The sequence below is a fragment of the Symphodus melops genome (assembly GCF_947650265.1).
Source record: "Symphodus melops genome assembly, chromosome: 3".
Taxonomy (NCBI): domain Eukaryota; kingdom Metazoa; phylum Chordata; class Actinopteri; order Labriformes; family Labridae; genus Symphodus; species Symphodus melops.
The window spans coordinates 2286594-2349272 of NC_136693.1; the positions used below are offsets into that span (position 1 = coordinate 2286594).

The 62679-nt window shown below is 43.3% G+C and overlaps 5 protein-coding genes across 5 annotated transcripts; 3 read left to right on the forward strand and 2 right to left on the reverse strand.

Moving 5' to 3' along the window:
* Positions 1–28017: 28017 nt before the first annotated feature.
* Positions 28018–30685, reverse strand: LOC306821764 (hatching enzyme 1.2-like; the record flags this gene model as incomplete). Its single annotated transcript, XM_079340338.1, has 9 exons — positions 30609–30685; positions 30165–30192; positions 29968–30018; positions 29680–29814; positions 29309–29426; positions 28716–28894; positions 28455–28536; positions 28178–28321; positions 28018–28054 (listed from the first exon to the last, which is right to left on the reverse strand). The coding sequence occupies exons 1-9, from the start codon at positions 30660–30662 to the stop codon at positions 28018–28020; spliced, it is 828 nt and encodes a 275-aa protein (XP_079196464.1). The 5' UTR covers positions 30663–30685.
* A 3072-nt stretch (positions 30686–33757) lies between these two features.
* LOC306821765 (protein NLRC3-like) lies at positions 33758–41221 on the reverse strand (the record flags this gene model as incomplete). Its single annotated transcript, XM_079340339.1, has 12 exons — positions 33758–34718; positions 35187–35233; positions 35319–35492; positions 35794–35967; positions 36055–37843; positions 38051–38279; positions 39393–39474; positions 40088–40204; positions 40288–40392; positions 40474–40581; positions 40964–41062; positions 41142–41221. 12 exons carry the CDS (start codon positions 41219–41221, stop codon positions 34135–34137), a joined length of 3588 nt encoding a protein of 1195 aa, XP_079196465.1. The 3' UTR covers positions 33758–34134.
* Positions 41222–42419: 1198 nt separating this feature from the next.
* Positions 42420–47665, forward strand: atp6v0d1 (ATPase H+ transporting V0 subunit d1). Its single transcript, XM_079339358.1, has 8 exons — positions 42420–42646; positions 43573–43744; positions 44082–44260; positions 44407–44486; positions 44572–44649; positions 45095–45271; positions 45481–45558; positions 46541–47665. Exons 1-8 carry the CDS (start codon positions 42520–42522, stop codon positions 46700–46702), a joined length of 1053 nt encoding a protein of 350 aa, XP_079195484.1. The 5' UTR covers positions 42420–42519; the 3' UTR covers positions 46703–47665.
* A 620-nt stretch (positions 47666–48285) lies between these two features.
* foxr1 (forkhead box R1) lies at positions 48286–51444 on the forward strand. The gene is made up of 7 exons (XM_079340201.1): positions 48286–48580; positions 48711–48803; positions 49016–49245; positions 49844–49906; positions 50309–50436; positions 50561–50793; positions 51370–51444. Exons 1-7 carry the CDS (start codon positions 48430–48432, stop codon positions 51396–51398), a joined length of 927 nt encoding a protein of 308 aa, XP_079196327.1. The 5' UTR covers positions 48286–48429; the 3' UTR covers positions 51399–51444.
* Positions 51445–51797: 353 nt separating this feature from the next.
* On the forward strand, positions 51798–55871 carry LOC306821766 (secretory phospholipase A2 receptor-like; the record flags this gene model as incomplete). Its single annotated transcript, XM_079340340.1, has 6 exons — positions 51798–51805; positions 52344–52499; positions 52859–53062; positions 53775–54010; positions 54360–54676; positions 55522–55871. 6 exons carry the CDS (start codon positions 51798–51800, stop codon positions 55705–55707), a joined length of 1107 nt encoding a protein of 368 aa, XP_079196466.1. The 3' UTR covers positions 55708–55871.
* Positions 55872–62679: the final 6808 nt, after the last annotated feature.

A 62679-nucleotide genomic window follows, 5' to 3' on the forward strand; every position in this document is an offset into this window, starting at 1 on the left:
ATCTTCCCTGTCTGAAGAGTTGACTCCATGCTGTGGAGATGAAACGCGTCAATAACAGAACAACAGAATGAATCCTGACTGGAGGGAAACTAAATTTACTCCTTTTGTAATCTGTTGTTTTCTCATATCGTAAAAAAAACTTTCATTCAGAAAACAAAATAAAACGAAGAAAATAAAAACAGAACAAACTCTGAAAAAGAATCAAAATTTCAGAAAACTTTTACGGGTCAAAGGTCAGATTTCAGTCAGTTATTTAGATTTCTCTACACTTGTTACCCGTCCTTGTGAAGGGTTAAATCAGTGTGTGTGTGTGTGTGTGTGTGTGTGTGTGTGTGTGTGTGTGTGTGTGTGTGTGTGTGTGTGTGTGTGTGTGTGTGCGTGTGCGTGTGCGTGTGCGTGTGTGTGTGTGTGTCTCAGACTGATAAGAACTTTGAGAGGCTCCATCAGCCTTGACGAGCGATGAAGGTGAATGATTGACGTGATGACATCATCATCATCGCCCGTGACGTTCAAAGGTTAACGAGTTAACGAGCTCGCCGTCAGCTCACAGCGCTCAAGGTTTACGTCTCCTCCTGACACAGAACCAGTCCTCCCACCTCCTCTCCTCCCATTGTTCCCATAATTGCAGCGCTGCGTCAGCGTCTAAAAATAAACCCGGACAGCAGCTTTATTTAGAGCAGCTCCGAGTCTAAATCACTTAATCTGAAAATGAGCAGACGAGCTGAATCCTCACGTTTGTCTGTCGGCGTCACTAGTTCACGTTCAAGCGTGTGAGTGCGTGTGTGTGTGTGCGTGTGTGTGCGTGTGTGTGTGTGTGGGCGGGGGGTTACAATTCACCCTCATTTAAAGTTTCTGCACCCTAAATTTAAACAACAGTGGCTCCGATTTTTTTTTGTTTTTTTTTGCTGCACGTGGCCTGTCCATGCAGGACGCCACGACCCCCAACACATCACCTCCTCCAGTTTATATTGCTGCTGCTGGTCACTGCAGCTGCACCCTCTTTATAATCCCAGATGCACCAACAAGTGTTGCCTTTTCCCATCAGCCTACACAAGTGAAGCTCTGAGTAGCATCCACATGTGGTTTTTCGTATTTTGCTGTATTAAAGCATCTCTGCTGTCACTCCGGAGGTTGAGAATAAAAGACGACGTGTTGGCTAAAACGCTGCAGCTGAACTGCTCAGTAAATGTTTTGCAACCAAACAACAAAACAAGGAGCCAAAACAAGCTAAAAAGTTGTGTGTGTGTGTGTGTGTGTGTGTGTGTGAGATATTAAATAAGGGGGAAGTCTCTTGCGGGAAGACGCTGTGATTTTACACAGAAATACAAAGTTTGCTTTTGACATGTTTGGGGAAAATGCAAACTTCACCTCACCTTCACTTCATCATCACCAACGATCCTCTGCTCTGATTGGTTCCTGATGGAGGGTTTCTTGGCTGTGGCTTTATTTAACCCCTCCCCGTACCTGGGGGAGAGCTAGGTCAAGATGAGGGCGAACGAGGCAGTTTCAGTCCAGCACATAGAGAGAGAGAGAGAGTGTTGCTGGCCTCCAGAAACTTTGAGTGTGAACGGATATTAATGTTCTGCAAAACTCGAGCATCCAGGAGTTATCAAGAACATAACTCAGCCTGAGTGTGTGTGTGTGTGTGTGTGTGTGTGTGTGTGTGTGTGTGTGTGTGTATTTATCAATAACTAAACTTGTGAGTGAGAGCAGAATGTGCACCGTGAGAGACAAATACACATAAGTTTAATTTGATTGATTTTTATTTTACGTGGCAGTAAAGTAGTTTCAGATAAAAAAGGCGAGCTGTCAGTCTGTGGACAGATTTTAGAATATGCTCCCTGAGTAGAGAGATATAACACAAGGCAGGGTAACTAGGGTGCATGTTTTAGTTGTGTGCCAGGAGGCTGAACGGGCAGCTGTGGTTCAGTGGTACAGTCAGTATCTTAACCAGACGGGACAGGAGCTGGGGTTCGATCCCGGTCCTGCAGACCCAGTGTCCCTGGGGAAGACACTTTACACCCGATTTGTCTCGGTGCTGCGTAAGAGGTGTCTGCCCTGAAAGTTTCCCCTTAAATCTATCTGATGAGGGTGTTCAGATTGAGATTATCCCTGTCAGAGGACCTGAGGGAAGACGTGATGGATGATGGAATCAGTTCGACAGAATCAGAAAATCAAGAAATAGTGGAGAAGTTGAACTAAACTATATAAATAAATGAGACATTTCTGTTTGTGTTGACTCGTGCAGCTCAATCCAAAAACTCCCGGAGATTTTCAGGAGTTTTCTGCGGGTGTGAAAGCAACATTTGTCTGTTTCTCGTTTAGTCAGAATTAGATCGAGTCAGCATTTCCAATATGGCCTCCCCCGTCACTGGGCTTCAAAATGCATCTTTAGAGCTGGGATCACGTCAAACCCGAGTTAACACGCCGCAAAAACTAGGACGACATTCGGTCCAATAAGGACCAACGTGCGTCAGATCCTTTATGGGCGTCCGTGGAAGATACCGAGCGAGAGTAACAGTGATAGTTTAGGCACAGATACAAAGAACAGCCTCGAAGGGCCGCTCAAAAGATTCACATCATTTGATCGTATCGTCACTAATACATTTCCAATGCTGAGGTTTTGTTGCAGATCTTTTTGGTTTAAATATTTCGTGCTTGTTTGTGTTCTTGTTTCTGTCATAATAAGTGTTGATAGGTATATTTTGGCTGTGGTGTTTATGAGTTTCAGTGTGTGTGTGTGTGTGTGTGTGTGTGTGTGGGTGGGTGTGTGTACTTGTGTGGACAGTAAAACAGAGTTGTAGTTTCTCTTCTCTTCCCACGATGCCTTGCTCTCTTCTTCCTCTCCAGATGGGGAGACATGAAAACGTTGAAACTTCAAACATAAAAATGAGCGATGGCCTCGTCCTCCGACGCCAAGATACGTTTGTTTAAAATCCACCTCCTCCGAGAATCTGGCACGGCGCTTCACCCGGGAACATCTGGAAATCATGTTCTCCGACTGTTTCCATTTCTTCCACTTCTTCTTCTTCTTCTTCTTCTTCTTCTTCTTCTTCTTCTTCTTCTTCTTCTTCTTCTTCTGCTGCGTTTTACAGAGTGAAGCCTCCGAACGGCTGTCAGCATAAAAAACAAAAGACATCAAAGTGCAGAAACAGATTTTTACTGACATGAGAAATAAACTCTGAAACTTCTCACATCTTTGACTTCAACATAAAAATACTCTGCATTTAAGACGAGGGAAGTCAAACTTGAAATCATCATAATTGAAGTAGATGTAATGAAATAGGTCTCGTTCTCATCACGGTCTTGGCCTCAGACTGGGCGGACTCCAGATTTTAAATCAAGACCACCACTGATCGGTGCTTTTCATTGCCGTGATTCGAAAGTTAACGCCCCTTTCTTTAACAACAACAAAAAACTTTAATTCATTCATAACTTGATTTTTATTCCTCTGTAATGGCGGCAACATTCACGCTGTTACAATGCAAGTCACACGAACGCTGCCCCCTCACTGGATGAGGAGTCTTGGTCTCATTCTCGCCCAGCCTTGGTCTTGGTCTGGACCCGGCCTTGCCCCCTTAATGTCTCCCTCTTGTCTCGGAGCACTTTGGTCTCAGATACGTCTCGGTCTCGGTTAGCAAAGTTTTGAACACTGGACATCGTGCTGGCAGCGACGGAGTCAGACTCGACTTGCTAGCTTAGCTTACAGGCTAAAAGCACGCGAGTATGCTAACAGTTACAGCACTAACACTTCGTAACCGTTTAGCTTGTGTAAAGCTTCCAAAATAAAGATGGCGTCTGCTGTGAACGTTTGATGATAAAAAACGAGTTAGCTGTTTTGTTGTGGACGTCAGGTGGTGCATCACACACTCTGACTGTTTACTTCTCGTCATCTTTGTTTAGAGCTCACCTTCAGCTCACAGTGAGAAAGCATCACACACCAAACTCCGACCAGCTGATCTGAACTTGATCAACACGTTTCTGATATCTCAACACTTCAGAGGAGAACAAACACAAAGTGTGCGGTCCGGCATCTTAACTCAATCTTTTCTGTTTGCTCCGAGACTTTAAATATTAAAAACTCTGTTGCTCTGTTCTCTAACAAATGTGTGGAGGCCTTCCACACGCTGAAGCGTCCTCTGCTTATCATCTGTCCGACTCTTCATGGGACACATTGATCCTTCTCATGAAGACGAGTTGAATGTCCTCTGAGGGGAGAGATGATGTGAGAAGTGTTTTATTCTCATAGATTTGTTTTTGTGCAAAAATCATTTCAAATTCATTTCCCTGAGATCTGTTGAATCTGTTGAATCAGGAGCAAACAGCAGTAACACTGGGCTCACTGGGCTTACTGGGGGGGAACCAGTAAATACCAGTGGAGGATTTATCGGCTCCAGACGGATCCGATCAGCTTCCTGCACAGAAACAGACCTCCTGAGAGATCAACCGACCGCTCCGACATGCGTTCTTCTTCTCCTCTTCTTGTTTTCTTGTTCTTCTCCGTCAGCTTCCTCTTTTTTTATTAGTTTGTTTGTCCTCCTCTTCTCGATGTCGACACTTTCAGTCTCCTTTTTTTCCTTCTCCTTCCTCGTTCCATTCCTGCTCGATCGCTCGTTCTTCTTCTGCTTCTTATTTTTTTGCTCTCCTGTGTTCATGTTTTTTTTTTTTCTCTCACTCTCGGTGAGAAGTTGGTTTTTGAGTTAAATATTCTTTTTTTCCACATTTGTTTATTTTGTTATCAAACATTAGACCATAAAAATCAAACAGTCCCTCCTTCCTCTCTTCCTCATCCTTTACGTCATCTCGTCTTCTCATTTCTTTCTTCTTCCTCTTTACATTATAATATCTTCTCCTTCTATTTTTATTGTGTGTTTTTTTGTGTTTGCTTTTTCTTCCTCCCTCTGCATCCTCTTCTTCTTCTCTGCATGAATTAACATGTTCATAGCTCAGTACAAAACATGAAATACGTCTATAAGATAAATAGCTCTCTTGTTAATCATTATCATTAAGGACACACACTGTACGGGGGTTATTTTTTAATTTTATTTGATATCAGTGTCTCTGTGTTTGGACTGAGTTTCCTGTTGTGCTTTTATGACATTTTAGAGGAATTCAAAAAAAACATTTGTTTTAATGACTGACCTGCAAAGGTTAGCAGCAGCTGTTTGACTGATGCTAACATGCTCAGTGATAATGCTAATGTAGACGTAGCAGACGTGATGATGACCATGTTAGTCCTGTCTGGCTTTGTCCAACATGTCGGCCTCTTTAAAGGACTTTTTCCTTTCAGCGGATCGTTTCCGTGTGAACGCGGCGACTCTCTCTGAAACGTAGAAGAAACACCACATTTTTTACAGCTCGTCCTGGGGATTAACATGAATCCATCCAACAGGTGTTTAAGTTTCTCAGCCTGGACAGAAAAGGAGGACAGACAGAAAGATGTTCTTTAATATCCCCATGTCGTCCTTCACAGCCGTCTAAGATGCTTTTTGCTCGACATGCTGGATGCTGCACATTTGCATTAACAAAAATGCATCACGAGAGATGAGTCAGTATTTTTTTGGATGCAGTTTGAGAGCATGTTTAACCCAGCTCGAAACAGCTCATCTTCTTTAACCAGTAGTTTGTACACTGGTGAAAGTTGTATAATCCAACACAGAGTCGGGTTTGAATGTGTGTTTGGAGCGGGATGTCTGATTGATGGCCGGGCAGCTTCAGCCAGTCTCTGTTGGTCGAACACACAGAAAGCTCCTGTGGGTCTGTGGACGTGTTTTTGTTTTTTTTTGAAGAGGGGGGGAGGCCGAAGGTGAAGCTGTTTATAAAACCGATCGATCAAGACGCCGCAGCTCGGTGAAGTCTGTCAGACCTCCAGATATCTGTTAGCAATCAGGGACGAAATGATTGACAAGTTCAGGCTTCGCTTGTCAGGAAGAATTAGATGCACGGAGCGGAGCAGAAATAACGCCTCCCGTGTTTTCTGATTCATAGCGGAGGTTGATAACGTCACTGGGAGCTTGGCAGAGCTGCTCTCCACACCGCTGATTTATTCCAGGTTTCACAACTCATAAACAAGATAAACGCTCGATGCGGGGCCGATCTGAATGTCAATGAGCTAAAATGATGGGAATGTTTTCTCGTGCCGAGAGAGATACTGGAGACATGTGCACTTCATATCCTCTCACCTCCCTGACCTGATCTGGAACGGAGGGTGAAGCTCCCGCTGCAGGGTGTCCGTCAGCTGGATGTCAACCAACAACCTTCTCTGTGAGACCGTCAACCAACGCCTTCTGTTTCAGGCTTCACAAACGTTTCTATGACTTGACGTCCATTTGAAGTCTTCATGTGAGAAACAAAAAACCTGTTAGTGATGTGCACATAAATCCCCGTGTCCTCTCTATGAGGCTTAACGACCCTCGAAGCCCTTTATCTGGGACTTGACATGCAACAAGGCCTTCCCTGTTTGAGACAACATCCACCAACACAGTCCATGTGAGACTCATTGTGAAGTAAAAGCCTTCTGTGAAAGACGGAGTCCACCAAAGCGACCTCCAAAAACGCCTTTTTTAGACTTATGATGAAAAATAAAATGTTCTGTGAGACTCGATTTCAGCCTGACGTCTCTGTAACCTCGTGGAGAAACTCAGCATCTATTTACTGACTGAGATCTGCACTCATAAGGCCAAGTTAGTATTTGCTCTTGGTTTGGTAAATATAGGATATTTTAAAGGTAAAAACAGCTTCTCTGATTCGATGACGATGGGCGTGAAACAGCTGTGACATAAATGTGACAGTCAGTCATGTTGTGCTCTTTTCCTTTCCTTGCTGTCGTTTTGTGTCTCCCTGAATATTTTTTTTTTTATAATCTATTATTCGAGGACATTTGCATGATTTGAGTGTTTTCACATCGGCATCCCCGTGGGAAGAAGACGGGTAAATTCACAGGGTGGCAGTGCAGAAGCAGAGGGGGAGGAGCCAACACAGGGCTGGGGGGACATACAGTAGCGCTGAAGAAATCTCCAGGTTTACTACGACGCTGGAAGTTCAGAGGCCATCACGCTGGAGACAACAAGCCGAGCAGGAGAGGCTTACATCCTGACTGGATTACTGAGGAGGAGCAGCTGTGTGCCCAGGTGAGCCTGCTTGCAGGTGCAGAACTGTGACATCTCCTTCTTTTGCAGGAAATGTGTGACGTGCAGAGTTTGCAGGAAATGCGTGACGTGCAGAGTTTGCAGGAAATGCGTGACGTGCAGAGTTTGCAGGATCTTTCTGTGTTTTGTGTGTGCAGAGAGTCCTGCAGGAACATGGAGCTGACCCAGAGGCCTCTGCTGTTTCTCATCTCTGCTGCTCACAGGAGGAAACACGAGCTAGAAACTCTCCCTGAGAGCTGGACAACAACTGAGACCATAAATCCCTCAGCACACACACACACTCTTCAAGCCTGTGTGTGTGTGTGTGTGTGTGTGTGTTCATGTTTATATGTGTGTGAAATGAAGCATCTGATTTGAAGCCCATTACTCCGATATTAAATTGTGCACATTTTCTCTTTTGTGTTTTCTAAAGCAGACATCATGGTTGCTCCGAGTGCAATCAATTCCAAATCAAATCCGTGTGTGTTTTCTTTTCAAAGGACGCATTAACAAGTTCCCTCAGAGGGATTCCCTCAGCTCGAAGCCTGATCTTACTGTAAATCTAATTTATTAAACTCATAAGATTCGACTAAATGAATCCAGCCATGCTTCCTTCCTCCTCCGTCCTCTGGGATATGGATTAGCTAATCTGATCTAAATTGGCCAATAAGTGGCCAGTGTTTGACTTCAGTCAATAAAGTGATTATTTAATCTTCAGCGAGCCACGTGTCGCAGCAGCGCTCGCTGCGGGGATTGAAAACAGACTCTCTGAACTTACTGAAAACATTCGATAACCTTATTTGTATTTTAAACTCACATTTATGTCGCGCAGCTAAACTTTCACGCAACTCAGTTCAGGTGCAGTGATGAAACTCACGAGTGAAGAGTTTTGATTTTTCCACTTCTCAATCAGAACTTTGAATTATGAAGCAGCACGAGAAGCTCTTTTATCTCAACGCTGCACAAAACCTAAAACAGCAACCCTGAATGTGACGGCGGCTAACAAAGCTGCCTTCCAGCAGGAACGATGCATTTTGTTTAATGACTGAAGAATATAAATGCTCAATATGAGCGGTCTAAGGATGGAGCCCTGGGGAACTCCAAGCATCATGTTTGTCTTTATCACACGTTTGCAAAGAATCGGAGCGTCCTGCATTTATCCAGTCTGTGCAGAAGGTTATTAAAGTTTTTTTTTAAATTTGATTTTCGGGGCTTTATTAAAAGATCCGTCAGCGGATACAGTTAGGGAGTCCCAGGTCAGATTAAACGGGGATTGTTGCCTCTGTACAGTCGGGGAGGACACTAACCGTGCGCGCCTCGCCGTCCAGCAGTTAAAACGCCACTGCCAGGAAACACCCCGCTAACCTGCAGACTCTTTGCTGTGTGTGGTGTGTGCAGCAGCAGGCGTGTGTGTGTGTGTGTGTGTGTGTGTGAGCCGCTGCCTCGCTCAGAGAATTAGTAATCAGAGTAAACAGAGTCTTGGCTGCTCTGCAGGTCCGGCTCTATTCAGACCTGCTCTGCTCTAAATATTAACCCCACAGATAGCCATGCAGTGACCTGGATACACAGTCAGAGTCAATGAGGTGGACAATGCAGGCCATGCTGAGGCTTTGTGTCATTTCCAGCGCTGATAAGACAGAGGCAGATAAAGATACTCTGTCCTACTTCTCTCTCTCTCTCTCTCTCCTGACTGCAGGGACACTCAGGTCACCAGATCAACCAGCCAATCAGCTCAGAGATCAGTGTGATCTGCAGTTCAAAGGGATGACATCACCTGCTGCATTATGACTGCAATCTAAATACGAGCCTGAATGTAATAAAATGCGTTATATAAGCGTTCGAGCTGGAGGGGAGAAAAAAGGATTTTCAACCCTGATATTAAGAATCTGCCTTTTTGTTTCGTTGCAAAAAACAATGAACACAGAAGTTGAAAATATTTGGAAGCTAATAAACAGAAACTCTCCGGCTGTCACGCTCCTTAAACAGAATTTTTGAAAATACACATCCAGAGAGAATAATTAGACATGAAATAGTAAATGTGATGTAACTGAGATGCTAAAGAGATGAAAAAAAAAGAAAAAAAGAAAACGCATAAGAGATTAAAACCGACCACTCAGAGAGGCGAGCAGACTCTCACAGAGGGCCGATTGTTTGCTCTGGTCTGAATCACGGACCAATTAGTTATATTGTTGTATAATTACCTCAAGTTCATTCTGCGTTCAGAAGGAAAAGTTTATAAGTGGACAAAAATGTGTGATGTCCAAGTAAGATGCACTCTAAGGTAGAGCTGATCTCTCTCTCTCTCTCTCTCTCTCTCTCTCTCTCTCTCTCTCTCTCTCTCTCTCTCTCTCTCTGAGCTGTTTGGACTCATTGACCTGCAGCTCAGCTCTGACAGTGGAGATCACACACACAGAGCGGAGCTGCTTGACCTGAACGCTCCACAGAGAGAAGAGCGTAGTAGATGAATAATCCGGGAGAGCCACTCAGGTCAAGTCGAGGAGATCATTAGGACTTAATGTGTTGAAAACTCGATATTCAAGTACTCCAGTTATCTTATGAGCAAGTCCTCGACTGCTCGCTAATTATAAATATATTTCTTTATTTTTGACCTTTGACCCTCTTCACACATCTGCACGCTTGTCCTCCGATTTCACTCTGTGAGAATCATAAATTATCCCTTTTTTTCCTCTAATATTTATCTGCTTGCTGCTTGCCGTACTTAGGCGTTATTCATCATCTGATTGGCTTATCCAGATATTAACCTTCATCATCAATCCTCATGCTTAATGCCTAAATCTTCCAAAAATAAATAAATCAACTACAGATCTTCAGTCATAAAACCTTTTAGTCTTTTTTTTCCCCAAGTAACTGAGCTCTGCCTTCATCACGTCTCTGTACATTCATTCATTATTTATTCCAGGAAGGTTTAATGTTGGTATAATTCACAAGGTAAAACATCACAGGGGTGTAAATATTTTGGTTTTAAACGGCAATCTTCTGAAACATGAAGTTTATAAGAAAAAACAAAAAAACTGCCAGAAGTAAAAGTTGGACAGTTTTGGGCAGCGAGCAGAAGACATGACTCATGTTTGGTGTCTTGGACTTGTAGTGATGCTGCTGTTGTAAAGGAACAGGTATCAATATTGCTTGATTTTTACCAGCAGCATAGCCAAGTTTAAAGTCTGGTCTCGTGACAAGCTTGATTTAAACCAACAAGTTTGATCTTCATGGCTTCATGCACTTTGAGACCACAGAAGAAGAAGGTGCATTAAAGCTTCTGTGTCCAGTCACATCCAGCATGTCTTATTTAGGACCGTCGGCGTGTCCCCTCTCTGCACTGTAACTGTGTGTGTGTCTTTGTGATGCACTGTGCGTGGATCCCTGCTGCTGCTGCTCGGATGAATTATGTGATTGGAGATAATTGCTTCAGTTTGCCGAGCGTCTCTGCTGCTGTGTCGCATTAAAGCCGAGTCATAACTCAGCGGCTGCGGCCTGGCAGGAGGGAGGTTAGCGCTGCTGCTAACGCTAGCAGCAGGTAAAAGTCTCACACATCGCCAGTGAAGTCATATGATTCACGGCTGAACTCAAACTGTCAGCGCAGTTTTATTTTGACGGTCGTAAATCTGAAGTGAGAAGAATCCATCTGTCGTCATTTCAGCAGAACATCAACCGGGGTTTCTTGGTTTTTGACGGTTCTGCAATGCATCGTGGGATGCGGCGCTTTGCTCTACACTCGTCTGTGTAAACTGACCGAAACCATGGAGAGAGTCCCGTCCAGTGGTTTTTGGTCAGTTTACACAGAAGCAGTTAAGTGTTCGATCACAAATATGTGCACTGTTGTTTACTTTGCAGCTGATAGCAAACTGTGCTGACGTGTTTTTGTCTCTTCCTTTCTTCATAATCAGATTAAAACTTTATTAAATTTCCTCCATTATTCAATTTGACATGTTAACGTCCCTCTCTTTTGAAGTGAGTGACATAATTGACATGAATGCATCCTGTTATCCAATCATCTCTGGGTCATCTATCAAACAACATGAATCAACATGTTTGCAACCTGGGTGCCATCTTTGTTTTTTTTCTTCGAAAACACGTTCTCCACCTTCAGCGTGCTGTTTTCACGTTTGATCTCTTTATTCCTTGTAGTGATCTTGAAGTTCTGCAAAAAAAAAAAGAAGATTGCACAAAATGGACATATCTCTGGAGAGGTAACACAGAGTTAATCACCCTCTTCACACGGCGTGATAAGAGAGGCGGTATGATGTCTGTGGTCTAACGCTGCACACAGGAGCTGAAGTCACTGCAGCTGGTGAGATTTCTAACAGACGGACGGAGACGCTGCTCTGTCAGTCTCAGTCCATTGAAGGTATGCCTCTGCTGCTACCTGTTGGGTGATGGTCCGTAATGCATTCAGAGAATGAAGGAAGCCCCTCTCTCATGAAGTGAAGAGGAATGCACATGCACAACTTACAACGGAGGTCCAGGGAGCGACGGTCTAGAAACACGGGACTCAGTTAGCTTGAAACACACTATCACATTATGCTAATGACACATTTTACTCATGGACCATGAAATACTAACATTGCATCTTTAACAAGGTCTTTTAAATCTCAAACTAGGCGTGTCACGGTTCACAGAGGTCAGGGTTCGGTTTGTGCAGAGTCATGATGGAAGACAGTCAACCCAGTCACACATTGTAGTGTCGTGCAATGCATGCACCAAATTGCAACTTTGCATGCATATGATTCACTTTGCAACACATAGCGACTGGTCAAGGTCAGGAAACAGGATCGGGAGAGGTGAGAATAGTTGTCTATGGGTAACCACTTGACTCCTCCTGACGAACGTTAGGGATTGGCGTATCATATGCATGCAAAATTGCAATTTGGCGTATGCATTGCACGACACTACAATGTTGTTGAGACTGGGCTGAAGAGAGTCGTCGCTACAGGGAGGCAGTGCAGAAGAACCTCCGCTTCGAGCTCAGAGGAGGAGTGGAGGCTAATATATATGAGCAATGTGGACCACTGGGAGGAGAAGACGAACGAATCAATCAATCTGTCTTCACCGCTCAGGATAAGTTTGCATGAATACACGGTGAAAGAAAGGCATTTAGTAAATAAAGTAAATGCCTTTAGGAGTTATGTATTTCTGTTTTATGAAGGATGCTGCCACATTGTTGTAAAAATGGGAACAGCCATCATTCATGCTTAATCACTGCTTGTGTAAGCCAGTAAAGGACCTGGGGCTGGTTTAGGTGAACTCAGGATGGAACATTTTTATGATGCTAACACACGCACACACACACACACACACACACACACACACACACACACACAAGCTCCTCTACTGCTGAATAGGTGCCGCGGACTTTGAATTATTTTTTTTTGTGAATAGATGTGCCTAAACATGCAGAAGACACCTGGAAAACACACGACAGAGCATCTAGAACCAGAAAAAGAGGAATATGGGAACTTTAATTTGTACCCCTGGTGGCGAAATGTTTTATTCCTGCGTCTGCTTCCTCTGCCCGAGAGGAGGTGGAAACATTTAAATAAGATTCATCTCTCTAACAGGTGTTAGGGATGCAGAACGAATCAGCTCAACTCGCGCCCATGACCTTGGCACATGGACGTGATACAAGCCGTGCATGGAGACAACTTCTCCTGCAGGAGTTACATGACTTCTAATGCCAAGCCAGCTGAGGCGTGAGAGAGAGTGAGTGAGAGAGAGAGAGAGAGAGAGAGAGAGGGTTCAGAGCACTGAACATGATCCGAACAGACAAGAGCAACAGAATGCAGATCGCCAAGCTGAACACCTTTTTGTTCTGTGAGCTGTTACCCGAGGCATATTCATATGAACAGGCTCATTTTATTTTCACTTTTTAAGGTGCATTTGATAAAATCCTGCACTCATGTATTCTATAGAGAGATCCGTATCCATCCATTATCTACCTGGAAACCGCCCTTCCTGTTTGGGGGGGGGGGGGTAAAAGAGCGGACTGATCCCAGGGCCGATATATAGAGACAACCAGCCACACTCTCATTCACACCTACGGACAGTTTAGAGTCTTTGGACTGTGGGAGGAAGCCGGAGAACCCAGAGAGCAAACTCCACACAGAGAGGCCCTGTCTGTCCTGTGGGGGGGATTCGAACCAGGAACCTCCTTGCTGTGAGGCAACAGAGCGAATCACTCCACCAGCGTGCAGCCTCTGCATTTGACTGAATCACGGATGTTCAACTTTGATCCAGTTTAGATTCTTTTCATAGATACGTTTTCTTGTAAATTTTATTCAATTCAAACAAATATATTTAAACACAATTTAACGTACATAAAATAAATTTCAAATTTGCTGAGACGGCACCTTTGTGCCTTCTATTGACCAATCACTCAGCACTCCAGCCAGGCTTTAATATTTCAAAAAAGTACGTTGGCAGTCGAGTAATTTACAGCAGCTTGGTGTGTGTGTGTGTGTGTGTGTGTGTGTTGCAGCTGTCTAACCTCTGTACAGCAGAGTTAAAAGTGTCTGGTGGTCTGTTCTGTCTGAGTCGTTGGGGGGGTTTAATGACTGCCCAGGGACCTTTGAGCAACACTGGAAGCTCCGCCGCTCACGTGTCCTCCTCACTTTGTCCGTCCTGCTTTGTATCAGGACGAGTCCAGTAAAAAGGAGGCTGACTGGGATTTAAGAATCTCCCTTTGGGGGGGGGGGGCAGGGGGGGTTGAGCCAATCGGGTTGGCCGCCTGCCTCAGACGGCGGTGACCCTGGTGAGTCAACAGCTTTTTATGATCGGAGGAGGACGAAAAAGATGGATGAAGAGACGAGACGGGTCAGACCGGGTGGAGCTGCTTCTGCTCTCTGATTGGCTCGAATATTTTGACTCTTCAGAAACTAAGCGAGAGAACCAGCGGGACCCGGTCTGACTGGCTGCATTATTTCATTTAAGTTCATCTAAAGGGACCAAATGCAATAAAAACATCAACTTTGCCATTTGATGCGTGGAACCAAAACTTACACCGGCAGTCCCCCGTCCGGTCAAATACGGAAACACTTGAGCGAGCTGCTCCTCACACGGACAGGTAACAGAAGCTGTGGACATGCATCAGTGGAGAGATGTCACAGGGAGTGCGCCAGAACAGTTGGGAGGGTTTGGTGCCTTGCTCAAGGGCATCTCCCGCAACCATACAAACGTACATAGTTTGGGCTGCATCGGGACTTGAACCGGAAACCCTCCAGTTCCAACTCAAGTCTGAGCTGCTGCCGCGTGAAGATTGTACCCACCTGAGGGATCTGTGACGTCTGGTTAGCTGAAGGCCGATGTGCAAGATGGCAGCAACCCGAGGCGCCGGGTGGCCTTGTGGTTGTGTTGCTTGGCTGCTGTGGGTTCGAAACTGACCAATGTCTTAGCTGCCCTATCAACCTGATAATTATCAGGGACATTTGGCTTCTGTTTGGCGTGACAAGAGACACAGACACATCGTCCATCTCTGCATACTGTCTGTAATCCAGAGGAGGTTGGTCTTGGTTGAAGACGTAACGTCTCAGGTCAGAGAGGTTTCTTCTGTTTTTAACTTCCTGGTGGACAAAGCGAGATGTCCAGGGGCCTTTGGACAACTCTTCAAACTGTGATGAAGGTTTTTGATTTAGTCCTTTTTGTTTTCTCCTCTCCTCCTGGCATCAGTGACTCACTGTCGTAAATCTGTCTGATGCTCATGAGTCATTTAATAATTACAAAGGTTATTAACTAATGAGATGTTTTTGGCTCAAGGTTCACTGGTGGAGGAGGGAAAAAAACGATGTGTAAAAAGCAGAAAAAGTAAAAAAAAGTTGGTTAAAAAAATAAATTAAAATAAAGCACCCAGTCGGGCTTCATTTTTCAGATCAAGATCAGAGTAATCCTTTGTGTGGTCAAGGTAAGGAAATGCTATGAACAGTGTCTGAATGAAATGTGAGGTTTGTCACCACAAACCAGAGGTGCGAGGTAAAGTTTATTCTGCAGCCTTTCGCTTTCTCTCTCTCTCTCTCTCTCTCTCTCTCTCTCTCTCTCTCTTTGAATTTTTGGCACTCTTGTTTGGCAGCAGTTTGAAAGCCCGGGCACTTTTGCTCAATCGTCCCTGCCTTTCATCACCACAGCTCACAAATTAAATACAAGCTTATGGTTCGAAGATAAGACTAATCTCCAGCTGATGTGCAAAATTTCAACTCTGCTCCGTCTTATCTGCAGATTTGGCTGCGGAGAGCCTCAGAGTATGAGCCTGGCACTTTGTCATCACGCGACTGTCTGGCCTTTGTCCCCATTAAACTGGAGTTAGTCACTTTGATGGGGTGTGTCTGCTGTAACAGGACTGATTTTTATTTTTCATTATGTGAAGGGAACAGTGACATGAAGAGTCTCAGGAGGCGTGACCTGAGGTGTGAACTTAGGAGGGAAAAAGGCCTTCAGAGCTCCTAGATAATGGAGTGAGGTATGCACACAGCCGCGGACCTGATAGGTCCTTATTAGCTTATTAAATAGGTGATTGTTCAGTGCTACTTGTTTGATGCAGTAGTTTGATAAGGATGCATCACTAGTGTAACGTGAGGGTCCGATATATGGTGGATGGATCGCTCTGCTTAGAAGAAACGAGGAGATGGAGTCCGATAACTTTTCAACAGCACTTTTACTTTTCTCCACAAGCTAGCTACCGCTGCTTCTCATAGCAACCACAAACACTTCCCCGTTACCCATCACATGACCCGTCCTTAGCCAATCAAAGGCGAGGATAATTAAACTCAAGAAACAGTAACAGTATTTTAAACTTAAATTTAAATGAATGAATTAACTGAGATATATGAATGTACTTCACTTTGAAATCTTACACTAGTTAGCTTCTGGTTCAACATCTGGATTATTCAGAGACATTTTCAAACATGTAAACGTTTAATTCAGTACAGAGATAAAAATATACTGCAGACCGGAGAGCAAGAGGTTTGGGGATGGAGGCCGAGTCAAGACCATTAACATCAATGAATAATAGGACTCGTGTCGCTCACGTAGACCACCACAACAACAGGAATCAATGTTAATCGTTATTTTAGAAAGACGAGTTTTCTTTCTAATTAAAGTCATGACGTGGAAAAATAGCCTCTCATTCACTCAAACAGATTGAGTGAAAATGCTTTTGATTCTGAGATGAGACCTTCAGGAAGCGGTTCTGTTGCTGGGATTGTGACAATGACTGACACAAGTTACACTAATTAAATCAGCTGCAGCTGAGTCTGTTTTAACAGAGTAGTTAAAAGTACAAACAAAGCTTTCCTAAGATCTTTACGGTATCCTTTCCTCCTTCAGTCAACGTGTGATATTAATCCAGCTCGAGTGCCTTTTGTACAACATAACCCATATCCTTAAAATGCTTTTTTTTAAATGTATATATATATTTTTTTTATTTAGTTTTTCAAAAAACCACAGAACAGAAAAATCCCAACGTCGCAGGATAAAACACACAAAGACAGAAACACTTGCAGCAAGACAAAACACAGTAAAGCAAGACACAAAAAACAAAAAAAACAATAGTTTATTAAAATGCTTTTAAAATGTTGATCAGTCTTCTGTCGCTCCAACACATTCACTTACCTGACATTAACAGTGAGATCGTTATCGGGCAGCCGGTGAAGAAAACATCACGTCAGACTGCAGAGCGGATTAGATTATGGGTCTGATTTATTCCGCTGGATTAGATGCAAAGGAATTAAACATGAATTATTACATTTGACTGAATTCAACTAATTATGGCAAGACAGTAAATTAAAGCCGCCTGAAAGAGCACAGCGGCATTTTATTAAATTACAGGCACGTGGTGACTCATCTCCTTCCATAAATCAGGAAAATGAGGAACAGAGTGAAAGAACTCAACCTTCTTAAGAACATTAAGAATATCGTTATAATATCTGTGTGTCCTCTTCAGAAGGAAGGTCTGCATGGAATTATTTTTGCTTCTTGTCTGTTGGGATTTTTTGGCTTAAGCGCTTTTTTTGTTGTTGTTGTTGTTGGGAATAATTTCCCAACTCATGTTGGAGCGTCTTGCAGCTCAGCAGGAGCATTTCAGTTTGACGACGTTAAAATTCCAACCGGGGAAAAAAGTTGCTGTATTTTGTGTTTCTGCGGCCTTCAACTTTTTCAGATTTGTAAATAGTCAATTAAGAACATGTGTTAGATTTAGTTTGAATCAACTTCATTGACACCTTGACAGTGATTGTGTTACGAGATCTTTCCATGCATGTAACGTTAATCATGTGGCGTTCCTCAGGGATCAATCTTTGCTCCTTTGATTTTTTTTTTTTTTTTTTTAATTTCTTAAATACACCCTCTTGGTCAGGAATTCTGTTATGCAGATGATAAACAACTTTACGCATCTGACCTAAAAAAAATAATGTTATTTATTCCCATGTAAATGTGTTTTTATCTTCTTTTAAGAACTTTGCAACGACATGCAGATCACCAAAATACAAGCTTTTCAAAATCTGGATAATGTTTTGGTTATTAAAGTTAAAGACAGCATTTCCACAACCTTCAGCGAGGTGATGTGGAATTACTGTCACCTGACGTCCCCGACGCTCAGCCACCTCCATCGGACTGTGTCATCCCGACAACCGCCGCCGTCCTCACTCATGCACGTCCTGCTCCGACGAAGAAGTGTGGACGATGGACGCAAGAAAAAGGAGAGGAGAAATCCTTCCTGCATAGTATCCCATATGATCTTCTGTAAAGCGTTTTGAGAGAACACTTGATATGAATTGATGCTTTATAAAAAAGAGTGATTGATTTATTGATGAATTAACTTCAAGACAAACAACATCTATTTATTACTCCAAACCTTTTTGTTGTTTTCATTTCAAGTGTTCAAATGTATCACGTCTTTTTGCTTTCTGTTCACTTTTTGTTGTCGATGTGTCAAATGCCATTCACTCACTTGTGGTCGTGTTATCTAACCGTTAAGGGAATTTGAAAAAGTGAAACAAAAAAAAAAAAAGAGGAAAAAGCCAAAGTTGATATTTCTCCATCACTGCCCTCCAAACTTTTTTTCTTTGTGGACTTTTTGTGGGTTTTTATCCGGGCTCAGCCAAAAACATTCCAACGACCAGCTCGTTCATAACTCTTCTTTCCAATTCTATTAGACATGAACCAAACACTTACCAACAATGTGACAGAAATCAAACATACCATGCTTTAAATAATATTCATTGGACCATCAATTCAGCTTTTGCTCGAGTCTACAGTTTGTGTCGCTTCAGTGAGGTTCCTCTTCAAGACGTGTTTGTCCGTGTGACAGCGCGACGGACGTTCTTTCACCACCGGGTCAACTTTGAGCATGAAAAATGTAAATAGATCTGGATGAATTTCAGAGCAGCAAATCCGACAAGTTCGGTGTCGCTCTTCTTCTGCAAACAAAAACATTTAAAACTACAATCAGTCATGCAGGTTGTACAGATGGAAATTATAATGGCATCACATTCAGCACTTAAGAAGGTCGAGAAACCTTCATTTCAAATGCAAGAAAGTGATCACACACACACACACACACACACACACACACACACACACACAGAGTTTTAACCTTGGTGTTAAGGGGCAAAAAAATGTCCCCTGACGGGAGGTGAGTCTCAACATGCACGCGGTGTCAGCGGCACTTAATTTATTACTGAACGGGTCCGTTAGCACAGATGGAGCTGGAGTAACTCTGCTTCTTGTTGCGTCAGCAGATTTTGCAAACTCCTCCTCCGGGGAGCGAGGATGCAGCGAGTGGGCCAAGAAGGGCCTGATGCGCCCCCGAGCACGCACGCTTCAGGCAGCTGGTTGGGGAAGACGAGAGACACAGAGCAGCGAGCTGGCTTTTGGTGATCAGAGTGGAATAGAAGAAGCCGGACACGCGGGTTAGGCAACAGCAGCAGCGGGCTGACATCCACCCTTCACCCAGTTAGTCGGCCCTCTGATTGGCTGACGATATAGGGTGGAGGTGGAGGAGCTGAGAGTGACCCCCTCCAAGAGGTGACCTACAGAGATCTTGATTAACACGTGCTGTAAGAGCTGAGGGTTCAATTCCCTGCTGTGTTGTTCAATACCTGCAACACGCGCCAACAGTAATAACAATGCTGCTGATGTGACCTCGAGCCCTTAACCCTGCAGAACAAGCACGCACTATGTAGTATTAAAACAAATGTTCACTTGCATCAAACGTTTGGGGATAATCATTGCAAAATGATCAGCCACCCACAACGAGTGGACAAAGTAGGCCGATGTTTAAACCGTGCTGATGATGCAAAGTCCAACGAAAAAGTACCATAAAGACGTCAGCAAGTGAGCTTTTATTTTGTAGATTCTGTGCTTTTATTGTGAAACATCTCTCCACTAATGCACGGCCACAGGTCCTGTTAGTGCATGTGTGTGTGTGAGAAACATGTCGCTCAATAGCAAAGTGCAAATTTAACTTTGAGGATTTGACCATACGTGTCCTATTTTGTTTTGTTTTATAGCCAAGCCTTGTCTGCTTGCTGCTGCTGCTGTTTTTTTAAGGCCAAAGTGTTTTTTGTTTTTTTGGGGGGTTTTTTTCACGTGTTTTTCATTTACACCAAAACCATCGTGCAGAACAGGTGGAAAACAGACCAAAAGCCTGATCGGATCCAAGGAGCTGGTTTACAGGAAATAAAAACCCCTCTTACATCAGGTCATGATCCAGATTGGGGTGAATGAACATTTCCAGTCCTTCTTCTCCTTGGATCAGGACCCATGAAGTTAAAACATGATATTATAATGAACTGGAGGAGTGTGAATTTTTTGTTTTCTATCTTTGGCATTTACTTCATTCTCACTCCCCCCCCCCCCCCCCCCCCCCCTTCAGCGACATACAAGTTTAAACAAATACAGCTAAGGGGGGTGTTCAGCTTATGGTGTGAAAGAAATAAAATAAAACAAAGGCACATCACACAGCGGCAGGAGGCATGCTGCTGCTTGTAATCAGTCCTCCGTGATGTAACCGAAGAACACAAATAAAGCCATAAATGCCTCAATGATATGTCATCCTCCCCTCTCTCTCCACTCATCTTCATCAAGACAAGCTGAACGACCTCCTCTTCCTCCTCTGGCTCACGAGCTGAAAAGCAAACTGAGCCTCTTTTCTAGACGTCGTCCGGCTTCCCGGTTTGACCCGGCGGCTTGAGATCAACAGCTTTGATACGTGAGGCGGTGTTTTGTTTTTTTTATCGACTCTTCCAAAGGAAACAGTGACGATCAAGATGTTATCTGACTCATCTAAACACTCTGATGTACCTGGGAAAAATACTCACCTGTGATTGGCTGTCACAAGTCTGTCAAGAGGGAATTTAGTTGTTTTTTTTTACCCGTTTCATTTTCAATCTAAATATTTAGAGGTCGTGCATGTTTTGGACTCGCTCCAGTAGATTTCCCCTGCACTCAGTCGTCTAACAGGAAGAAATGACTGAGTGATGTTTAAGGGAAAATGTGATCTTTGCATATCGGCTGAAAGTCTGAAAACATAGAAAAGATCTCTGTAGATGAGAATGTTTAAAAACAGTTCAGCCTAATCGTCGTCAGTGTTTCAACAGATATGATAACGAAACCTCCATTTTGAATATTTCCACTTGATGGCTGTCCGCACTAACCCGCCGTCACTTTCACCAACGCATTCATCACGTGCCATTCGGGCCCTTTCGGCGCACGGTATGTCAACCTACAGTGGCGTGGCTCTACAGCCGCAGCGATGGAAACACACGACCCCACGGCGCCTTCTGAAGTCAAATCCACTGTATGGCGTCCGACTGTTTTTTCCTGCTCCTCTGAGCTCTTTTCATCAACCAGCAATTACAAAATAAAAGCACAACAACAAAAAAAAAACGTTTTGAAATGCAAACCAGTGGGATTTAAAGTTTGCAATCAAAGATGTGATCCGTCGCAATGAACTCTTGAAATCCTGTTTTGATTAATGTTTTTGCGTCGTTTCAGATTTTAGCATCTTCAGTGATCAAACAACAAATATATTTAACACAATAAAACAAACAACATAAAACAGATCCAACGAGAGTGGATTCCAGATGTTCTGTATCCTGGCAGCTGTTGATGACATATATTAAGCTGTTGCTTAATAACACTAATGTCTTACTGTATTAATGATTTACTGTCATTAAATGTTTATGATTGTATCTTTGAAATAACACAGCACACCTGCAGCGTGACAGAGACCCTACCTGTCTGTGCGTGTTTTATCAATAATGGCGTTGTTGGTGGAGAGATTTACGGCGAACTGAGATCCATAAAAATCCTCCGATCTGTCACTCGCTGTTGTTTTAAAGCTGCAGCCAGCGCATACCTGGCGCCCGACCAGCTGCAGGTTCACACTCATCGTGACAAAACACGGCAGGAGTTTTTTGGGGTTTTATTGTGTTTTTGGCTCAGGTCGAGCTGGATCTGATTACAGGTGGAGAGGTGTGAACGCTCCACAACGTCACGGTGGAAAAAATCACGCTGCACGGTTCAGTAGAAACAATCACTCCTCCTTTATAAAGAAGCCGTCAATCAAAGAGATACTGGAAATTCCTGCAGTGACACACACACACACACACACACACACACACACACACACAAGAGCAGGTAGGATGATATGACTTACACTTTCCATCCTCTTCCCCCGTAACTGTGCTAAATGTTTCTTTGTGCTTATGATGGTTAAACGTTGTGATTTCCTTCTTCATGATTTGATGCTGTAAAAATAAAGTTTGATCGATTGAGATCGATTGAGAAACTACGAAGTCTTGGACAGATTTCAGGGCGGCTGCGGCTCAGCTGGTAGAGTCGGTCGTCTCTGAACCGACTCGACCTCCAGCTCCTGCAGCCAAACGTCCTACGTGTCCTTGGGCAAGACACCTCCTGTTGCTTCATCCCATCTGCATGAGATTTAATACTTAATACCACCAGTTTGTGAATGGATGGGTGCGACAGCTTCATCTAATTTAAATGCAAAGTGTGAAATGTAAAACTGGTAATGACATGGGCATAAATAGTTGTTGAAGAAAGCAGCCGTGCAGACTGTGAAGTGCAGATTGGAGCCAGTTTGTCCCCCCCCCCCCCCCCTCCCCCCCTCAGCACTCAGGGCCTCTCTGGTTCGAGGAGGTGATGCAAACCGTCCATCACTCATCTTGTCCTCCCCACACAGCAGAGCTTGCATAACAAGCCCCTCTACCCCCCAAAACCTTTGAGGGCGTCCTGTCAGTTTATCTGATCGATTTGTCACTATTTATATCTTCTCTGTAGAAACCGAACTGTTGTTGGGAAACAGCTGGCACATCGGTGCGTCATGTTCTGCTGTCTCAGCACAATGAATGTGGGGGTTAATGAAGCCTGTTGTAAAGGAGATGGAGGCGCTCCGACTTGCCTCGTGGTCAGTTTGTCCCCAGTCGCCTCTCTGATAACCATCATCCTCCTGCCGCTCCAAGTCTGAGCACACAGCTGGCTGTCTTTGCGTCCTGCTCCACCTGTCCGTGCGTCTCGTTTGCACACGTCAAAGTTAAGTGAACCTCGCTGGTAAAAAAAGGTTATAAAATGTCTTCCAACACAAATCTCCTCTGGTTCGAGTGTGAGGGGGAAAAAAAAGGAATTTGTTTTCCAGAAATATTCCCTCCATTTTTTTTTTTAGTTTGGCCTCCTAAAAGCTGAACATCATCTCCTCGAGGACGAGTGGAACCTCCTCGGACCTCTTTGGGGGAAAATAAGAGAACTTCGAGAACCGGCTTAATGGCCTCACTGCCGTGCTCTTAAAGCGCTTTTCTAGTCTTTTCTGACGACTCCAAGTGCTTTCACAGGTCACACCATCATGTCCGTTCACACGCTGATGCCAGAGGCTGCTTTAATATATGTCGAATAAAACTTTCCAGAAAGAGAAACGACAAAAACATTTGTAAGTAAAATTTTTCAATTTCCTTTTTTTTCTTTTTTTTTTGTAGTTTTAATGTAAAAATGGTCTGAATGGTCATTTAACAGGATTAGAGTGAATCATTATGTCATGTCCAATCCCTGCACAGTCTGTGGAGGAACATCGCCCCCTGCAGGTTAAAGACAGAAACTCTTCACATCAAACTGCTGCTTTTAATCAAATGTAACTAATTTATCTCTTTTAATTCTGTCTGTGATCTTATTTTAAGATTTTGAAAGTGTTGCATTACCCAGGCGACAGTTACCATGGTGATGAGAACAACGACGACGACGACAACAACAACAACAACACCATGGTGCTGCACTGTCTCAGAAACGTCTTGTTTATCATATCTGCAGTCTCTCACTGTTTGCCATTTCTGCTGCTTCGTTAAATGGGACGATTTTGCAACTTAAATCACTTGATCAGGATCGGATCTACAAAAAGACATCCTCGCTAAACGTCAGCGTTTACGGGACAACAGGAAACAAACACCAGCTGTGCTGATCACAGATCAGTCGAAGCGTTTCTGCCAGAGCTAAACAACTACGACAAATAATTACTGGATGCAAAGTTTTCCTCCTGAGCTCCCAAGCGGTCTCTTAACAAGATGCAGATTTGTTCTTCTAAATGGCTCTTATCAATCAGTTCGCTCGTCTCCTTTCTGCCAAATGATCACAAAGAACAGTGGAGGAGAACGATTCTCATTCTCGATTCTATTTCAAGATCACACGCGGGAATAATTCAGTGTTTATGATGCGAGGAACATGCCAAGTGTACACACTGGAAAAGCTGTTGTGTGTCTCCCTGCAGGCGATCCACCTCCTTCTCTAGAAACCACTCATCACCTCTCATCACTCTTTGTGCTGCGCTAACTCCTGTCTTTATCTGGTTTAATCACTTGAACTGAAGCAGATTGGGGAAAAACTTAACACATGCCTGCAACGTCCGCCTCCTCCTACATAATGATTTAAAGCTCGTTAAGTTGATCAGAGTTTGCTTTAAAAGAATCGTCACATCGCAGACGTGACTCTTGGTCAAAGCTGCAGGATTATTTTCATTCGATGCTTTTGCAGGCGGAGTCATTCTGAACTTCTCTGCGCGGGGCGTTTGAGGACACTTCGGTGTCCAACATTTGACGGTGTGCTGCCAAAAACAACAGTGATGATGTCAGCAAATCAAACTCAGAGGACAAACAGAAGAAAATGTGGATCTGTTATTTGATGCATGAGAAGAAACATTCTCGGTGTCCTTAAATGCACCACCGTTGAGACTTCTTAAATCACCCATGGAGCGCGGTACGGCAGAACCTGCAGAGGAGCTGAAGGGATGTGGCCCTGCTCAGCTGACACACCTGGACACCTGCCCAGGTGTGTCAGCAGTCACAGATAAGACTGATATGGTACACGCTGCAGCAGGATCGTATCAGTGTCGCACAGATCAGAGATAAGACGGGGGTCAAAGATCGTGCACGGAGCCTGCACTGAGACGAGGAAACACAAAGATTTTCACTTCAGCGTGTAAATCAGAGAGAAAACAGAAGAGCTTTTGTTTGTCCTCTGCAGCTCTCTGCAGCTCTACTGAAGGATCTGTCACACGATGCTTCCTCGTCTTCTATCTTATCTCTATTCTACCTTCTTATTTCCTTTCCTATTTCCTTGTGAGCTTTTTGAATTCCTCCTCTCCTTCTTTAACCCCCTTTTTTTCCTGTGTTGTCACCTCCTCTTTTTTCTGTAGCGGCCATCTTGTTTTCTGCCTTCACCTCCATGCTCCAGGCAGGATGTGAGGCAGAAACGAGGCTGCAGAAGTCACAGTATAATGTTTACGACAAATTCAATATGGCGGACAGAGCGAAGAACTTCAAGGCCATGATGACAGTTTTTGCTTTTGTGACAATACGATGTGAAAATAGACTGCTGAGCAGGGTAGAAACACCATCACCTCCAAGCATCACCTGCTGCGTTCACTCATCGACTCTACCTCGACCCCGTGGATATTTTTGGCCGAAGGAGTGCAAGAAAGTGGAGCCGATTGCCCATTGGTTATTCTGTTCACCCAATGTATGGAGGCTGTGTGCATCACAGTCATTTCTTTTTACATTTTTTCCAGTTCTTGTTCACTTTCTTTTCCCTCTCAACGTCAACATCCGACTTTCCTTTCCTTCTTTTTGGTCCCACTCCATCCTCTCTTCTTATCCCATCATATCCTTGGTTATCTACCCTTTCTTATTCCCTTTGTTTCTTCCCTTTCTTCCTCCTTTCCTTTTCTCTTACTTCTCTATTTTTCCTCTGGTACCTCCTCTTCTCCTTTCCTCATTCCTTGTCCTCACTTGAAGACGCACAAAACTAATCAGTGAGGCATGATAACGATTTATGACCTCTGACTTTTACAGCCCATCTCCTCGTTATTCAGGAGTCCTCGGGATGTCCCCTCTGGGAGCGTGTGGTCACCAGTACAGAAGGCTGTGGTTGAACTGGTGGAGTCCCAGTGGGACTGCGTGTGGGAGTCCAGCCAGGTGGAGCATCAGAACGAGCATCAGAACGAGCGTCCAACAGCGACAGCTGCAAACGTTCACTGTGTTGAAACTCTGGGACGGAGTTGGAGCCAGTAACCGTAGCAACCATGGCTTGTAGCATCAGCTTAAAAATACTGTGAATCACTTTTGGCCTCTTTCCGCCCTGCAGAGAGGAAAACCCACACATGTTGCAGACTCTGAAGTCCAGGTTCAGTTTTACCTTAAAGATAAAAAAGAAATAGCTTTGGAACAATAATTGTGACATGCATTAGGGATATATTTGGACATATTACAGCTCCATCACGCCGCAGCACTGACTGACAGGAGGTCGAGTCTGTCATCATGGCTGGATCAAAAATCCATCTTCAAGTCAGCTCAGTCAGTTGCAGCTTGGGGGACATCAGTCGCCGGGTTTGAACCTGACCAGTGGCTCCTCCCACACCCTCTCTCTCTCTCTCTCTCTCCCTTTAACCATGAGCTAAGTATAATAATAGGACTGTCGTCTCTGTGAACGGGGCCAGAGGCGTCACTCGTTTGGAATTTAATCATTATTGAACTGACATGTTGTACTGATGAATGAATGTATTTTGATATGTTTGCTACTGCATCAGAGCACTGCGAAGGCACATTTCCAACTGGAACAATAAAGCCCGTCTTAATCATCTGAACAGTCAATACAGAAACTGTTCGGGGCCCCCGATTGGCTGGAGCTTACAAACTTTAAACCACAGCTGTGGCTCAGTTTTGCAATGACAGAAAAACCTCCCTTAGCGGGGGGGGGGGGGGTCCATCTGACACAACTCCCTCTTTGCTAATACGTTTGTTAATGAGGTAAAATAAAGAGGAATTGTCTTTGTGCGAGTGAAAGCGTCGCAGACATAACGGGGATGAACGCTGGTTCGAGGGGCCCCTTATTAAGTTTCAAGAATCGCCGCTGCATGGTGGCGCCGATAGCGCAGCGGCAGCGCAGCGGCAGCGCGCGCACCATGTTGCGAGGCTTTGCTCCTCGCGCGGGCGGCCTGGGTTCGCGTCCGGCCTGTGGCCACTTTCCCGCATGTCTCTCCCCACTCTCTCCCTGTTTCCGACTCTATCCACTGTCCTATCAATAAAGGCAAAAAGGCCAAAAATAAACCTTAAAAAAAAAAAAAAGAATCGCCACTGCATGTGGCGTGCACACAAACCGCTGCGCCTCCTTTGACTTCTACTCTTGCAGTCCAGTATTTGATCTGAGGCTTTACTTGATATATGCTTTACATGTTGCTTAGTCTGATCTTTTTATTTGTCCTCGTTGACTTTAAATGGGTTTAGATTCTGCTACCTTTGAACTCTATTTTGCATTTTGAATTAGTTGTCATGGTAACTGACTGGCTGCTGTGGGAGCAGGAGACATGATTCAAACCCGGGTGAGTGGGGTCTCCTCGGTTATTATCATCGATTAATTGACTGATAGTTAAAAAGGAAAACACAACACAGCCTGAGTTTATCAGTTCAGCCAAAGTCCTCTGTGTGTGTGTGTGTGTGTGTGTGTGTGTGTGTGTGTGTGTGTGTGTGTGTGTGTGTGTGTGTGTGTGTGTGTGTGTGTGTTTCAGCATGTTTCATCACTTTTCTTATGCAATCACACTGCAAGCTCTCAGTCTGCAGATTGTAGAGAAACAGCTCCACCTGCTGGACGATGACAGTACTACACCAACACGAAGTAAGAACGTGTCAAATTGAAAGAATACTCACCAACATTAGTTTTTATTTTATAAACAAAAACAAAATGTAAAGTTTGTAATGTATAAGAGACACAAAGAAAATATGAATCCCATACACTCCTCCCCTTTAAGCCAACATCTACTATTTTTATATTTACATGAGTACCGTCAAGAATGAGAGACACAAAGTAGACAAGTAAGACAAAAGGTGCATACACCTGTGATAAAGGGAAGCAGCTGTTTAAACTGCATGACTGGAAATGAAATCACAAAGATCCAACGTGTAATCAAAGAGAGCGAGAGAAGAAGAGAGGGATCCTGAAAGTTTAGATTTTTTTAACAAACTCAGAGTGTGAGTGTGCGGAGCAGCTCAACACACACCGTCAGTGTAACTCCACCCATCTGTTACTGGTGTTTACACACAGATCGCACAGTTAGAGTAAAAATCATTCACTGATTGAAATAAATCAGTGTCTGCTTTACCCCCTTTACTTGCCCCCCAAACTCCCCCCCCCCCCCAACAACAACAACAACAACAACAACAACAACTGGATCTTTGATGAACAAAGTTTATTAAGTTTATATATTTTTTACAGTTCACATGGATTTCAGACTGATCAGAAAAGAAACATGAAAGTAATAATGAACTTTACTGCCTATAGTGGCTGAGTTGAATCTTAATGAGAGGTCTCTGTTGGTTGTGATGATCCGTAATCTCTACAAGCTGGACGGTCGGACCCTCCGGTAACTGGTTCTGTTGGGAAAAAAAACAACAATAACACCGTTATAAATTAAAACACAACACTTCCTTGTGTCACTCTCTCTTCTCGGGTGGTTACAGAAACTTGTGTAGATCATGTGTGACATGAATATTTACAGAATGATAAACGTGTACTCACAGCAGTAAAGCTTGTTGACACGATCGATGTCGTTTTGGCTCATTTTTGTGGCACGTCCGAACAAACGGTTGGGATTACCAATTGCAACCATGGTTGGCCGACCATTCCTGGAGAAGGCTTTACTGAAAAAACCAAACACACACAACCGCTTTAAAACACACACAAACCCTGAGTCATATCATTGGCTGGGTGTAGCTGCACATCACTCGTCCTCAGTTGTTCCTGACAGCTGTTCGTCACGTGACACACACTCACTTGCTGTACTGCATGATGGAGTCGAAGTCGTACGGAGTTGCAAGGTTGTTGGTCTGCTCCTTCTCAAAGTTTGATTCAAATCCTGCAGGAAGAGAAGACAGAACGAAACAATCACAACAACTTAAACTCCACAAAGTCAAAGTCTTCACTTATCCTGGTTATTTCCTCAAAAGAGTTCAGAAAATGCGATAAATATTCTTCTCTATCTCCATCTGATCGCCCATAAACCAGGTGTTTGAAACATGTTGATTATCATCGTACCTGATCGAATGTTCTGGAATTGGACGGAGACGTATTTGTCTCTGTCGGAGCGGACTTGTTCGTGGTGGAAGCCCAGAGCGTGGAGCACCTCGTGCTGCACCGTGTCCTCGTACAAACAACCTCTTCTGCTCAGAGAAACCGTCTGTCGTCTCCCCTGTCGGCCCAGGTAAGAGAAACACCTGAGGCATACACGGAGAAATGTCAGCTTAGTGAAAACACAAAACACATCTCCTGCCCTCTCCTGCTCTCCCTCACGTTTGTTTCTCCTTATTTATCTCTGGGTTTTTTTTAGATGTCTCAAAATGTAAACATTTGCCCTCGGTGCTGATTATTTGACATGGAGGGTCTGGCTTCGAATCCGACCTGTGGCTACTTTCCCACAAGTCATTCCATTTTAATTTGGACTGCAGTACACATTATGAACACTAGGTGTCAGAGTTACATATTGCTCCTTTAAGCAGTCAGTAAATTATCTATTAACAGCTATCGTTTAAAAGTGTCATTTCACTGAAGCCTTGGATGTGTGTGTGTGTGCCTGTGTGTGTGTGTGTGTGTGTGTGTGTGTGTGTGTGTGTGTGTGTGTGTGTCCATACCCATCTCTAGACTCGAAGCTGAGGTAATCCGTATGTCTTCTTCTCCACACAAAGCGGATGCAGGTGCTCTGGTGGAAGGCCAGCAGGCCTCTGATGATGATGTTTTTTTCTTCTGTGGCTGCAGAGCAAAAAAAATAAATAAAAAGGAAATAAGGATTTTTCTCTTTAAATCCTTGTTTTTAATGCTTATAGCTTTTCACATTTTCTTTAATAATTCAACATTGCTGTTTATTTTAGTTTGTGAAAAAATAATTAGCAGATTTTTTTCAAATGTATTCAAACTTTTCTTCTCTGTATATTTCCCCCTAGTCATTGAATACGTGCAATGACTAGTCCTTAGTTATCAGAGATGAAAGGTTGCTTAAACTTACAGTAGACGGACGAGATAGTGATGGGCATGTAGACATAGCCGTTGCTAGATTTAGGCCACTTGCAGCCAGCTCTTGTGCAGGGGTCGGCGTTCCTCTTTATATTTAGCAAAAGGTCTCCGTGCACCAGCCTCGTTGCTGCAAAACAACAAGTAAACAGACAAATATGAAACTCTAAATCAGCGAGCAAAATGTTTGAAATACTTAAAGCTCAGGATGCGATTTACAATAACGTTGTAATATGTCAACTACCCGTGTAAAAGAACGTTAAACCGAAGAGTTGAAACTTACCTGTGGCAGAGTTAGCTCCCTCGATGGTTTGAGAGACGTCTAAAGGAACTTCTGAAATCAAATAGAGAAAACATTATGTTAAAAACAATGAGCAGTAATTTAATTTGTTGATTTTCACAAGACAAATATCATTGGACAGAAAAAAAACAAAAACCTGAATTCAACTGTTTTTTACTCAAGTTTGAAACATGTCTCACCTTGCAGAGCATCGTCATCAATGGCCTGCTGCAAAGCACAATATCTTGTGTTAAATTATTTGCAAAAGTTTTTTGTTATTTATTTACAAGTTAAAGGCTAAATTATCCATCTTAAACAATACTTTAAGGGTCACATATTATTCTTAATAAACTGCAAAGGGTCTTTCTAACTCTAACGTGTGTCTCTAGTCTGTTCACGAGGGGGCGTGGCCAGACACAGCTCATTTACATATTTAAAGCTACAGACACAGAAACAGCCTGTTCTGAGCAGGGCTGAAATAGAGGGGTTTATAGACATGATCAAATACAGGATCAGAGTGGATTTACAACAACACACTTCACACACATGTTGAAGAGGAGCGAGGACACTGATTTCAACTGGTTGAGGAGAATATGTGTCAAAAAACAGCTGAATAATTAATATACAACAGGCGTCAGACTTACTGCTTGAACTGCACTTAGCGAGAGGAAGAGGAAGGCAATGAAAACCGGAGTCATGGTGATGATCGTCCTCGCAGATGAAACTTCAAACCTAAAGATACAATCAGAAACTGAACAATGGTCGGGTGGTTATGAACGGTCTGGTGCGATGTACGCTACGATTCAGCAAAGTGAGAAATCCAATCCAACGTCATGTGCTGTACAGAATAATAAATAAAATACATAACAGTCAACATGAGATTCAAAAACTACACATGAGAAGGTGAAGTGAGTTTACCTGTTGGAGCCGCAGTCTGATGCTGGATGCTGCAGGTGTTCAGCTCCTCGCTCTTTATAGGCTGCTCACAAGGTGTGTCGGATCTTTCGCCATCATCCGACCAGTCATCTGTCAAACAATGGATCAATGTTAAACTGCTTAAAGAGAATCTTTGAAGTGATTGTCATTTTCCTGGAAGGAAAATTACATCACGAGAAAGACAGGTAGGTTGCAGGTTTATCTGCTGTTTAGTAATAGTTTCGCAAAAGAAGAAATACTCATTGTGCAGAAAACAAACACAATCATTATTATATAACAATGTAAAAAAGACAGACAGAAGCCAAGATTAATTAGATTTTTGATTATTGTTAGGAGTTTGAATCCAAAACAGAACAATGTTTTTTATGATGCTCTGTAAAGTAACATGAAAGTATTAGTACAAATAAAAGCCTCACAAAGTCAAAGTCTTTAAAGTTATCATCAAGTCTTTAATCTTTACATTTTCCCAGGCATCAATTTCAACACATCCATCCAATCATTGAACAAATCCATCCCTCCATTCCAGTCCTTCATTTTCATTTATTTATTTATTTGAACAGGGGCAGCGTACAATATACATTAACCTTAGAAAGGAGAGATGCATTGTACCAGGTTGTAGCACTTGTGCTAATTTCCACCTGCAGTCCCTGGGCAGGCTGTTGTTAACCTACAGAGTATGTACACTACATACAGTCCTCCACCCTATACGACCGTAGAGGTCGTCTGTCATGTAATACGACCCATCGGAGGGTTTCCTAAATTAGCGCCCCCTACAGGTGAACGGAGAAATGCCAGTAAATCGTCACCCACCAAGGTAAGTGCTAATTAACTATTCTTTTGGGAAAAAAGGTTAGCTAACTTGGGCTAGGGTTAGGGGTCAAACGTCATTCGATGACGAACACACATTCACCGGATCAAGGTTATTTGTACGTTTGCGAGAGGTCGCTTCACTCTAAAAACGTAAACATGGGTCGTAATATGACGCTTGCACAAACGACCAGTGGAGTCGTATAGGTTGGAGGACAGGCTCCTCCATTCATCCATCCATCCGATAAAGCATGCATCCATCCATCATCAGCATATCCGTCCAGCCATGGTCAACGGACTTGAGCTCATATAACGCTTTTCTCGTCTTCTGACTACTCAAAGTGCTTCAGGTCACACCGACACATTCACACACTGATGGCTGCTGTCAGAAGTAACTTATCCCATTCATACACATTCATACGCCGCCAATAATGCAGCGCCAATGTCTTGTCCAACGACACATTGGGCACAGCTGCCGGTGCTCGAGGTCGAACCTCTGACCTTCCATTTTGAAGACGACCATGCTCAGCCAAAGCCGCCACTCCATCCATCCATCTAACTATGAGAGCCGTGTACATGAGAGGAGAAAAGTGACCGGGCAATCACATATTACTCCATCATCATCTGATGAAAACAAACCCTTTAGGTAATCCTGAAACAAATGGTCCTAGATTACTGCTGTTCTTATTTCGACAGACGTTGGACCTGTGCAATGAGGATGCAAAGCAACGTCAACAAAACAAGCGGATTAAAAGTCACTCGACTCAGGCGAAACCGTGTTTGGAAACACATTCTTGTGCCTCTTATATAACTGCATCAAACACTCAGCAGATGTCACCGAAAGGTTGAGTTTACTAGATTTTGTCACCGTACGAAACTCATCAATCATATCGTCAGCACAAAGACTCTGCGTGTGTTGAAATCAGAAGTTTGAGGATAAAGAGAGACTGAGGAAGCTTAGAAGCAGCGATGTGAGCTTATTGCATTTACATCTAAGCTCATATTTCATAATGTTACAGAAGGTCTCTACAAGGCTGCATAACACATCCACACATGCCAACACCCAGACATTGGACTAGAGTAATGACCCTCTGCACGCACCGCTCTGCCTTTTGTATCTTTGCCAAGAATATAAGTGTATACATTTATCAGGTGGTTTATCATGTGTTTTCAGTCATTTATAATATAATCATCCTGGTGCAGATAGATGAGTGAGAGGGGTCCTTATTAATCAGGGTGAGGGGAGTAAGTCTGTCCACTTTCCTTTTATATTTCTCAACCATTAAAAGCTGAAAAAGTCTAAAAGTTGATTTCAATCTGAAGGCACTGGATGCTCAGCTGTCATCTTGATTGTAATTCTTGAAAGTAGAACTCGTGATGTTTCATTAAATCAGTGAGGGAGAAAAAAAAAAAGATCCTGCTTCTCCTACCATGTTGGTTAAATTCAGTCTGAGTCGGACGTGCCACGATCGATGAAACAACACACTGGGTCATCATACTGTTACTCCTCAATTTAAAAACAAACACACATTCAGAAAAATATATAACACATCTATTTTCTTATTGGTGTAATAAATGTATTAACAGATACCTCAGCCAGTACACTGTCATGATTTTCTTAGATGGCAAAGTAAAGGATGGATGACTTATTAAATCTCTTATCATTACAGGTTTCGTCATGTGCATATTTTTAACCGTGAGCTCCCTCTGCTGTCCATTAGATGATTCTGCACCTCAGCATTTTTTCAGACCCTGCACTCTGTTGACCCCTGACCTCCAAAACACATATTTATCATTTATTTTAACAGCTTGATAATGTGTTTTCCAAATCATGTCATAGTTTTTTTCTGCTGTGTTGCAAGTAAGAATTTATCTGAGATCCCTTTTAGGCTTTTTTGTGTTTATTTTTGTGGACAGATGAAGAAAGGCTTGTTTGACATTTCTGCACAATGGATGAAGGAAAGACAGAGACTCTGCAGGTTTTATGTTTTGGCATCTGCCCACAGCAGCGTTTAATATATTTTCATATACAAAATATGTTTTATTCACCACTAAATACACATCTCAGGTGACCTCATTTCCTATGCTGGACCCACACAGTGAAAGCAGAACCAAGAGCTGATTCCCCAACTTTAGGGACTTTTCTTACTGATTGCACCTATGCAAACCAAACGTGTGTGCTCCTCTTCATATCAGGAAACATAAACAAGAGAAGCTCTGACATCCAAACATATGAGACATGACATGATATGAGACATTTGTGAGCTTTAATTTCACATCATATGGGATTCACAGTATGAGTTTACATACAATCATACAGTGTGTGCTCGGCCTAAGTGATGAGGACTAACGATTCAATCAGCAGGCTGTCGACTGACTTCAGCTCAGGCGGGTAACTTCAGTGTCCTGACTGTGCAAAGCTCGATTTCATTCTTCTGCGGGTGTCAGATAAACCGAGGCTGGTGATAACTTCGAGTCATTGACCAACTCAAGCATCCGTCCAAACCCAAAGGCAGGGTAGAGAGGTTCTGTGAACGTAGACTGGAAGGTGTGGAGGTGGATCGGTCTGGCTGAGGAGACTACGGATGGGAGACAGAAGAAGGACAGAATGCCAGCAGGCCAGTCCAGATAAACTGCTACCCTGTTAGAACAAGAGACCTGGGGTTTCGTTATCTCTGTTGCTGTGTTGTTGTGCCAGGCCGTGTAACTTTGAGGGGAGCAGACCAGACTCCAGGACTTCTCGTTCCACCCAATGCAGCAGTCGTCACCATCTCCGCTTCGCTTGATGCCACTGTAAGTCACGCCGATGTTTACCCTTCCGTTCCACTTGACCTCCCAATAACAACGTCCAGTGAGGCCTTGATCACACAGCAGCTGTTTCCAGATGTCAAATTTGTCTGGATGATCAAGATGCAGCAGCTTTTCTCTGACCAACATCACTCCTCTGTTGTCATCAGAAAGCAAGAGGTTCTTGTTTGCTGTGATTGGGTCCAATGTCAGCTCAACGAAGTCTGATGGAGGAAACAAGAAACAAATTGGTATCCTAATAATCCTCAACCTTTACAGGTATTTAGTAAAAATTAAAAGTCAATATTTGTCGGTATAATTAAGTATGGGAATGTCATCTCTGATTTTTTTTTTTGTATTGATTTAAAAGGATTAAATTACAATGATTGGATTCTCAATTTACCTCTGATTTTTCAAAGCTGTTAATTTTAAGATAACTGCCTCCTGGTTGTTTTTATTCAGTCTAAAATGAGATTGATACTTAAAGATCAACTTGTAAACAACGTTTCGGTGTTCGGCCTTCCCCAGTAAGAATACATCAAATATGAAACGTCATCCTTCCCACCACAAACACTTTGTTTATGTCTGTCCTCTGACGGACCTATTTGCCTGTTTGTGGGAAATAGATGTTCAAAGGTTTGTTATTGGCTTTTAATGAAATCAAGGACGTAGGAAAGTTCACTGTGACTTACATCGAAGGGGTGACGGCTTCAGCCGACACTTTCCACAATGATCGATCCTGTGGAAGAGATGAAGAACGTAAATGAAGTACAATGAAGGAAGAAACACTTTAACACTACGTGTAATCATGTTGGGTACACTACTTTAGAGTTTGCAGCTTCCACCGTTGGTCATCCATTCCCGCACGGAGCAGCTTCACTCCTGAGTCTCCAGGATGATTGAAGCTCAGGTCCAGCTCTTTGAGAGAGGACGGGTTGGAGTTCAGAGCGTTGGCCAGAAAAGTGCAGCCTTTCTCTGTGACCAGACAACCTGAGAGGCTGCAAATACACAAACAAAGGGTCACACGTGTCAGAAGTCATGTGCAGTTTGGAGACAGAGTTTAGGGGGGATGCCCTCTGTCAAGGTCAAATGTTGGTTTGACCCATTTAACTGCCCACTTGTCTCCGTAGTGTAACCTTATTGCTCTTCATACTAAATCCACAGTTTTCTAGAGGATCTGTGTCCACAATGAAAACAATGCCAGGGACACGGTCAATTAACTGTACTGATGTCTTCATGTGAAGGTTACAGATGAAAATGCTTTAATTTAGTCTTTATCTGAAAAACAAAAGGACCTACATGAGAATCTCCAATCTACAGTGAGGGCTCTTCAGTCCAGCTGAGAGGAACTCGACTCCTTTATCTTGCAGCTCATTGTTACTCAGGTCTAGCTTCGTCAGAGGAGAGTTCATGGCAGATAAAACTGGGGTCAAAGCTTCACAGCTTCTCCATGACAGGTTACAGCTACTCAGCCTGAAAAGCAGAAAGAGAAAAATGTGATTCGAGTGATTCCTCGTTCTCTGTAGTTTTATTTATGAGGCTTTATTTGCATATACGTACACAGAGGTTTTGAAGGCTTTGACCAGTGGCAGCAGCCTCAGAAGTCCCGCCTCTGAAGTAGAGAATTGCCTCAAGTCGATTTCATCAAGATCTTTTTGTGACGACAGTAAGATGAAAGTGAGCGCCGAGCACTGAGCAGGAGAGAGTTTGTCTTTAGAGTGACTTCCACATCTCAGGTATTGTTGCATCTCCTCGACCAGAGATTGGTCGTTCAGCTCATTCAGACAGTGGAACAAATTGATGCTCTTCTCCGGGGGGGAAGGATTGTCCTGGATCTTCTTCTTGATGTACAGGACCGTGTCCTGCGCTGTGCTTGCGGTCTTTCTCAGCAGGCCTCTCAGCAGCGTCTGATTGCTCTCCAGTGAAAGTCCCAAAAGGAAGCGGACAAACAGGTCCAGGTGTCCATTTGGACTCTGCAAAGCCCTGTCCACTGCGCTCTTGTAGAACAGTTTAAAGCAAGACCTGTGCATCGGCAGAGGCTGTATCGGGGCGAACTGTTTTTTTCTCAGGAGGTCTACGCCTTGGTTCATGAACGTCAAAGAGACATGAAGTGCTGCCAGAAACTCCTGAATGCTCAGATGCACAAAACTAAACACCTTGTCCTGGCTTGGCCCTTCTTTGAGGATCTCTGTGAATAGTCCCGAGTAGACTGAGGCAGCCTGTATGTCTATTCCACACTCTTGTAGGTCTGCCTCATAGAAGATCAGGTTTCCTTTTTCCAGCTGCTCGAAAGCCAGTTTCCCCAGAGTGAGAATGGTCTTCTTGGACGTCGTGTTCCAGACTGAATCTGCCGATGCATCGATGTGATACTTGACGTTCCCTTTTTTGGTCTGAACCACCAGGAAGTGGATGTACATTTCGGTCAGGGTCTTGGGGAGTTCTCCCATCTCTCGGTTTTTCAAAAGGTCATCTAAAACGGCAGCGTTGATCCAGCAGAAGACTGGGATGTAGCACAGGTTGTGGAGGTTTCGTGATGTCTTGATGTGGGAGATGACTCTGCTGGCCTGCGCTTCATCTCTGAACTTCTTCCTGAAGTACTCTTCCTTCTGGGGGTCGTTGAACCCTTTCACTTCTGTCACCATGTCAATGCATTCAGGGGGGATCTGATTGGCTGCTGCTGGCCGTGTCGTTATCCAGACGTGGGCAGAGGGGAGCAGATTCCCTCTGATGAGATTTGTCAGCAGCACTTCGATTGAAGCTGGCTCGGCGACATCAGTTATGAGCTCATTGTTGTGGAAGTCCAGAGGAAGCACACACTCGTCCAGACCATCGAGGATGAACACGACATTGAACTCGTTGAATCTGCGGATTCCTGCTTCTTTGGTGGCGGTAAAAACGTGATGAAGAAGTTCCACTAAACTGAACTTCCTCTTTTTCAGCAGATTCAGCTCTCGGAATTTAAATGGAAATATGAACTGAATATTTCTGTTGGCTTTGTCTTCAGCCCAGTCCAGGATGAACTTCTGCGTCAGGACTGTTTTTCCGATGCCAGCCACTCCCTTTGTGACCACAGTTCTGACCGGTGCAGCTCGCTCAGGTGAAAGTCCAAATAAGTCCTCACATCTTATGATTTTCTCTGAACTCGCTGGTCTTTGTAAAACTGCTTCGACCTGCCTGACCTCGTGCTGATCATTGATCTCTCTGTTATCTCCCTCTGTGATGCTCAGCTCTGTGTAGATCTGATTTATGAGTGTCGGGTTTCCTGCTTTTGGTACCCCCTCAAACAGATACTGAAAGTTCCTCTTCAGTCTTGACTTCAGCTGACGTTGACAAATCACTGCGTTCATTTCTGAGGAAAAAAATTAGCCAGCGAATGTTCAGATAAATGTATGAAATATGATCCCATTTTCAGGAATAAATACATTTCTCAATCCTCTGGTTTTGTATAAAAGATTTACAATATTTCCACCAATCATATGAAGTCCCCATGAGACACGTTGTCCATCTTGATATATAAGCCACAGATAAACCCAAAAATGATAGTGAGCTAACTTACTGCTCTGCAGAGAGTCAGCCAGGGTCTCCTGCTTCATTCTCCTCAGGAAACTCAGAGCGATCTTCTGAAGAGCCTCTTTGTCGCGTCTCGTTTGAGCTCCTTCTTCTTCTTCACGGAGCAAGTCGTCGCCTTCATCCTCGTTTAGCTTCCTGAAACGTTCTGCATCCAGAACGTTCATCAACGCTCTCAGCTCGTTCTTCACGAACGTTATAATATTCTCCTCGAGAAGCTGGATGAGGAAAAGCAAATTAGTTTTTTATTTATACGTTGATAAAATGATGAGCTTCTTCCTGTAAAACCTGAAATATAAAGACTCGTCGGTGTGTCATTGTGTCATAAGACAACGTGCTTCCCTTCCCAAAATGTAAAGATGAAGAGAAAGACTGAAGTCCGCTCCCCAGAAGCTGCTCCAATGAACTTTTAATGGGAATGAACAAGTGAATATCCACACCTCCACACATATTCATCCCGGAGGTCACCTGACAGGCCGTGTCTATCACATGTGGTAATCATTCCCATTAAAAGGTCCATTGGAGCAGCTTCTGGTGTGTGGACTCCGTCGATCTCTGTCTTTGGATGTTTTTCGTCCAGCACCTTCTCGTTCCTGGATGTGCGTGCTGTTTGATTTTTTTTTTTTAAGTTTTCGACATGGGCGTATCATTTTCCTTACACAGGGACATTTCTCTGTTTCAACATGTGATATGTTGTCTTTGTGCTATTTCCCATGAACTGTGAGCTTTTCAATATTTTGGAAAATCATCCACATTTTACAGAGATATTTTTCTGGAATATCTCTCTGACTGCAGCCATGTTGTGAGCGACATCCTTTAAAGTAAGAGGAGTTTCTGGTGTGCTGAACAACATGGGTTGTTTATCAGTCGATGGTAAACAGATTCACATGTGACACTGGGAGGAGATCACAAAACCGGTTCATTAACGTGTCAAGTCTGGTATTTAAAAAATGACTTGGTAGATTGCCAGTAGGGATTAGAGGAGATCAAACAGGTTCTGTGAAGGGGAATTTTCAAGAGGGAAGACCTGAAAAAACCTCTGTGAGGGCTTTTCAGCAGGTTGTGATTCCTTTTTATGACCGAATATGAGCATCAGTGACTTTACTGACTATTTCTATACAGCACTGTTTGTTATTGTCTCAAACTGCTCGCACAGAGTAGGTTAAAGACGGAACAATAACAGCAAGCTCAAGGAAGCACTGTTTTTTTTTTTTACATATAAGAACATATTCCCAGTGAGCGTGGCTAATCATAACATCACGACCATGGATCTGTACACATAGAAATCCATCTCAATACACAAAGGTCATGTGGTGTAATGTGGTACATACTGTGAAAATGGAGTCCATGCTTGTTTGATTGTTCAGGGAAGGACGTCGCTCACTGATAACCTCTGCTCTCTTCCTGTGAGGTCTGCAGAAAACACGACTGTAATGTTAAAGACGTGATTCCCGCCATCAATTATCTTTACAGACATTCCAGCTCATCTCCACATTCAGATGAACTCGCTTTTCTTAGAAGGCTAGGAGGAAATGATTACAGGGTTACGGTAAAATGTTGAACGTAAAATCTGCCAGTAACTAAAGTTAAAAAAAAAATAAATGCAGCTATTTCCTTAAGTGACGTCCTCAGACACGTGTTAATAATTCAGGTTTTACCTGTGATGGAGATGGTTTAATTTTCAAGTCATTGACTAGAGATTTATTACAAGTAGAATCCCTGCACTTTAAATGTTAGGTGAGTCAAATATTTTTAAGTCTAATCATGACCTTTAAATATGGAAAATAAAAGACGTCAGTGCAATAAAAAAACAACAACATGACATCTGTGGTTGATGTGACGTCGAAACTACAACTGGTAAATATCTTAACAAGGATTAATCTGCTGGTCATTTAGGGCAGAAATCAGCTGATTGTTTGGGTTTATACAAAGAATCAAAGAATAAAGAAAAAGCCCACAGATACCAAACATGCTCCAGCGAAGGTACAGGTGTTCATCATGAAGGTCAGTAGACTTAAATCCTCACCTTGGCTTTAATCTCGACCAATCCACTCTGAACTCAATGGGTTCACTTCTAAAGCGTGTGCTCCTCCTGGACACGGGGCTGGGTCCAGGTGAGTCTGGTCTCTCCGGCTTCGGTTGGCTTCAAGTCCAAAAACAACATTAAGACGAATTAATGTTTTTTTGAAAATGAATTATGATTCCAAGGATTTTATATATACTCACATTTGTTCTCCATTTTCGAAATCAATCGGCTCAAACATGGACCAGTCGCTCTTCATGGACACACAGGTGGGTCCAGGTGAGTCTGGTCTCTCCGGCTTCGGTTGGCTTCAAGAAAAAAAACAACATTAAGACGAATTAATGTTTTTTTGAAAATGAATTATGATTCCAAGGATTTTATATACTCACATTTGTTCTCCATTTTCGAAATCAATCGGCTCAAACATGGACCAGTCGCTCTTCATGGACACACAGGTGGGTCCAGGTGAGTCCGGTCTCCTCTCTGACTCAGCAGGGCTACAACCAGATAAAAACACCAGGTATGACTCGACATAACACACCAAATCAAAACAAGTGAGTCTGACCTGATAAGATAAGTCTGATAAGATATTAACCACTTGCTGTCTGAAGATTAAACATGAAAGAAAACAGTTTCTCACTCAATTCTGAATTAAATCGTGCTGCCTATCTTTGAATCATTAAAATTGTACATTATATGTTTTGATGTGATTGTGATTTTTATACAGCACAAGAGTTCATCAGTCTTTCAGTTCAGACTGTTTGTAATCAGGACAGTTATCTGAATCCTGTTCTTAAAGAGCACCTGATTCCTCTACATCTTTCAACCTTTTTTTTTCTTCTAGTAAAAAATGCAGATGGTTCCTCATTGTCTACTTACGTGTTCTTGTCAGACGGTCCATCGTTGTAAAGAATCGACTCATACGAGTTCCTCTTCATAGTGGGTCCAGGTGGATCCGGTCTCCACGGCTTCATGACGCTTCAACACGACACACACAGAAGTTAAAGTTGCAGCTGAGCTTTGAGAGAACGAACAGTCTGAGAAGTTGAAATCTCACCTGTCAGCTTTGGTCTGGTGTTCATGATGAGTATTGTAAGAGGTGCAGACTCCATCCTCGGTCTCCTCAGACGAGTTCATAGTCGACAGTGCAGCTTTAAACAAACAGAAAGATTTATCTTTAAAATATATTTACAATCACAGTAGGTCTGTGGTAAAAAGTTCAGCTTTCTTTTTATTATAGGTGAGGATACTTACCTCCTGAAGTCCGACGCAGATCAAGAGGGAAAATAGGCGACTCCTCAGTCTTTGTCTGTTCCTGTCACGGTGTCTTTAGTCTCAGAGGCGTGGCTAGATCAGTAACTGGAACTAAAATAGGTCATACTGTATGTCAGATTTCCACATTTACTGGGTGTGACATCAGCCTGTTATAAAAACATTCAAACATTCAAAATATAATTAAACCTGGGATACAGACACTTTTTAACTGGATTAGACCAAAGCTTTTCTTTTCACCAGTCAATCCTTCACATTAATTATGGAGCTGAATCCCAGATTGAAGAGCATTAAATGCCTCTGGATATCACTTTGGTGTCATCTATCTGTTGCTGCTACTTTAATTGAGTGTAGAGCTGTCTTGTACGTTAAAAGCTTACATTGTTTCATCACAGAGAGCTTTGAGATTCATCACTAACTTTAAAGCCCTCACTCTTTCTTGTCTGTTGTAATGTCTTGTTCAATGGACATCTTTGTCTGCAAGTTGTCTTAAACACTGGCGTATTGTAATTCACACGTCTGTCTTGTGTCTCTAACTTCCTTCATACCTTCTGACCCACATATACCTATACACCACATCTCATTTTAAACTTGCTGCTCCCTTTGCTTGCTCAGGAGCTCTCAGGATAATTTGTGGTTACTTGCTTTACGTGGAGATTTGCAGACAGTGATATGCAGTAATATGATGTCATGCGGTATGAAGCCTTCAAAGATGTCAGCTGAATTAAATAAGTGATCATCACTTTTATTCTTATCTAATTATTCATTGTCGGGTCATTTTATTCTGCACCGTCTATAATATAGCATTGGTTCTCTACTGGTGGTGTGGGACTCAAAAGTGGGTCACTAATAAAAACAAAAAGTGTGTTATTAAGTCTATGAAGCACTAATTTATTACGCTTTGCAATATTTAAAAAAAAAATGATTTAGCACAATTTTAAATACAGTGTTTAAATGATGTGATGCAGAAACTGTTGTTCTCATGCTGTGTTGTACTGAAGCGCGCACACGCCAGTTTATTGCACGCACACGCACGCGCGCATGGGCAGATGACCGATCAGATGATGGTCACGTGGTTCAGTCAGCTGACGCTAACGCTAACGAGCCGGACGGACGGACGGATTCTCCTCCTGCGGCAGAGACGGATCTGACAGTCGGACAGGATGCCTTTCTCCGAGCTGTATTTCAACGTCGACAACGGCTACCTGGAGGGGCTGGTCAGAGGATTCAAAGCGGGCATTTTGTCCCAGGCGGATTACCTAAACCTGGTTCAGTGTGAGACCCTGGAAGGTGAGCGCGAGCTAACGGCTAACTGACAGGGCTAACGGCTAACTGACAGGGCTAACGCTACAAGCTAACGCTACAAGCTAACGCAAGCTGTCACTTTTAAAGCTCGGATACGTCACCCCATAACGTTACTCACTACTAACACTTTTCTTTTCGTCTTTATCACGTAAACCCCCCTTTCTATAACAAATAACTGACATATTATTAGAGGAGAATGGTTCATAAAGGTTGATATCCACCTAGCCTGAGCTAGCAGGCTGGCTAACATAATCCTGTGTTGATTAATATTGGACTTTTTAGAGGAAGTGAAATTACAGCAGGAAGAGATAAAGCATTTATAAAGCTAATTGTATAGGTATTTATTTGTTTATTGCAATATATTTATTCAGCACATGTCACTTTAAACTTAGTGTTTGTTCAACTGTATTTATTCTGCATTATTAATCCATATTCTTATTTGTAAATGCTGTCATAGTGTTTCACATTTTTGTATAGTTTTGATGTGGCATCTGGTGGTTTGCTCTCACAGTGTTTGGTTGTACAGTGAGAATGAAGACATCTTATCTCTTAATTATGCTCATCAATGGTTTTATATATCTGATCTCATGATGCTGTGAAACATTATGTAAACTTGATGAAGTGTGTGGAGTAACAGATTCAACCTGTCAGGAATTAAACCTGTCTGAGTAGAGTTTTTTTTACTTCTTTTGGTGTAAGATGAGTGATGTTATTGTCAGGTCAGACACAGGCTGTGTTTATGCAAGCTACGCTGATAATACTATGATACCAATGAAAATTAATATTTCACATCAAGTAATAACATCATGACCGTCAAAAACCAAGAGTTTGCCGGTGAGTCTCTGAAGCTCCAGCTGCATCTTCTCTGCTCATGTTGAATCAATCGTCTTTATTTTGTTTCTCTCCTGCAGATCTGAAGCTCCACCTGCAGAGCACCGACTATGGCAGCTTCCTCGCAAACGAGGCGTCTCCCCTCACCGTGTCCGTCATCGACGACAAGCTGAAGGAGAAGATGGTGGTGGAGTTCCGCCACATGAGGAACCAGTCGTACGAGCCTCTCGCCAGCTTCATGGACTTCATCACGTAAGCAGAACGCCTTTGTGTCACGATGTGTTAAACACTTTGCATTTACTCTTACTCTGACGATCTCTTGCTGTAAATACGTCGGCTGGTGATTTGCAATGTTGACAATAAAACACAGAAAAATGCCCCATTTAAATAATGTGTTACTTATGTTAAAGGTTACTGAATAAGTCTCAGAGCTCCCCAAAACGTGTCTGTGAAAATTCCACACAAGATCATATTTAACTAAACGTCAAAAGGGGGTTCAATCTTTATCCCACTGCAAGATACAATGTGACTGCCTCCTCGCCTCTCTCATGACTTTTTCTCCTCTCCTCGCCTGCCTCGTGTCCCTCAGGTACAGCTACATGATCGATAACGTCATCCTGCTGATCACGGGGACGCTCCACCAGCGGGCCATCTCCGAGCTGGTCCCAAAGTGTCACCCGCTGGGGAGCTTCGAGCAGATGGAGGCGGTCAACATCGCCCAGACTCCTGCAGAGCTCTACAACGCCATCCTGGTGGACACACCCCTGGGTTTGTACCCCCATGTCTATGAGAGCTGAACTGTAGTGTCTGTTTAAGGACAGCAGGGGGAGCCAAAGCTAGAGAGAGAGTCTTTCTAATACTTGATTAATCCGTTCTGTGTGTTCGATCTAAATAGTGTTTTCTTTTCCTCTCAGCTGCTTTCTTCCAGGACTGCATATCTGAACAGGACTTGGATGAGATGAACATTGAAATTATCCGTAACACACTTTACAAGGTAAAACATTTTTCACATGAAAATAAACTAAATACGAGATCAAACTGGCTCTGCTGTTATAAATGATGTTTTTCCTTTTCCTCAGGCTTACCTGGAAGCGTTCTATAAGTTTTGCTCCACCCTCGGAGGAACCACAGCTGATACCATGTGCCCTATTCTGGAGGTGAGTCTTTCTCAAATATACAGTGTAGGCACACACACACACACACACACACACACACACACACACACACACACACACACACACACACACACACACACACACACACACACACTAATGAATGCTCACATGTTAAATTCTGAAGCATCTGGAGTCTTACTGATGCTGCTGCAGCTTCCCCAGCATTTTTCAGCCCTTCAGTTTGTGTTATGAGTTTGTGTTTTTTTTTTTCATGCTCAGTGTCTGTAGGTAGATGAGAAGATACTTTATTGATCCTGAGGGGAAATTCAAGACATTAGTTATTATTAATAACCGCTGTCCCCCCCTCCCTTACGCACTGTATATGATAACCCGAGGCCCCCTTATATGACTAAGAATAAAAAATGAAAAAGATGTGCAAGCATCAGTTGAGTCTGTTGCTCCTCTGACCGTCGTCTGTCTGCTGCAGTTCGAGGCCGACAGGAGAGCCTTCATCATCACCATCAACTCCTTCGGCACGGAGCTGTCCAAAGAGGACCGTGCCAAGCTCTTCCCTCACTGTGGAAAGCTTTACCCAGAAGGCCTTGCTCAGCTGGCTCGTGCAGATGATTACGAGCAGGTCAAGGCCGTCGCTGATTTCTATCCCGTAAGTCCAACAGTTGATGGCTCAGTGAGATTAACTCAGCCTGAAAATGGAGAATTGAAGCATTTCTATGATATAATGTCTGAGTTTGGATCAGTGTGTGGTTGGTATGCACAAAATCAAAGCAGACCCGGTAGATCCGATAAGACAGTACGAGAATGATTGCATCCTGAAGAGACTCTCAAAGACGTTGTGGTGTTTTCTGTCTTCAGGAGTACAAGCTGCTGTTTGAGGGAGCCGGCAGCAACCCAGGAGACAAAACTCTGGAGGACCGTTTCTTCGAGCATGAGGTGACACTCTCTGAAGTGTGATGTTGTAACTGTGTAATGAAAGGTGCATCTGAGTGTTCCAGCGGTGGTAGCTGTTTCTACTTTTGTTCCCCTTCATCATTCAAGCAGATGAAAGATTTCAGCTAAAGTTAAAGGGGCCGTTTTGGACGCCCCTGGGTTTGTCAGATATGAGAGCAGTTATCAGGTCAACAGGTGTTGCAGCGATGGAAGCGGGCAGTGGAACTGCTTCAGATAGAAGTGATTGTACCCGAGCTAAAAAGCCTCTGCATGTTTCTAATAAGCTCCAGCAGCAGAAAGCTGCTCAAACTAGGATCAATATTGGAGATGAAACATGGAGAGAGGTTAGAACGCAGGAAGCTTTACAGACCCATGCAGAGCTGGCTAAACACTGAAGCTACAGTGTCCACCACATGCAGAGCTGGCTAAACACTGAAGCTACAGTGTCCACCACATGCAGAGCTGGCTAAACACTGAAGCTACAGTGTCCACCACATGCAGAGCTGGCTAAACACTGAAGCTACAGTGTCCACCACATGCAGAGCTGGCTAAACACTGAAGCTACAGTATCAGCGACTCTAATGATTTGAATTTGAACTGCAGTACTCATTTTAAACACTAGGTGTCAGAGACGTGCTCGAGCTGATCGCCCCCTCACAAGAGTCCACGAGAGGCTGATTTGTTTTACAAATCTGCACTTCACACTGTTTTCTTTCTGGATTTGACTCTTTGATCCTCGAGATTTGGAGAGGTGGAAACATTCAAGGTTCCTTTTCAGATTTGATTTGCTTAATCTAAAGCCTGCAATGCTCTTAATCCTTCATGGCCCATAATGAGAATGCTTGAAAAAGCATAACGGGAGAGGGAATGTATTAATAAAACTAGATTCTTGAGTCCAGTCGTCTGAAGTGGCAGATTGAAAGTTATTATCTGTGGAGTCATGAAGATGATCGTGGTCGCTCATCAGTCCTCTTCCCGCTCACAGGTGAAGCTGAACAAACTGGCCTTCCTCAACCAGTTCCACTTCAGTGTTTTCTACGCCTACGTCAAGCTGAAGGAGCAGGAGTGCAGGAACATCGTGTGGATCGCCGAGTGCATCGCCCAGCGGCACCGCGCCAAGATCGACAACTACATTCCTATCTTCTAAACCCCCCCCCCCCCCCCCCCCCTCTCTCTCTCCTTCCTTTTCCATCATGTCATTTCATTCAGTCTTTAAAGAACTTTCCATCTCTGTGTCCAAGATTCTGATGGTTTGATGCTAAATTCCCTGCATTCTTCACTGGTAGCTGTTAATGAGTCAGTCAAGTGTTCAATGTCGACTTTAACTCAAAGAGCGAGTGTTAGGCTCGTCTTCAGAGGTGCTGGATTCAGCTTTAATGTGCTGATGAGAACAAATGGAGGGGACGTCATTTGACTTCCTAAATGTTTACATCTGGTTGTGTAAACTTTCTGACGCACCATGAGAAGAGCTTAACTGACTCCACGGTGAGCCGGGGGAAGAACTCCCGGCACATTAAACACCAACACCCGAAGCCCCGAATGATGCAATATGATGTTTGATTCTGGATTTATCCGAGCACTCCAGATGTGAACGTCACACGTCCTCCGAACGAGGCGGACATTTAAACATTCCTCTGCCTCCACCACGTCCCCTATGACAGCTTCTTATTTCTGTTTGTGCTACAACCATCAGCATGTCTGCTCATTTCTGTGCCCCCCCCCCCTCGCCCATCGCCCTCCAGAAAACTAACGAGTGAAGTGTGTGAGCCCCCCCTCGCCCTCCCCTGATAGCTGTCTTAACTAGATGTTGTTGGCTCTGAACAGAAGCTTCCGGTCCTCCCGTCTCTGTTCCTGTGTGAACTCTTGACTTTCTGTAAATGAGCGTACTGGAATGATGAGTATATGACAGACTTGATGTTTAAAGTATACAAAGATATATAGATATTTAAAGATGAGTATATGATTTTTTTTTTTTTTTTTGATTTCATGCTGTAAAAATGGATTTGTTGCCGTTTTGACCTGTTTCTTACTTTTTTTGTGAAATGTGTGTTGTAAATGTGACGAGACGATTAAACAGACCTGCGCTCACGCAGGTCAGGAGACATTTAAAGACTCTTTCAAACATTCATTTATTTATTTTTACACATGAGAGATAAAGAACAGAAAGATGATTCAGTAAACTACAGTGAGGTTTTTGAAGATTACGGGACACTATCGGTTTGTGTCTAACGTGTCCCCGGTCTGTCTACAAACCCTCAGTGATGAGATAAGTCCATCCTCTCCGTCTCCTGTCTGCTCCATTTTCCAAAAAACGTGTAGATTTTCCCTTCATGACATCACAAAGGGCAGTAGCCCCTCCCCCTGGTGGGAGTGTGTTCTGCCCTCTGAGTCTGCCTTCTCACTGTAAACAACAAGACATGATATTCTAAACCTCATGTTATTGCCACTAAGTCTGATTTGCACAATGACTCAGTAAATCAAAAACTAAACTTCACATTGAATGCAAACTATTTAACAAATTAACATTTGAGTGGCACGTTAACCGAAACCGGCTTCATCCGTCCTCTTTTCTTTTTTTTTTTCTTTTGTTTACATTTCATTTTGCACAGCATTGTAAGTGTTAAAATACAAATGATCTCCTGAGATGACGAATCCAAACCATGCTGCAAAAAAAAAGGGCTGAGGGCTTTCCTGCTGTCCTCCTTGTTAAGAGTGACTCAGCACAGGCTGGACTCTCTTTAAGGTTGATGAGTCCAATCAGCCTGTTCAGCTCCACCTGTTGTATCATGAGCTGCCTGCAGAGCTGTCAGTAAACCTGCACTTCACTCCAGACAGCTTCCAAAAAAAAAACACACAAAAAAAAAAACCACTGATATGAAACAAAGACGTAAAAGACGCGCTGCCATGACGTTACAGCTGAATACCAAAGCGTGGCTCTTTGACCTGCACTGCTCTGTGGGCCTGACCGACTGGGACATGGACAAGGAGCTCAAACTGGCAACGACCACCGACCACTTCTACCACGGTGACTGTTTCTCTTCCTTCAGTGTTAGCCGTGATCACCATGCACCCCTGTTTATTCTTCACCGCTCATGTTAAGACACAGAAAGAGGTCAAGGTCTCTAAATGACTTTAATGTGTTTTATTCCTAACAGACGACAAACTGAGCGATCAATACGTGGTCCAGAGGCCTTCTGCGAGAGCGTCGAGAAGGAAAGATGAGTTCATTTGGTACGATAAGACTTCAGGTGAGCAGAGAGGACAGATTTTGAAATGCCAATGAAAGAGAGACGGCAACATAAACAGAATGTCGTAATTAAAAAAATAAATAAAAACAAAAATTTAACTGTAAAAGTTTCCTGCTGAGAGGTTGAGTGTGTCATTTAACAGACTTCAAATGAAAACTTTTAAGCATCACAATAGTTCATTATTAATTTGTGCATTTCTTTCCGTCCATCAGACACCTTTGTGAAGCCCAACCTGTGGCTGTTAGTGAATCCTAATATCGCCTGCCCCATCCGTTACGGAGGAGGCAAAGCGGACGTGCAGCCTCTGTGTGGAGCTGCAGAGGAAGTCCAAACGTCCGTACCCGAGCCAGCGGAGCCCAAACATCGTCTCCCTGCAGAGCGCCACGTCTTCACCTGCTGTGACGCTCCTCTGCAGCCTGTGTCCTCCTCCACACATCACATGGTACAGTATACTCCCTGATGATCACTCTTTTGTGATGCAGCCTTCAATACTCAGGTCTGCAAGGTTTTAATTGCTCCTTTAAAATGTGCAAGGAACGTATAAGGAAAGCAGCAATGCATCATGGGGGTTATGGGGGGAAAAGATAAATGATCCTCATGTCAGATTCAAAGGAGCAATGTCTGAGATAATGACCTGAATATGTCCTCGGAGTCGTCGTCTCCTAACCTGAAGGTTGGGGGTTCGATTCCCAGCTCCTGCAGCAACATGCTTGACGTGTCTCAAGTTGTTTATCGTCCCATCAGGGGAAATTTGACTTGCAGCGTGAGCACAAAGACAACAAACACAAGGACAACATCAACAGACGAATCAAACCAAGTTCAAATCAGACCACAAAACAAACATGAAACATCCCAGTAAAATCAGCCGAGAGCTCCTGCTGAAAATGGAAATTGTTACTCGGATATGTAAAGTGAATCTGGACGTGTGCAAGAAGAGCGAGCAGCGGGCTAACTGCTCTTTAAAAAACGATAGCATTTAGCTCGTCAAATTCCCCCTCAGTTTACACTTTGAGACCTTTATGAGTATGATCTCTCTTCAGATGCAAAATGAAGACGTCTTCTGTCGACCAATCAAAAACAGACGTAAAGGAAGGAGCACAAAGGTGAGACTGAGAGCAGATCCATGTTTCTTTAATGGGAAGAAAAAATATGTCTTTTTAAGATGACTGTTAACTTTACATAAGTGATGGTGTTTTACACGAGCAGACAGTATCACACGAGTATCTTTATGAGCATACAGTATTATGTTGGTAATGTTGATGATTTAAATTAGACTTCTTTTACCTCGCTATTACTCTCGTCTGTGCAGATTTGAGAGTGTTGCTTCTCTCCTATTTTTTGAAAATGTCTTCTGAATAAAGTTTGTATTATCAAGTGTCAGGCTTCATGTATCCTTTTTTTTTTATTTAAATCTTTATCTTTACCTTAAAGCTAGCTCTGGATTTATTCAAACTGCATGAACTAAATGTGTAAGCGTTGAAAAACGTCTCTTCTTCGTCTTTCAGGACGTTAAAAATCTGAATCCGGGCTGCTGGCCTCGTCCGCCCGTGAACTACTGCATCCTCATCGCGCTGGCGCTGAAGAGCAGCCTCACCGGGAGCCTCAAAGTCCAGCAGATTTACAACTTCACCAGGTCAGAGTTTGAAGAAAGACTAAAGCTTTTGTCCTCCTGTATGGCTGAATGTCCTCACTGCTGTCTTTGCCCTTATTACTTTGACTGAGCATGTGTCTCATGTCCTTTCCTGTCCCCTACGCAGAGAGCACTTCCCCTTCTTCCAGACCGCCCCTGATGGCTGGAAGAACACCATCCGACACAACCTCTGCTTCAACAACAGCTTCCGGAAAACCTGCAACCAGCTGTGCAGAGACGGAAAGAGGAAGTCGTGTTTCTGGCACCTGACTCTGGACGGACACCGGCGGCTGAGGGACGAGATCCGAACGCTGACCGGCGACTCGTTCAAACAGCTGGAGATGAGCATGTCCCGCCCGGGTGAGACTGAATCACACTTCACTTGATTAACAGCAGAAAGTTTTGTTGCTCACGCTGGATGTTGATCTGGATCGAATAATTTAATCTGCATCGCTTCATAGCGGCAGTTCTTACCTTGTCTCGCCTCGTGGCTCAAATGTTCTTCCACGTTTCAAGCAGTCAGATTAATCGTATGATAAAGTTGAGCAGTTTGGACCTCTGATGGTACCAGAGGCGCTGCTTGTCAACAGGACAGGTAGGTAACAGCTTGGGGCCCCAGACCTGTAAGGGGGGCCCCAAGCAGCAGCGGAAAATGTGCAAACTTTGCAATGAAGGTAGAAATCTCCCGAAGAAGAGCGCCTCACCTGACAGCACTCGGGGCCCCAAACTGATATTTTTTATTTTAGGGTCCAAACGGACTCTAGAATCACCACTGAGTGAGACAAAACATGGGACAGAACAAAGAGCAACAACAACTCAAACATGTTTCCGATGCGATTCCAAGCCCAGACTGAAAATGGGTTCTGACGGAGTTTCAATATTAAACATGACGACCACATAATGTTTCTACCAATCACTGTTTTCTTCTTGTTCCAGATGTTATTCGGAGTATATTTGCAATGTGACTGCAGCGGTGAAATCATGCATAATAAAACGTAATGTGCAGAAAGATCACTTTCTTTTATTCTTGTTCACATTTGTGGTTTTATTACTCCATGAAATAAATCATACGTGTTACACATGTTGGGGATTTCTTACCTGATAGAATTGTACACCCTGAATTTTATCCAACAAGATTACAGCAGACCCTCTGTACCCCCTTTGGTCTGAATATGAAGTCTTGACTTTGGGGCGTAGGTGCAAAAGGACCAGGATGGAGGAGTAATAAGGGCAATAAAGGTTTTCATTCTTAGGTCTATCTTATATGAAGCTACTGACTCTGCTGTGAAGGTCAGTCCATGAAGGGGGCTGACCTGTTGGTTTTACACACTTCCAGTCCTCCCTGACTTGAGGCTCTGAATAACATGCGCAGGTAAATCTGTGTTATTTGCCATCATTCAAATGTTGGGTGGTGACAGCCTGGTGTTGATTCAAGCGGGCCTACCAGTCAAATGCATGTTGTGATACCTCCTGTGTTGGGACCAGATGTTGAAGGTTCATAAAGAAGCGTCAGCTGTTTGTCAGGGAGCAGACGGCAGCAGCAGCAGAGACTGGAGGACGACAGGTAAAGACACCGAACGAACACGTCAACACCAGAGACTTTTTCTGAACGCATGCAACTTATTTGACTTTATTCCATTAATGTCAGCTGCCACTTTTACAAAACATGCATGTAATGGATATTTGGTTACGCTAACTAAACTCTATGCTAGGTGTTGTCTGGCTGTCGTATAGTTTGTAGTTCAATGATGTTGATTGGTCCTTTTTTAAAGGATGTGAACAAGAATTCTGGATATTCGATTTAGGCTAATTTAAAAAAAGACCACAAGTATCTTGATTGAACATATTCAAACGATGACGTCGTCTATTCTCAAGAAATAACTCACAGCGTGACGCCGTCTCTTCAACAGAACTGTGATGCTGATGGCGATGAAGAGCATCCTCTCGGGAGTCTTCCTCCTCCTCCTCAGCACCGCTGTGCCCGGACTGGGATCCGTGGTGTGGAGACAATTTGGATACTTTGAGCTTTATTACACCTGGACTGACGCTCAGCGCTTCTGCAGGAGGTGGAGTTCACTTTTTATCATCATCATCATCATCAAAGCTATCGAAGAATTTGTTGTAGAGAATATTTCAGGAATGAAATCGAAGTTTACGGTTAAACACTTTAAAACAACCACAGATGACCAAAGTGCTTTACAGAAGAATCCATAAAACACATGAGATAAAAAATACATGAGATAAGTTGAGATAAGTTAATGAGTCAGATTAATAAGCACACAGTAAAATAAATAAAATCAATGTCTTACTAGGTGTCAACGGCCAAGGTCTGTTTTTGTGTTAATTGAAAAGTGCAGGCTAGCATGTGTAACATACTCAGACATATTTGTTTTATTCAAACAGTTTTCTCTTTTTGTCCCAACAGCCATCCATACTACGCTGACCTGGCCGTCTACTACAGTCAGACGGATGTAGACAGGACGCACTTTTCAAGTTATTCTGTGTGGGTCGGCCTGCAAAGAGTCAATAATGAGTGGACCTGGACTAACGGAGACCATTACACCTACAACCATGAACCTGACCAGACTGACAGCACAGAAACGTGTGCTATATACTCCAGATACCACTGGTAAGACGCCAATGTTCTCACAGCGTTCAGGTGATCATTTGTCATCTTTAAGTACCTGATGGACCCCATTCATAGCAGCTAAACTAGACATTTTTAATCATTTATTTCAAATTTACTAATCCTCAGAATTTTTAAAAATGAAAACAGAAATCAGCTTTGAAAAAAGATTTTACATGAAAACAAGGTTATCTGACAAAGTATGTTTATTTCATCTTGTGTGCGTTTGTCACTGATCACTCCAGTTTTGAGACTTATTTTTAGTACGTTTTCCAGGAAAAGACGGATATGAAGCTTCTTTCTTTCGAGTGTTTTTAAAAAAAAAATTTAAAGTTTCTCTAAGCTAACAATCCTCCTGAAGTTTGCGCTCCCGCGGTTGAAACGCACCCCGACATGCTTCGGGTGTTTCATCACCCCTTGCGGTTTTAAGAACGGCTGCTTGATGGGTGTATACCCACTGAGAAGTGGACCTATAGATTTTCTCCTCGTCCTATCCACACACTCCTTGTAGGCCTACGTTGCAAGCGTGCACGCCAGAGCGCCTCTTGAAACTCGCAGCAAAAATCCCAATTTGCACTGCGTGACTGCCTCTCCAGCTCTCCATAGGAAATGAATAGAAAACGTTTAGACGCCATCCGTTGATTTAGACAGTGGAGCCGGTTAAACATCTGTATACATCTCTGTAATTTTTCTTTGTTCACATTTTCCTTCAAAGGTTTTATGGCGAAAACTGTGAGGCATCATACTTCGTCATCTGTCAGTATTGGGAATTCTATGGAATATTGAAACCCGTTGATTACGTATTTATATCACACACGATGACGTGGCAGGAAGCCCTGGACTTCTGCAAACTACATGACAAGGAACTGGCAGTTTTCAGGGATGAAGACGAACTGTCTTCAGGGATCGTGGGACAAAACTTTCCTGCCTGGATTGGTCTGCATCGAAATGGTAAAAATCCTCTCAGTGTCGATTTGTCATGCTGATCAATGTTGAATGTTCGAGGCCAGACTTTATGATTCTGTAGCTTTGTGACAAAAATACACTTGTAAGCAAAAACAGGTAAGAGTGCTTCCCTCAACGCTTCTAAATTTAATCTTAACTTAATTTACACTATTTCTCACGACCACGTGAATTGGCATTTTCCTGAATCTCAGCCCGTAGGAAGAAACAGGAGAAAGATCTCTTTGGCCCAGATGATCGCTTTTGTCAAAGTTACAGTGGAGAGATAAAAACTGCCCTTAACTAAAACATGTTAGTGTGAGACTCATGGGATTGATTTACCTCGTATGTGTTGCAGGAAGCTCGTGGGAGTGGAGCGACGGTTTGTCCGAGTACAGATTTTGGGGATCAGATCAGGGCAATGAGGACTGTGCCGCCTTCACCTCTCAGACAGAAGACATGATTACCAGAAACTGCTCCTCCAAACTTCCCTTCATCTGCTACAGAGACAACCTGGTCCTGGTAAAGGAGAACAAGACCTGGGAGGATGCACTGGAGCACTGCAGGAACATGAGGTCCTCTAGCATGTACGGCCGCTATGAGCTGGTGAGCGTGCAGCCTGGAGACGACCACAGCTTCATGATAACCAGAATCATAGACTCGGACACTGAGGAGGTGAGTTTACGGTCAGAGACTAACCTGCAGGTTCATGCCTGTTCTGACGTTATGTTGAGAAAGTGATGGAATATGCAATCAGGATTTTTGAAATTGACCAGATACTCTCTGGGGTTTTTTGTTTTTCCTTTTCTTGACTTCCTGCCTGGTTAAATCTTTTCTCTTCAGCTTGATGCGTGCATGCAGCCGGCGCTGTCAAAAATAGACTTGGTGCGTATTTGAAACAGAGCAGAGCGGCGTGGAAATGTAATCACAGCGAGGCGAAACACAAACAGGATAAAACCCATTTCAAAACAAGGGTGAACCTTTGGTCAGCTTTCACCCGCGGGCGCACGGCGCAGAGTTGGTCTGTTGGACACGCAGGCTCCAAACAACGGCGATTAGCTTGTGCTAGCTTGCTAATTTACGCACTTTTTCCATTCAAACAAATATAATAAGCTCAGGTAGTAAAGGTCCAGGAGGAAGGGCACATTTTGAATGTTGCAACTGAATTAAAGTTCTGATAACTTTCTCTGAAAGGTTGTGCACACTTACCCAGTGAATCACCCTTAGCATGCTAACGGCTAGCTTTTTTTATGACGTTGGCTTGTTCTTTTTGCGGCACATGCATGAAGTCAAGAACATTTTTTATATCCACCAGGCACCAGCTCGGCTCATAAACTTCACACTGGGATGACATCATGCACATGATTAGCCTCTTGGTATGCACAGAGATAAAAGCCTGACAGTTTGGACAGTTTATAAAGAGTTATAATTGAGCTTGTTTGCAGGTTTCCTGTCCACTGTTTCTATGGGTGGAATTCTTCTCATCTCACACAGATTCCTCATTTGTTCCCTCTCCTCAGGTGTGGACAGGGCTGCGCTTCCTGGAGGGTTTTTGGTGGTGGGTGAACAGGGCTAACATGTTGTACGACATGCCCGCCTGCCCCGTCGAGCGGGAGCGTTGCGGAGCTTTGTCCAAGAACGACACGGTCGGCATGAAGAGCAGAGACTGTTTGGAGAAGAAGAACTTTCTGTGTTACAGACATTAGTCCAGACATCCAGGTTACGACCAGATGCTCTATTGTTTCCACCCTGGTTATAGTCACAGGAAGTTATTAGAATAATAGGCCTCTTTCTACTTATACTGTGTGTTTACTGCAATAATGTATTGCTGAATAAAGGTTTGATCACCAAATACAAAGGAATGATTAGATGTCCACATTTATATCATGTTTTACTCTAAGTGTTTTAATCTAATTGTTTGAGATTTTAGTTCAGAGGTTAAAGGTATTCTGTGAAGAGGGCGTGCAGAAGTGAGTTGCACAAGTGTTTTTGGCCCTTTAAACTGAATCACTCACAAACTCAAACACAGGTTTAGTTTAAGGCCCTGAACAGTTAATCACTCACCCACTTTGATAGGTTCAGTGGGCCTTGATAGTTAATCACTTAAATGGTTTGTTGCTTAAAAGGAAATGATGACTAGACTAGATGTCTGCTTGTGATAAGAAACAGGCCAGGTAGGATGTGTCTTCCCCTACAGAAGCTGAAAGGATTCAGGAATATGATGCCCCAATCTTGAATTTCCCTCGGGATCACTTGAATTTCCCTCGGGATCAATAAAGTATCTATCTATCTATCTATCTATCTATGAGAGAAGCGGAACCAAACATCAGGAGGCGCATAATTTGGAAAGATGTCCAATCAGGAAGGAAACTGCACATTCTCAAATGCATAATTTGGTTAGATCATCTCTGTCTAGTGTATAAAAGGGTTCAGGGAAAGATAGTCGGGGCTCAGACTTCGCGAACTGACCAGGTATCTGTCTGTCGTCAGGGACACGTAGTGTTGAACCCAGAGACTCTGTAACTTCTATTCTTGATTCATCGGGTTAATAAAATTGTGTGAACCTGAGATCTGAAACATCTTCCTGTCGTCCCTATCTTCTCAACAACGAGCACGTGGAGAAATCAAGGTCACTAAATTAGGGAGTCAGATTTCTTTTATGACATGTTGAGTAGAACAAATAGGTGATTTCATAACAAAATACACGTAGATGTACTGAATCTTTAGCTGGTAGAAACGACTGGACAGAGTAGGGACATGTCTCTGGACATGTCAAAGTAGGGCTCAAATTGCAGGATTTTTGAAAATCTTAAAAGTTCAGAATCTGGTTTCATCACATGTATTTAGTCGACTTCTAGCTGCCATTGCTTGGAAACCGATCATTGACTCGTCCCATTTCTTCTTCCTATCAGAAAATACTGACACAGTCATCAACAGCTGAAGTCCTCTGACGTGATGAAGATCCCAGAACGAGTTTTCCTGTGTTTGGATGGATTAAAAACTCTCAGACTGAGATGCATCTTTGCACTTGTTTGTTCAGACTTTTCGATGATGTATAATCATTTCCTTTGCTGCCTCTATATTTGACAAGTTGGTCTCTCAGTCAGTCTTGAATCTGCTCTGTAAAACGTGGCATGCTCTGTTCTGTAAACCTGCTGAAGAACTGTGACTTGTCATCCATTTTAATAATAAGCAATCACAATAAATATCATACGGTAGGTTTTTCATTAAAAGAAGAATGTGTGACTTCTTGATCCAGTAGATGTCGTCCTTGAGCTCCAGCATGAAACCAAAACAAACTTCCTGTTTGGCCACGCCTCCTCCATACTGAAGCCTCCCCTCTCCTCCAGAGACACGCCTCCAAACCTCTCTCAGCTCAGATCAAATGAACGCACCATCATTAATCAAACAGACTTGTCCTTAGCTTGTTTTGTTAGCAGGATACTGTTAGCACACCCGGAGCTTAAAGACCCAGCTGTTTCATGCATGCACACTTGATGATGATGAACATGAAGATGGTTTTGTTTGATAGCAGTGATCTTCAGATGGTGTCAGTGCTGATTAAAACAGCTGTCGATGTTGTACTCAGCCTGTGTAAACTTCCTGTCAGCACCTGTATGTGTCCAATCAGATTCCAAGCACTTCCTGATGTTTTATCCTCCTCTTTAGATCTTTGCTTGTGTTGCACTGACACTCTCTGATGTACGAGTGTCTGCTACGTGAACTGTAGAATAATCTGGACTAAATAAACTCTATAAACCGTCTGCGTAACAGATTTTTGAGACCACGCTGCACATTTCACACTTTCAGCTCAAAGAGACGGATGAAGAAGTAAACATGGAAACGAGTCGCTCAGGAAACGCGTTGGTAACTCGGCGTGAACCGTGTGTGCGTGCTGTACTGGAAACATGGAGATGAAACTGATTCCTGTCAGCGATCAGAGTGTTGCTATGCAGAGAAACAGACTCGCTGTAAATCACCGAAGTCAGCTGGAAGACTGTCAGTTCTAATACACACACACACACACACACACACACATTCAGCAGGCGTGTCGAGCATAACAGAAGAGTCAGTGTCCGGAGGAGCAGAGGGGATTTAAGTCCGGCTATCTTGGGAGTGAAAGTCTGAGACGTTTGAAATGAATGAAGTAAAACAAACAAGCTGAAGGTTTGAAATGTATTCAAAGCAGGAGAGAGGACTCTTCAGGCCCTGAGGTTGGATTTTATCACTGTTGGTCTTATAAAATGAATCCCTCTCTGCTTGTAATGAAGCTGGCAGCTTGTCAGCCTGGAATGTTTTGCAGATGTGTCATGAGCTTGTTTATTAGTGAGCGATGGAAACCTTTCCAGGAAAGCTGAGTCTTAGAAACCCGGTCTGCCGAAAACGGTCCGGTGATGGATGTTGTGAGTTTGATTTGTGAGTACGTCACTTCGGTGCAAGCATGCTTGTGTCTGAAATCTGTGTGTGTGTGGATGAAGCAGCATGGTCCTGAGGTTAGACGATCTTTAGCACGTGTGATGTGATGAGATAAAGCTGTGAAGACAAAGACTTTCATTCTGTCAGAAAACAAACAATATAAAAGAATGATTCAAATCAATGCAGCAGAATCATATATCATGTTTTAAATCACTCCACTTCTTTAACATTAAGGTGCCTACATTTCCCACAATGCAGCTGAGACACAAACAGAACCTGCCTACAAATGTTTGTTATGCTAGCCGCAGGCAGCTAATGTAGCCTCAGGCTGATGATGAGGAGCACAATGACGAGGTGAGTTCAATCAGAGGCACTCGGGACAAAGTGGGTCCGATTTTGAAGCAGGTCAACAGACATTTGATTTCACAGAAATCAATCAAATAAAATTAAATAAATAAAACAAACAGATACCTAAAATCTTTTGTCCCAACTGCCATCAGATTTTTGAACAAGATATGAGATCATTTGGAGGCTTCATGAATTCGTGATGACAATTGCATTAGAGGACTGATCTTATCCTGTTGAACTGTCGGTTGTATGCTTTTACTGGGATGTTTTGTCTTTATCTGCTGCAAACCGAATTGTCCTTCAGGGACATTAACGACTTTCAAATCAAATTTTTTTTAAAAAGAGAAGGCGCTGCACATCACAGTGGTTTTCACTGATTGTTTGCTGTGTTTTTTTGGATTGTTTGGACAAAACTATTCGGCTAACAGTCGGACGTATCTTAGCTAACGTTAGCAAGCTCCTCTGATGATGGTGAGAGTGAACTCCTGAAAGTTCGGCTTCCAGGTTTGACCAAAGAAGTTTATGTTGTTGACGCTCCTGTGTTTAAGAGAGCAGCAGAGAGTTCAATAATTTAAAAGCAAATGAGCAAAAAGTGACAGAGATGGATGTTACAATCTGCCCCCTAGTGGTTAATTTATAGCATGGCATGTTATCAGGAAACCAGAGAAACTTAGCATAGTTCAGAGATGATTGAATCAATTTAAAACTGTTTAGAAGTATTATTCTCTCATTGATGATTGATTGTACTTTCCAGCCGGTTTCCACAAAGTTTACCTTCCTTCTCATGAGCTCTTATTTTCCACTCTGCTCCTGTTCGAAATGTAAATGCAGCAGTACATTCATCAACTGCTTAACTGGGACTAAAACACACTCCTCGCTGTTTCCTGTCAAGCTGTGCTCCCCAAAAAGCTGCCCTAACGTCTACTTTGTGGGATTAGCGTTTGAATGCTGCTCGTTGACGTCACTCCCCCCCTCGCCTGTCTGGATCAGCTCTTCGGGGGATGATTCCCTGCACGTGACGCCATCTTTACGGGACAGCTGGCAACGTTTACAGCGGTCCGAGAGACTGACGAGGTGTCACAGCTCAGAGGAGAGAACAGACTTCAGCCCTGAGCTGAAGACAGAAGTTTTCAAACTGTATTAAACTCATTAAACAGCCTGTCAGCTTTACGGTAACAACAACACACGGAGCCTGTTGATTTACACTATGAGGCCAGAAAGAACGCGTTTAAGACAAGAGCGGCGTTGGAGGGACACGTTCTCATCAGCTGAGAAGTAGAACATGCTGCACACACACACACACACACACACACACACACACACACACACACACACACACAGGATCCTCTTGATGTGAGGTGGACGAGAGACGTCAGAAGGCGCTGCACGTCACTGTGGTTTTCACTGATTGTTTGGTTTTTGGATTGTTTGTAATCTGGAAATGAAGGAAACCTCAGTGTCGTTTACAAGAATAAATAAAGGTTGGAATTGAAACTAACATACTTTATTACTTAAAGGAGTGTCCGAGCATTTGGGGGTTCAGTGCCTTGCTCTATGGGACACTACCAGACCAATTCCTAGACTTCATTGATTGTTTATTTTTTTCAAACAAGCATGTACTTTACAGAAAAATGTTTCTTAAACAAAAAAACATAACGTACATAAAACATACCTTTTGATTAAAAAAAGGAGTGGGAAGAAGTATAAACTTTTCTACAGTTCGCTCTGGGACTTGAACCGGTGACCTCAGGCACAACTGACAAGGACGTGTCGGGTGACATTCAGATTGTATTAAAGCTCATGCGTCTCTGTTGGGTTTCTTTAAGGCAGGGGTCTCCAACAGGTAGCTCACAGGCAGGTCCTCAGTTACTCACCTATAAGATGACTGACTGTTAAAAACACCTTGTGGAAAATAGTGAAGTGTTTTCTTGGACATTGAACTTTAGCCGACTATGTGGCAGAATTAAGAAGTGTAAAAAACTTTTTTTTTTTTTTTACTTTGATGTGAATTCAAGATTATTGATGAGCATTGGCTTAGTGCAATCTCACGCGTGAACAAACAGCATCTTCATGCAGCTGATGTGTGCTATGTGAGTTGCTCTTGGCCACTTGACGAAGGGTTGGCGTCACACGGCCTCTGCTCTGTTCACTGTCAGCTCTGTTTGTGGTGAAACAAACTCGCTGCATGTTGCAAGGCGGGGGATATCTAGAGTAATCAACGCTGTGTATAAACGGGAAGGTGAGGGGGGGTACTCATTGTCATGTAAACAACCTTTCATAATCTTTGTGGAAAAAAGGGCAAATGAGTGATTTTAAACAGAAGAAAAACAAAAAGTCAGAATTAAGAAGAAATGCAACTTCTACAAATGTTCAAGAGATCAAACTGATGTTTTAAAAGTGTTTTTTTCCTCGACTGTTTCTGACTGGAACTCTTGAGTGCAGGAGGCAAAAGGATAACATGTCAACAAACTCCTCTGCTAGGAAATATTGGAGAAACTGTTGAAGTTGGCGCTCCGCATGGCGGCAGCTCCATCCGTCAGCATCTGCCTCACACTAAGCTGCTGCTACACACACACACACACACACACACACACACACACTGTGAGTGCTGAGGGAGTGTTTCTGTGGCAACAGTTTGTGGAGTGTTTGTGAGTGTTTCAAGCTCCCGCGGGATTTGGAGGGGGTGGACGACCTATAAACGTGTGTGTGTGTGTGTGTGTGTGTGTGTGTGTGTGTGTGTGTGTGTGTGTAAATCAGTGTTGGCTGGGAATGCCTCGGTGACCTAATGCACATCTGTGAGTGTTGGACTGACAGACGGTGTACTTTGAAAAGAGAAAAGTTCCCCTTCTGTCTCTGAGTGTTCAGAAGCAGAGAGATGAGTCTCTTTTCCTAAAAACAAACAAACAAACAAACAAACAGGAGGAAGCCCCCCCCCCCCCGACGCTCTGCTGGCTCTGTATTTGGACCAATCAGGTGGTGGCCTCCAGCAGCTGCTCCTCTTCTGAGCTGTCATTTCTTATTCATGACCTGCTGAATAGAAACCAGATCCAGCTCATTCTTCTTCGGCCTCATTATCAGGCTGCTGCTCTCACCTGCGCACTGACTTACAACCACGACTTCCTTCTGTCCACTTCTTAAAGGATGACTGACAGGCAGCTGTGTGTCAGGAGGCTTAAAACCCGCCTCCGCTTCACATCTCTGTCTGCTGTTATGTTGACTGAAAGATATGTTGAGACAGCATTTCCAATATGGAGGCCGCCTTCGACAGGCTTTAGTAACTAACGGGTGACGTCACTGACTCATCACTGTTTATACAACCCAGTCGCACAGTTTGCGTATAAATAACACAACATTGTAATGTCGTGCAATGCACACGCCAAATTGCACCTTTGCATATGCAAAGTGCATATGATACACCTTGCAACCACGTACTGGTTAAGGTGAGGAAAAGGGATCTATGGGTCAGCACTTGACTCCTCCTGACGAACGTTTAGCGTGTCATATGCACGCAAAATTGCAATTTGGCGTATGCATTGCACGACATTACAATGTTGTGTTATTTTTACGCAAAACTGTGAGACTCGGCTGGTTTATATAAAGTCTATGGCATGATCCTGAAGACTAGAAAAATACCGAATATTGAACCCATGCATGTTGGAGAGGGTTGTTGGAAGGTGAGACTCTCTTCAAAGTTGATTTTTTTCGATGGATTGAGCAGAGAGATAAAGATTCGAGTCGCTCGATGTTGCATTTTTAAAGAGACGGTGACGTGAAAGTCGCTTTTTTTATTTCCCAATATGAGCTCGTGATGTTCACAACAAAGAAAGACTCTAAGCTCACACTCCTCTCACAATCTGAATGTGCACAATACACATGCATACGATATTATCAGCGATCCTCTGTTATGATATCAT

Bases quoted from the DNA above. Each gene is read 5' to 3' on its own strand.
- atp6v0d1 (XM_079339358.1), top strand. From the start codon at position 42,520: ATGCCTTTCTCCGAGCTGTATTTCAACGTCGACAACGGCTACCTGGAG. The intron at 42,647-43,572 runs GTGAGCGCGAGC...TCTCTCCTGCAG, and splicing joins TCAGTGTGAGACCCTGGAAG to ATCTGAAGCTCCACCTGCAG. The intron at 45,272-45,480 runs GTAAGTCCAACA...TTCTGTCTTCAG, and splicing joins CCGTCGCTGATTTCTATCCC to GAGTACAAGCTGCTGTTTGA.
- foxr1 (XM_079340201.1), top strand. From the start codon at position 48,430: ATGAAACAAAGACGTAAAAGACGCGCTGCCATGACGTTACAGCTGAAT. The intron at 50,437-50,560 runs GTCAGAGTTTGA...TCCCCTACGCAG, and splicing joins CAGATTTACAACTTCACCAG to AGAGCACTTCCCCTTCTTCC. The intron at 50,794-51,369 runs GTGAGACTGAAT...TTCTTGTTCCAG, and splicing joins GATGAGCATGTCCCGCCCGG to ATGTTATTCGGAGTATATTT.